Source organism: Ichthyophthirius multifiliis (assembly GCF_000220395.1).
Source record: "Ichthyophthirius multifiliis unplaced genomic scaffold scaff_1120509250839, whole genome shotgun sequence".
Lineage (NCBI taxonomy): Eukaryota > Ciliophora > Oligohymenophorea > Hymenostomatida > Ichthyophthirius > Ichthyophthirius multifiliis.
The window spans coordinates 127,132-199,220 of NW_004086450.1; the positions used below are offsets into that span (position 1 = coordinate 127,132).

Consider the following 72,089-nt stretch of genomic DNA (forward strand, 5'->3'; position numbering starts at 1 on the left):
AAATTATAAAATAAATAATAAATTAAAAACAAAAGATAAAAGATAATAATTATATTCGACTTCAATAAATAAATCATAAATAACATCGTAAATTTAATTAAATAAGCAAAAAAATGATCAAAATAATGGATGTTAATTAAGTATTTTATCAAAAAATACAAAATTATGTAATAAAGTAAAAAAAGTAATTAATATTTAACAAATAAACTATAAGTAATAACTTCAATATTATATGTAATAAACAAATAACTTATAATTAAATAATGCAATATAAGAAATGTTAAATTAAAATGCTAAATTAGAAAATTAAGTTTAAAGCTTATTAAAAGCATAGTTTAAATAATAAAAAATAATAGAATTTTTATCTATTTCAAATTTATAAAAAGAAAAAGTTTATTAATCTGTAATTGTTTAAAATGTAAATTATTAAATGAAATGTTAAGACTTTTAAAAATAAAACCAATAATTAAAAGATTATAAAACTAAAAATGAGAATTATAATTCAAATGGATCTAATTAAACATAAACAAATTCTTAATTTCCATAAATTATTAAAAGTAAGAAAATCAAATGTGATGAAAGCGATAAATCGTTTCGAACGAATAAAAATAATTAGAATTCTTTTTGTAATTTAAGTTAAGTTAGTACTCCTAATAATGCCAAAACCTCAAAAGATAAACGAAAAAAGTCCTTTTTTTAGAATAAAAGTTAATTTTATAGTAATAATGTGTAAATAAAGAATAATAATAGGTAGTAATATTTATAGCATACAGTTGAAAATGAATATATAAGCTAAATTTTAGATTTAGAAAAAAACAATGAAGAAATAATAAATTTTTTTAAAGTTAAAATTATTTTCAGTTTTTTAAAAATATTTTAAACAACGAGAAGTGTTTTTAAGATTTTATAGAAAATATTTAACTTTAGAAATAACAATTATTCGAAAACGGAAATTTATTTAAAAATTAATTATAAATTTAGCTTAATTTATTATTGAAAATTAAATAAATTATACTTTCGATTTTTAAAATTAATAATAAAACTGACTTCAATAATCCTTTTTATCCTTTGTCTACTGAATGCTCTAAAATACTTAATTGTGATAGAACTAATATTTATTTAATTGATTTTAAAACTTAAGAATTATGGACTTAAAATCAGATAACATCTGAAATTATTAGATTACCAATTAATTTTAGTATATATTTACATTTTTTAAAGTAAGTAATTATATATTTAAATTAATATTAGGTGTACCAGGATGTGTAATCAAAAATAATGAAATTTTAAATATCTTAGATGCTAAAATCGACTAAAGATTTGATAAAACTCTTGACTAATAAAATAATTATAATACAAAAACAATACTATGTATTCCAATAATAAGTACAGAAGAAAACAGAATAATAGGTAAAAATAATAATAAAATTTTACATAAAATATATATTTATATATATATAAATAGGAGTTATAGAAGCAATAAATAAAAAAGAGTAGTTTTTTTTACAAAAGATGATGAATGTTTTTTGAAAGTATTTTCATATATATTTTCAAATGTATTAAAAATGTGTACCTTTAATGAAAACTCAAATGAAAATAAAAATTTTCTTAGATTTTTATTTAAATTTTCATTAGATATGTTAGATTGTTCAGATATTAATACTTTATTTTAGTCTTCTTATTTTTTTTAAATAACCAACTTCATGTTCCTTTATCGAAAATATTCCTTAAAAATAATAATAATAAACTCTATTCGATACAAAATAAAAACTTCTAATTTTATGAGTCTAATATAGGTATTGTAGGCTAAGTATTTTAATCTAAATAATTTAGGTTGGATAATAATTTTTCTTAAAATACTGATTTTAATCCAATTATTGATCTGAATACTTAATTGCCTGTTTTAACTATTCCTATTTTAGATGAAGGAAAAAATTCGAATTGTGTTGGAGTTATATAAGCAGTTAATAGTAGAGGAATAAATAGCTTTTTAAACGATAATAATATTAAATCAGTATTTTAATATGATATATATTATAATTTAATAGATTTTCTTAAAGTTTTTTCTAAAATATATTTAAGATTGTAGGATAAAATTTGAAAAAAATAAATAAAAAAAATATTAAATTTTTATACATATAAACATATATGCTTATATTTTTGTTTTTTAATTATATAATTTTCTATTTATTAAGATAATATTTATTTTTAAATTAAAAAAATGAAATTAAAAAGAAATAATTCAATTCAAAACTCAATAACAGGATTTTAAAAAGATAAGTAATGTTTTTTGTTAAATTTAAGAGTGATAAAAAATATAAAATTATTAAAAAAACAAAAAAAAGATTCGAAGAGAATATTGAAGTTGTAGCTTTAAAAATACCAATGGAAAGATGCAATGAATTTTTAGTTAAATTATCAAAGTAAAATTGATTTATTTTAAATATAAAATTTAATAATAAGATATTTAATAAATGAATCAGGATCATAATAAATAATTAAAGAATAAGAAAAGACAAATTTTAAAACACGTTTAATTTTATTAAATAGGAATATAAATGAAAGTATTTATTATATAAAAATGTTATAATTATTATAAATATTAAAAAGATTTAGATTAAATTCCAAAAGAATTAAAAGAATGGATATTTTAATAAAAAGAAATATAAATAATAAAACATAGTTTTAAAAAAGATTATAGTACATACGATTAAGAAGAATGTATATTAAAAATAATAGAGGAAATATCTAATTATAATGAAATTAAAGAAGAAAGTTTAAAATAATTCAAAATTATAGAACTTTAAAATTAATAATTATAAGAAAACAAGAAAATGATTGCAGAAATATTATATGATAAATCTTAATAAAATATAAAAACAATTATAGAAAGGAAAATAATTTAAAATAAATATTTTTTAGAATAATAATTATATTATTTATTTGGTGAGAAAGAAATGAATTTGTAAATAAACGAAGGATTTTGCAAATTCAATATAAATCTAAATTATTATTCTGTAAATAATTTCCTTTAATAAGAAAGAAATAAAATAATAATAGAAACAAATTATAATAACTAAATACTAGATTTATTCGGAGATTTAATTTTAGATATAAGATTACTAAAAGAAAAAAACTAAATATTGTAGTTAATATTGATTCTAATATAAAGCTAAAAGAATAATTTGATATTAATTTATAATAAAATAATAATGAAGATATTTAAATAAAAAAAGTAAATATAAAAATATAATATATATCTATAATAATATAAAAATAATATATATGTATATATTTACATAAATAATATTTAGATAAATATATAGATAATTATTTTTTTATTTATTTTAATATAAATTTTAGATATATATATATTTATATTCTTATATAAATTTTATTTATATTTTCTTTTTATTTTTTTTAAAATATCAAATTAAAGGGAAATCTTTGAATAATACATTTCTTAATTAAAAATCTGGGAATATATAAATTTTCAATTAGAATATTTTTTAATTTTTAAATTCAGCTTTTTCGTAAAAGTATTTTAATTAATTATTTACTCATATTATTATTTCTAAGTATATTCTTGATTTGTCATTTATAGGTATATTATTTTATATTTTATTTAAAACTTATAAATTTATGTAAAATAAAACTTTAAGGTATTTTTATTGGATTATTTACAAATAATGAATAAATTCTTTAAGATTATAAGAGTCAAAATTTTAAGTTAATTATATAATTTTATTATTTGGTAGATGAAAGTGTTTAAAATAATATTTCTATAATAGAAGAACTTAATAATGCTGCAAAATAAATTTTAAATGATGATAAAGTTGAAATATTTGAATTAAGTGATATAAATTGTGGACAAATTCTGAATTAAAAGATAAATAAATAGAAATTATTAAGCGTTAATATTACAATATAATCAAAAGTTCTAAATTACTAAAAAAAAGTTTTAGATATTATTGAAAAACGTTATGTTTGCAACAAATAGGATCTTTTAGTAAATATAATAAAAAACATATATTCGAATTATTTTATTTAATATTTTTAAAGTAATTTGAACTAAGTGAAAATAAAAAAGTTAAAACATGCAATTGATTTAATATATTTATTTAAAAAAAAAATGTAATTAATAAAAATAAATTTTGTACAAATAAATTAGAAAAAAGAAATATATATAATAATAAATAAAATAAAATTAAAAATATAATTATATATATAATTTTAACATAATCATTTTTATTATTAAAATATAAATAAAATTAGCTTTAATTTATCAAAAAATGGTGCATCCTATACAATTTTTAAATAATCCCATTTTATTCTAAATAGCTTATTTTTCAAATGTTTCGTATTATATTTCATTTTTTTATCTTTAGAGTATTTGTTTTGTTGAATAAATACATGAATTTATTTATTATTATAAAAAAAAGTAAACTATTATTATTTATTTCTTATTATAAATATTGATCATAAGGATAATATAAATTACTTTCTACTCCATATTCTTTAAGAAGTTATTTAGAATTAAAAACTTCGTTTAGTTGTTCTTTATTAACAAAGTTAATTTCGCTTCTAAAATTATAGAATAAAAAGGTTTTAAAACATCATAATCAAACCTAAATAGATTCGAATATATTTAATATAAAGCGTTTGAGGATAATTATTAGAAAAGAAAGCTTTTCGTTTAATTTTACATTAATTAAAATAAACCATTTTTAATTAATTTCTATATATTATATTTTTTTAAATCTAATATAATAACTATTCTATTAATATTTATTTTTAAGTTAAAAATATTAATATATTCACAAATAAAAAAGAATTTATATATTTTTTATAGTAATTTGTAAGACTATTAAATAAATAAAAATATTAAAATTATTACATGTGTATTTATTATTAAATTTTTAAACTTAAATTGTATAAATTCATAATAATAAAAAAAAATAAAAAATGAATTATCAAAATTATAGATTTTCATTATAAAATCTATATAACATATAAATTAAGTCAAATTCATTTCAAAAGAAATAAAAAATATAAGTTAAAAAGATTACGCTTTATTTTAGTAAATTAATATCGATTAACAAAATAAAATAATTAATAAATAAATTAGCGAAACATTTTAATCTCTTTAATTTAAAAATAAATCAATGAAGATTAACAGTTTTTTAAAAAATATAATGACTAGATGATAAGACCTACATATATTTAAAGTAAAAATATTATTCATAAGGAGTGAAAAATAAGATCGGCTAAAATTAACATTAAAATTAATAAATACATACTAAAAATATATTTTTCCTTACTTTTCAAATATTATTAATGATTTAATTATCAATTCTTTATTTAATCAATTTCTAAATATTTAATTTTAATAAACTCAAGTAGCTATTATAAAAAACTAAGCTAGATTTAGTTATAATATATAGATTTTTTGTTAAAAAAAGAAATTTTATATTTTTTAATAAAATTAAAAAAAATTGATTGTTATATTTTCTATTATTTTTATTTTAAACTATTTGATTTGAAAAAAAAAAAAATTACTTAAATTTTATTAATATTATTACTAATACTTTTTTAAGTAAAATTATATAATTAAGCTTAATTTTTTTTCTAACTTTTTATTAATTTTATTAATAAAGGCAAAATATTAAAAAAATATATTTTTAATTAAAAAAAAAAATGCAGTTTAATTGTTTATTTTTTCCAGCACCTGATGTAGAATATAATTCTTTACATATAAATGCAAATAAAAAAATTAAATGAATAAATATTTATAAATTTTAAATAATTAAATAAATTAAATAGGGATAATTAATATGGATTCCATCTATTGATCATAAAAAATTGTTAGAAAGTTATAAAAACAACAAATTATAATTTAATAAAAAGATAGATTTAAAAATTGGAAATACATTCAAAATAGAGAAACCAAATTCTTGTAAATATTAATTAAATGAATCATGTGATATGGAAGAATAAGTATAATATTAATAAAAAAATATATTCAAAATTAATACATATAATAAAGTATATGAAAGAAAAATAATAAGAATTATCATTAAGTAATACATTATCTAATTATTCTACAAAAGACTTCGTAAACTCATTTTTTAAATAAAGAGATACACATTCGATCTAAGAAAATTCTTTAATTGAAGAAAATAATTCATAGATAAATACATAATTTAATTTATAAGATGAAAATACGTTATCAATAAATACATAATCTTTTAGAGTTAATAAAAAAATATTTAATAGTTATTAGAATGTATTATAATTTTAATAAAAAGAACCGTTTTCATAAAATTAATAATAATAAATCCAATAAATTAATATTAAATAATTCATGTTAGATAATAAATATATACCAGCAAATTTATTATAAAGTTATAATCAAAATACTTAATATATATTACTTTATTTTCATTCAAACGGAGAAGATTCTATTTTATGTTATAATTTTACTAATCATATTAGATCTTAACTTGATGTATTTTTTTAGTATTATTTTATTTTATTGTTAACAAAAAAAAGATACATATTATTGCAGTTGAATATCCTGGTTATGGATTTTATAAAGGAGCACCTAATTCAGAATAAATTAATGAAGACTCATTATAAATATTTGATTTTTTAATTAATTGTATGAAAATTAATGAATAAAAAATTATTGTTTTAGGAAGAAGTATTGGAACTGGTCCTGCTACTTATTTAGCAAGTCAGAGAAAAGTAGGTTGTCTAGGTTTGATTTCTGCTTTTACTTCAGTAAGAGATATTGTATAAGATAAAGTAGGAACTTGTATGAAATATTTAGTAAAAAATATGTTTGAAAATATAAAAATTATAGAAAAAGTAACTTGCCCTATTTTCCTAGTACATGGAAAATAAGATTCTTTAATTTCTTATAATCATTCAGTTTAATTATTTAGTAGATTTTTATTATTTTTGTATAATTATTTTAAAATAAAAAAATAAAAAGAAAAATGTAAAAAAAAATGCGAATTAATTCTTCCAGAAAATATGACTCATAATAATTTAGATTTTAAAGAAGATTTTACGAAACCTTTTTTGAATTTTTTATATAAAAACAATATCTAAATACGAGATAAAAGCTAAAATAATAAAATTGTATTTCCTCCATATATATTTACTAATTATATATAAAATAAATAATGAAAAAAAAAAATAGTATTAAATGTAAATATTTATAAAATAAAAAATTAATCATTCAAAATACTATTTATATAATTAATCAGCAATAGAAATAATTTCGACTACATCCAAATCTTGTATTCTTTATAAACTTTCCATAATATCAGAAAAATCTTATTAAAGGATAACTTCTTTTCTCAAAATAAGAATTGCTAAACAAAGACAATATAAGAAATCTTAAAAGTTACAATGACTTAATAAACTATCCCAAATCCTTACTACATCAAATATTTCAAATTCTTAAGCAAAAATAAGCATTATCCATCTCAAACTATAAAACTAGGGATGTAACTTAATATTTTCTAAAGCTTACCAAATTTAATTATCTATTCTTTACAAAATTAAATTCAATTGTTTTATTTTAGCGAGTATTCCAGTATCGGCTTTATCAAGATATTTAATAAAACAATCTTTACATTCAGCCATTAAAATAGTGAAAGTAAAAAAGCAATCTATTTCTACACTTTATGAAAATATTTAATCATCTTTTTTAAAAGTGTAATATATTACACTTAGTATTTCGTTCATTCCTTATACATATTTAATTCCGTGATTTAATTTCGCATAAATAAATAAAATTCTGGTTAATATATCATATTCGGTTTCTTCACTTATTTATTTTAGTCTATAAGGATTTCTAAAATTTCCTTTGGTCTCTTAACCGACAAAAAAATGCATTTCTGATCGTGTTCGAATCGAGTCTTTTTCTATTTCAAGCCATAGGTCTCTGTCTTTGAAAAATTATTCCCATTCAGGGTATTTTATTTCCATTTGTTCCGTTTTTTATAAATAAAAGTCACTTTCTTCTTGCTCTTTTTAGTCCCATATTTCTTTTACAGGAGTTTCAACATTTGTTATATATTATTCAACGAATTAATTATAATAATTTTTATTTTCTTCGATTGCTTTTTCCCATTGCTATTTTTTTAAAGGTAAATAACCCAAAAGTAATTTCCAACATATCGAACGCAATAATTTACAATCTTCAGGAATTCCCAAAAAACATTAGCTTTGTAACTGTTTTATGTTTATATTATTTTAGCTTAATATTTCTTAGTATATTTATATTTTTTAACGCGCTTTATTTGATATTTTAATTAAATCAAAATTGTTTAATGCATGTAAAGGATATAAATCTAATTCTTTTAACTCTTTAGGTGATTAGATATCTTCGTTTTCTTATTTTTAATTCTTTTAAGAATCTTCTGATTATTATATTACATCTATAACTTATTATTTTATTTGTGTGCCAATAGATTAGCCTAAATTTTTTAAACCATTCATTGCAAATTTTAATTGATTCATAATTTTATAGACGTATATTTATTTATTTATTATACTTACTAACTTTTTTTTTAATTAATATAATTAAAATTTATTTCGAATTTCTTTTATATATTTTTAGATTTGTATAATATTTAAAGATAATATATATTTAGTTTAAATTTTAATATAATAATATATGAATATATATTTAATTTAATTTATTAATAATATATTTTTTTACAAAAAAAAAAAATCACTATATATATATTTCAAATCTATAATTATTAATTTTAATTTAATATTTCTTATGCTATTTTCTGTTTCATATATATAAAAAAAAATTAAAATAAAATAAAATTAATAAATTTAACTGTAAATAAACTGGAATCATTATGTTAAATGAAAAATAAATTGGCTTAAATTACAGGAACTAAAGCTTCTTTTAACTGTTTTAAATCTTCTTAAGTTAAATTATTCATATCTTTTCCACCTAAAAAGAATAATGTATAAAAATAAAAAAAATAGTTAATTACTTGTAATACTTAATAAACTTTAACTAAAATTTCTTTAATGCATTTATTTTTATCTTAAAAAAATTAAATAAAATAAAGATAATATTTTAATATATACTATTCAATAGAAGGTTAATTTAATAAATGATGAGTTAACAATTCTTTAGATTATTAATTTTTCAAAAATGAAAAATCAGTATTTTTTTACATTTAATTAAATTATTATTATTTATGATTTTCATTATACTAATTTTTAGAATTTTTATTTTAAGAATTCCAGCAATTAATTTTAGAAGAAATTTTGTTCCAATTTAATTTTTAAGAATTAGTATTTACTGAAGATTTCTTTAAATACTATTATTTTGATATTCCTTCTTATTTTTAAGAGTTAGTTTTTTATTTTTCTAATTAATTTAAAATTTAAAAATTTTAATTCTCTTGTTTTTTTTATTTAGATTATTATTATTATTATTATTATTATTATTATTATTATTATTATTATTATTGTTATTGTTTATCTATATTTTTTTACAAATCATTTTTTTCATCATCTCTTTTTTTAATTTTTTTAATTATATATATTATTTTTTTATTTATACTTTTCTTTAATGGCTTTTAGTGGATCATATTTTGTCCTTTTTTTAAATTATCTAATTATTGTTTTTTATTTATTTTAATATCTATTGTATTATTTTCATTTTCAATATTTTTATTATTTTGTGTTTAATTCTTTTGTATTTTTTAAGGTTTTACCCTTTCTCCTGTCTTTTTATTTTCAAATTATTATCCGTCTTGATTAATCTATGTATTATTTTTATTTAAGGAACTTCCTACAGGTATATCATCCCAAGTATATTTATAATCTTAAATATTATATTCACTTTATTTTTTTTACTCATTTTCTTATTTTTATATATTTTCTTATTTTAATTCATCTTCTTTTTTTTCTTAATTTTCAATTTTTTATTCTGGTTATTTTGATTAATAAAATTCTTTTTTTATTTCATTTTCTATTTTTATATAAGTATTTTAATCTTTTTGGTTTGTTTTAATTTCCTAATTTTGTTCATTTTCCTTAGTTTTTTATATTTCTGAACTTCCTTAACTTAAAAGTGTTTATTTTAATTATTGTTATATCTAATTTTACATATTATATTCTTATAATATATTTTATTAATTCTAAAATTATTATAAAAGTTATTATTAAATTAAATATTACTGTTATATTTTATTTTATTATAATAAAAAATTATTTCTAATATCAAACTAGTAATTGTTTTAAAGCGAATTTTTTAAATCTTATTATTAAAATAAGTTTGGCAAATTACCATTTTTGGTTGGAGAAAAATAAAAAGATTAAAGTTGTTAATTTTAACTAAAACATTAAGAATTTTAAGAACAATATTGTTTTTCTTTAGAACCAATTTATTAATAGACTCTTAAATCTCCAACTATATTTTAATTTTGTTCTTCTTGAAAATACTTATCTTCATAAATCCATAATCCAGTAATTTACAATTTATGAAAAGTTATACAAAGTTCATTTTATAAAGGTGCTATTTATTTTTATATATCAATATATTAGTTATTTTTCAAAAGCAAATAATTAAGAGATTTTTTTTTTTAAATATAAATATTATTATTTAAAGCATTTTTTACAATTTATCTTCTTTATTCAATAAGAGGTTACATATTTTTTTTTATAAATTAAATTTTTTTTAAATTATTTATTTTTCGAACTCTCCAGCCTAAAACAACAGCCCATAAATATTGATTAAATGTGCTAATTTTTTCCAATATTTTTTTTTTTTTTTTTCTTATTATATAACCGCGATAGTTTCGTTAAATAATTGTTGTACATAAATTTATAAATTTATTGTATTTTTTTATTTCTTCTTATTCAACTATTCTGTTACTTTAGTTATGAATTTCTTCTTTATTTTACTAATTATTAGTTATTAAATTTTTTGAATTTTAATCTGAGAATTATGTGCTTTTATAGAAGTTTTAATTATTCATATTTTTGTTTTTTTTTATTAATTTTTTTTTTTTTCAGTCGTAATAAAATTAAATATTAATATTAATAAAATCATATTTAAATTTTTTTAAATTATAATATTAATTTTTAAAAAATATAGATTAAAACAAATGAAATTAATTAAATAAAACATTTTTTTAAATAGATTAATTTAAATATAAAAAAATATATAGTTTAATATTTATTAGTATTAAGATTATAAAAAAATAATTAAAGATATAACAATATATTTTTTATTTATATAAATATATTTATAAAAAAATAATAGGAAAGGCTAATAGATTATATTTTTTTAGTATATAAATTATTTAGTTTGTATATTTAATATTATAATTATAATTAATTCATATTATAGATTTTTATTAACTTTTACTTAGTAAAAATGTTGAAATATATTTACAATTTATATAAAAAAAAATTATGACAAGTGAAAAATAAACATTTTTTTAAAAAATATAAGCCTAATACATAAGTAATTTTTTATTATAAATTTAGTAATAAGAAGAAATTCCATCTTTGAATATGAAAATTGAATGTAAATTTTAAAAGGATTTAAAAATTTAACAAAAAAAAAAAGATATAATTTAAAAATCTTTATAAAATAAATATTAAATAAATAAAACTAATTTTATAATTAATAATTAAATACTAATTAATTAATTAAAATAAATATGAGTAAAAATTAAAATATATTATTTGTTTTTAATTAATATTCTATTATATTTTTATTAAAATATAATAATTAACAAAATATTTTTATTATAAATAAAATGATTATATATAAATATTTAGTCTATTTTTTAATTAATCAAATTTTTTAGATTTTTTTTCCAAATATTTTTAATATTCTTATAAAAATTTTAATAATATCTAAATAAATTAGCATAGATCCTAAAATATATTCATCAATGTCTATTTACCTTCTATATCCTCCAATAATAAGCTACACATCATAAATTAAATATAAACTATAAGCTACAACTATCAAGAATTAAGTTATAAAATATAGTAATCCATTTCTAAAAATGAACATATTTATAATTCCCAAAATAATTAAGCTAAAGCTTGTAATAAAGATTCCTCCTCCAATCATGGTTAAATCCTTACAGAAAAATATGGAATAAATGCAAAGTCCAATAGTGGCAAAAGCAGTCATGTAAAGAGTTTCATTAACTGACTATAAATCATAAAAGACACATGTAGCTGATAACATGTAGCTCATAAAGAAAGTGAATAAACCTAAAAACAAATAATTGATGGGTACCATTTGTGATAAGCTTCTAATAGATATGAATAATATAAGAATAACTATTATAAATAGAAAAGATAAGAAATACATAAAACTATCCTAGATTAATAAATCTCTAAAACGGGTATTTAGATTGGACAATATTATAAAGGCAGATGTGAATAATAATTAAAACAATAATATAGAAAATACTTTTCTTACAAATCCTAACCTAAGGCTTTTCAAGAGACTTGGAGATCCTTAATCATTAATTTATCTTTTTTTTTATAAAGAATCTATATTAAATTAATTAGGTTTATAATATTTCATTTTTGAATTTCTTTTATAATTCTTTATTTTATTTATAATATTTTTTTAATATAATATTGTTTTTTTATAATTAAATATATATAAGATAAAGAAATTAATATTTTTTTTAAAAAAATATAATTATTTAATTTTATATAAACACCTTAACAATTTTATAAAAAATAATAAAATTAAATATTTTATTTATTTGAACTTTTTTTGTTATTTTATAAATGAATTTCATAAAAATTCTAACTCCTTTTATATTTTCTTATAAAAGAAAATAAATAAATTAATTAATATCTATTCTTTCTTCTTTTAAATCTAATTTCTAATATTTAATATATAAACAAGCATAAAAGAAAATTCTAATATCCATTAATTTTTAAGCATATCAAACTTATAATTTTTATTATTTTTTAATTACATATATAAAAATTTCTAATTATTTTTTAAATTAAATTAAAACAATAAAAATTAAATTTGCATAAAGCTTTTAATTATTAAAATTTCATATTAATATAAAGATGAATTTTGAAATTGAAAATTTATAACATAAAAAAAATTATTTCAATAAAATAATTAATATTGATTATGCTAATAAACCTTTTAAAATTATATTTTTTTAATATTTTTTAATATGATTAATTTAATTATTATACATTTTTTTATTATAATAATTTTATTTAAAATTATTTATACAAATGAATAAATTATTATATTTTATATATCTTTAATTTTTATACATTTTTATATTTCTTTTTAATTGATAACATGCAAAAATTATATCTTATATTTTTAAAAATGAAATTTTCAATTTTTTTTACTTTCTATTTGTTTATTTATGATTTATTTATTGCATTTTATACATCTGACAACTTTTTCTTAAGGCCAACAATCCTATTATTTGTTTTATTTTTAATTAATATAATTCAGATTGAATAATATTTATAGTTTACCTAATGAGATTTATGATAACACATAGTAAAAGATTTTGATTTCTAATCATATTCAATTAATTTTTAACAAAAAACACATTTAATAGAATTTTTTTAATAATAGTTTTTTATGGTTTTTTAAATTGATTTTTTTATGGTTGCTCGTTAGTGGGAATTCTTTTTTTTAATTTATTTATAATCATAACTCCATTTTATGTTTAATTTTATTATTTTGCTGTTTCATTAAATTTTTATATATTCATATTTCCATTTTCTCTAACTGTAAAATCATCATTATCTGAATTTTTTCTTTTTAAACTTAATGAAGAACTAATACTTTATTCATTATTTTTATCTACATTGTCTTTAGTTTCATTAGGAGGTTATTTTACATGATAAGGTGTAGGTTATCTTTATTAGATTTTCAAATTTTATTTATGAGATTTTTATGGTGATGGAGTTTCTTCAAAATGAATAGATTTTTATCTTCTTTTAAGTGATGAATTTTATTCTTCTTATATTTTTTCAGCTTTAAAAGGAGATCTTTAAATTTAAAAATAAATAAGTAAAAAAAATAATAATAAATATAACTTTTTATCAAATTTCTTTTTTTTAGAAAATTCTTCATCTCCTTCTTCTTCATTTATAGTTTAAGGTACTTTAGAATGACTACTAATTACGGATTAAGGAATAGTTTCTGATTTATCAATCATCATATTGATTGGTTTATGAAAATGACTTCTGTTTGGACTCAAACTATTATATCTTATTTTTGTTCCACTTGAACGTTTAAAAAAACTATTACTACTTAAATGATCTGAAAAACTTTTTGATTCAAAAATTTCTTCATTTGCTTAGTAAATTGATTCTATTGAACTTCTTTTTATTTATAATTAACTTCTTCGTTTATCAGATTATTAAGGAATTTATTCTTATTTATTATTTTTTTCTTAAGATTATAATTTTTATTAGCTACTTTATGTTTAAGAATTTATAAATATATATGTACCATTATCTGTTTTTTCTCCTTCCTAGTTTTCATATATTTTAAAATTTCGTGATTTTTTTTTTATTACATTTTTGTTTGTTTCTGAGTTTTTTTTTTTAGATTAGCTTTAAGATATCATTTTTAAATTTATTTTAATTTTTAAATTCAAAATAATTTTTTTTTTAAAAAAAAAGGTGGAAAATAATAATTTAAATACATAAAGAATTTTTATTACTAAAAATTACTTAAAATAATATTTTTTCTTATTTTATTTATTTTTAATTTAAAAAAATTTATATATAAGTTTAATAAAACAATAATTTAATGTTAATAATAAAAAGTAAAAAATATTTATATATATTCATTATTTTTTGATTTTATCATTATTTTTCTATCTTAATTTTTCTAAAAACTCTTTTGCTTTAATTTAATCATATTAACTTAAAATATTATTAATATCTTAATTTATTTATAATATGTAATCTATATATTTTTAAATTTAAATTTAATTTTATTTAAAAGTATCATCAAATTAATTTTAGTATTTTTTTTTTGTTCCTGTAGCTATTCTTTTTATAATTAATCTAGCATATTTATTTTACTAATTAAATCTTATTTAATTTAATTAATTTCCTAAATCTATTATTATTATAACATTTGTTTTGTTTATTAAAGTATTAGTTTTTATTTTTTGTATTCATCTGTTATTTTTTTTCATAAAATTCTTTTTAGTTTTAAAATTATTCCTAAAAAATTTTTATTTGTTTTTAAAGTTATTCAATTTCATTTTTTTAAAACTATTAAGAATAATCATTTTTTTATTCTTGATTTTTGAATTTTTCTATAATTTAATCTTTTTCTTATTATAGAATTTCATTCTTAAAAATTTCTTTTTAAATATTTTATTCTAATAATTATTTATTTTCGAATAGTTTTTAATTTTCATTTTCTAAAATGCTGATTTTTTCAATTAATTCTTTATTTATTTATTGCAAATATTAATTTTCATTTAAATATTTTTAATAGTTTTATGGATTATTATTTTAAATAATATTTTTTAACTCTTCAATTTAAGAATTAAAGATTTTTTCATTTTTTAAATTATTCTCTTCTTTCAATTAATATTCTTTTTCTTTTTAAGAAATATATATTTACATATCTATAATTTCATTTTGATATTTTTATTTTAATAAATTCAATTCTTTATTATAATTTTCATTGAAAGATAAAATTTGTTTTTCGAATTAATCTTACAACTCATTAATTTATTTTTATTCTTATTATTATAATTAATTAATCTAATCTTTTAAAACTTAAATATTTATATCTTTCTCTTAATTAATTTACATTTATTTTTTTAGTTTTACTCTAAGACTTTTATAGTTTCGGTTATTTTATTCAATTTCATACTCAAGTATTTTCTTCTTTTCAACAAAAATTTCTTTTAAACTATGTATTTATTAATTAATACATTCTAAATCTTTATTTGCTTCACATTAATTTCTTAAATTTTTTATCTGTTCGTTTTAGTTTATTAGTTCTCTCTAATATTTTAATATTTCTTCCTCTAAAAATGCTATTTTATTTTTAAAAGATGTATATGTCAATTAATTTTATTATTTTTAACTTTATTTAGCTTAAGGACTATTATTTTCACTAAAGCTTGATTTTATTTCTTTGTTTTATTCTTTATTTTTTAACACACAAATAAAATATTTTTATGTAAATTAAAATTACTTTGATTGATAACATCTTTATATTATTCTAAGAAATTAATAGGTTTTATTTCTAAAAAGTTATATTACGAGATACTTTAAATAAAATACATATTTTTTTAAAAAAAAAATTGAATATGTTACTTTTTGCAATAATCAGTTGCTATTCTTTTTTATGGTGAACAATTTGCACTTTTTGAATTTTTTTTGTTTTTTGGTAATTTCCACATGTTTTATATTATCTTTCAGTTTCATAGTTCTTAATTTATTTTGTAATTTCTTAAATATTTATTTATGAACTTACTTAATTACTTAAAAATGAATCTTTAATTTTTAATTTTAATTTTTTAATAAAACAAATAAAAAATAAAATACCTTCTTAACATTATTCATACCTTGTATGTTCTGACTTTAAATCTTTTTGAATTTTTTTACCTGAACTTTAAGTTTTATTCTATTAATCAAATTTATTTATTTTAAATATAATAAATTAACTTTTTAAATTTTTACATTTTCTTAATTATTATATACAAAATTCATTTTTTATTCATTATTTGTATTAAATGTATTTTCTAATCTTTTGTTTATTTAAATGAAAGAGAAGATTATAGAATTTAATAATTTTAATATATGGGATTGTTTTTAAATAAATAATTGATATTAGAATATATATATTACATTTTTTTTTTAGAATCATTTTTTAACTTTTAATTTATAATTGTATTTATCTATAATTAATTGAAATTTGAATTTTTATTAGAAAAAAGAGATTATTCATTTTCTTTCTAATTATTCTAAAAGTATAATTTTTTATTGTTATGATATTAAATATTTTACTTATTTTATATTTTTATAATTCTGAATCATTTTAATATTATATTATTAAAAATATCAATAAATTTTTTTAAATATGAAAAAAACAAAAAAATATTAAAAAATCAAAGTATTTATCAAAAACAAAAAAATTTAAATTGTTTTTGTTATTATATAGTAAATTTTTCATATAATTAAATATAAGAAATATTAACTTTGAAAAGAAAAAACTATTATATATTTTTTTATAAAAAAATTTAATATAAAATAATCACAATATAAATAAATTTAAGTAAGTTATATTTATATGACAAAAAAATATTTTATTTTGTTAAAAAAAAGTACATAAGGATAATTTAGTTAGTTTAGAAAATATTCTATGCCATTAAAATTTAATTTAGAGATTTAAGAGGTCTTAAAATGTATTATTAGATTAAAAATAAACTGGAATTAATTATTATTATATTTCAATTAGTAAAACCTATATCAAGTATATGAAGCAAATCAAGATTATTAATTTTCAGTATTTCCAAACCCTTCAAATTTATTAGCTTAATTCAAAGAAAAATTTAAAATTTTATTACAGATAAATAAGTCATAATAAAAGATAATTTAATGATATATAAAAGAATATTTAAAATCAAACTTTAGCAATAACATTTATCAAATATAAATTTAATTATTTTATTAATTGTTTTCTTGTTTTTGTGATAGACCAGTAATGTAAATAGCAAATTCGCAATAATAATTATTAGGAAAATTATAAATGTCCTTCTATAGGCCTTTATGTCGCACAAAAATAAACAATTTCTCTTTAATTGAATTAAATTTTTGATAAATAATAAGATAATATTTATTAAGCAGTGATTTAATAAAGGCGTATTTTGCTTTCCTTTTCAAAAATTCGGGCGGGGTATGAAAAAAAAAATCGTATTAAATTTTAGATTTTCATTTTAATAATACAGGCGAATCTATTAATAATATTATACTGATTTAATTAGAAAAATATATTCTTCAGGAGATAGATTCGGAGTTACTTTTCCTGATTATATTTCAGTTTAGGATATAATTTCTTATAATTCTAGCAAGTATATATTTAGATAATTTATGATAAAAAAATTGATTTATTATTATTAATATTTTATAAAATTATTATTATTTTTATAATAGTATTTATACATAATAATTTTTATGATTTTTGTAAAATATGCATTTTTTTATTTTTGTAAAATATGAATTTTTTATTTTTTTATAAAGTAAAATTAAAAAAGTAAAAACAATAAATACAATTTTTTTTATATTTTATTTTTTGTTGTTTGAATATATTATAAATTTTTAAATTTTTCATTTTAATTTTCAATTTTTTTTTTTATTAATCCATTAAATCTATATTTTATATAAATAAATAAAATAAATTATTTAGATAATGAAAATTTATTACATCACACGGAAATATATAGATTTTATCAGTTTACTTTACTATATATGATTCATCTATATGATCTAAGTCTAAATTAGCATATTAAATTATCTAATATAATATATTTTAAATATCATTTTCGGCCTTTTATAATTATTTTAAAATATATAATTTTTAATTTATTACTTTTTATATATTCAAACTTTCATTTTATTTATTTATTTCAAGAGGAATTAGCCATTTTTCGAAAACTTTAGATTATTTTTTTTCAAAAAAAGGCAATAATTTTTATTTTTCTTCATTTTTAAATGTTATTCTAATTTATCCTACAATATTTTAATCATCACTATTTTCAACATCATTTTAAACTAATTTTATTAATTAATTTACAAGCTCATCAATTTAAGTATCGCCACAATGCATCTATTATTTATATAAGAATATTAATTTATTTATATAATATAATAAAAATAAAAGTAAAATAGAAAGGTTGTTAAAAAAAGTAATATCTATAAATGTGATAATTAATATAATTTCTTTATTTAATACATAAGTTAATTTTTTTAAAATTTCACAAGTTCTAAATTGTATTTATACAGTCCCTAATTCTCTATGATATAATACTGTATGCATAAAACAACTAATGGCATCACTTATCAATTAGTTATTAATATTCTATTAATTTTTAATAATTCAAATTTTTTTATTTATATATTTTTTATTATTAATAAAGTTTTTAAATATATTTGTTATTTTAATATAATATTATTATCTTTGATATAATATTATATTAAATATTTACCAGTTTATTTAATGTGTATGTAATAGGTTCTATTTCCATTATTATTAATAAATATTTTTTATTTTTTAGTAATTAATTATATAATATTTTTTAAAGAAATAATAAATATATTATTTTTTAGTTATTTATAGAAATTTAAGTATTAATTTTCACATATTAAAAAAAATATAATTATTAACATTAAAAAAAAAAAAATAATAAATATATATATATATATTAAAAATGTTAAAATTGATAACATTATTGTTAATTTCCTTTTATGGAGTTTAAAATCTGTAATTGAAAACTTAAGAATAAATTTATGGCAGTAATCTTCCTTAACAAAACAAAATATAATTCTTTTTATCGTAAAATTAAGTTTTATAATAATTAATTGCTTAAAAGAATATGATTTTTATGGTTCAAAAATAAATTAATCTAATGAAAAAAATATATTTTAATTATTATAATAGATTTACTTATCACATAAAAAGTTAATAAGATATTTATTTAATAACATTTTTTAGTCTTTCAATATTTTTTATAATTCTTTAAATAGCATATAAATATAAAAATTATATTTTCTTTTAAAAATTAACTAATTAAAAAATGTAAAACGTATTTAGTAAATAAATTCAAATTAAATAAGATTAAAATCAAGATGAAGAGGAATAATTAAATAGGTTAATAATATAAAAAAAATACTATTTAAATTATATATATATATATATATATATATATATATATATATATATATATATTTATATTATTTTATTTATTTATTAATTTTTAAAGTGATTCTTCTTAAATATATTTTTAAAGTGAATCTAATTTAAGTGAAAGCGATTTAAAATTAAATAAATAGTAACTTGATATATAAATATTTATTAATTGTTAAAATTAAAACTTAAAATTTTGAGTTTTAAATAATATTTACTATTTTATCGATTATTTATTAAATATGGTTTAACTTTTATAGTATTTAAATTTAAAATAACATTTTTATATATTATATAATACAAGATATAGTATATTTTATTTTTATTCATTCTTAATTATACATAAAATTTTAAAATAAACTAAATTTTCAATATTTTTATTTATTTTTAATTATTTTATATTACATTATTATCATTTTAATATAAATAAATTAATTACAAGAATACTATGCCAAAATAAATATTCTATTGTATAAATATATTAAAAAAGTTTATTTAAAGTTTTTATAAAATATATATATTTAAACTAAAAAGCATAATACTTTAAAAAACTTTTTATTTTAATAAGATTTAATTAATAAATAATTAAGTAAAAATTCGATAATTTATATATTATATAAGTAAATAGGTTTTTAATTACATAATTTATAATTAAGATAAAATTAATGATGAATAATATAATATTTAAATAAGATATAAATTTTAATGACAAATAAGACTTTTTTAATAGCTATAAATACTTTAACTAATTTTAAATAAAGTTTTATCAAGAAAAATAATTAAAATTTTAATGAAAGTAATAAAATATTATTAAGATTTAAGTAAAATTATATAATTTGTAAATATTTTTAAAAAAATGAAGATATATATATAATAATTATAAGAAGAAAAATTAACTTTCGTTTATTTAATTTTTATTTGTATATAATTTAAAGTTCTCAAAATTAAAAATTTATAATTAAATAAAATTAAGATTCGATTATAATTTAAAAAAAAAGAAGATTATTAATAAAATCAATGTATTAATTAAAAAAATGATATTTTTAATTATGAATAAAAATTACATTTTTATCAGTTTAAATGTGAATTTTTTGTTATTCTTCTAAGATCACATACATAAAAAGTTAATCCAATAATACTAAAAATAAAAATTTAAATAATTTAAAATAAATTAAAAATAAATATGATTTATATATATGTAAAAATAAGTTAAATAGATATAAATTTTAAAGATTATATATATAACATTCTAAATAAATTTCCTCAAATCAATTTTTATAAAAACTTTAAATTATGATGACATATAAAAAATATTCTTAATTTCTTGATGATAATTAAAAAAAATAAATATAAATTGTAAACTAAGATAAAATAAATAAAAAATATTAATACTGTCTGTGTTAATGAATACTATTTACTAGATTTTTCATAAACTTTTAAAAAAATTAAAGTAACATTTTAAAGCTCATTAATAATAAATAAATGAAATCAAAGTGGAATTATATTTAAACTAAAACATATTTTAAAAAGGCGATAATGCAGATAAAGTTTGTTTGATAAAAAATAAAATAGCTTAAATTTATAATAATATATACTTTGTTTAATCGAAAATATAATAATATTTTTTAATTTTATATAAAATAAAATAAAATAAAATTAAATAAAATAGAAATTTATATAAATAACAAATTACATCAATAGATAATATTCACAATAGTTATATTAAATATTTTGTGTAAAAAAAAAAAAAATATAGAAATATAATAAAATCCAAATTTACAATAATAATATAAAAATCTATCTATTTTTTATTGAAGTGAAACTTTTAATTAAATAAAAGTTAATAATCTATTTAATCTTAAAATAATAATATTAAATATATTAAAATAAATTTATTTATAAAAAATATATTATAACAATCTATTTTGATTTTAATACATAAATTTTTAACAATCTTTTAAAAAGTAAAATATTACTTTTAAATATTTAAGAAAAAAAAATATTCAAACTTAATATAGAAAAATCTAAAATATAGTTTTTTTTTTTAATTTGAAAAAATAAAGATATCAATAATAAAGTTGTCTTTTTAAAATATATTATATTCTAAAGATAAATAAAATTAATAAAAAAAAAAATAATTTAACAAATATATATAATATTTTAATATATAAGATTTATATAAATAATTTATACATAAAATAATTTTATCATTATATTTATTCTGGTTAATATTACTTATATATTTATAAGGTACCATCAGCAGAAGAAGTCATTAACTAATTAGTTCTATTATCATAAATACAGGCAATCATTCTTTCTTTTTATGCTTCTTCAATAGTTTCTATAACTTTAAGATTATTTAAATCTAGTATTTTAAGATTTTTATCCCAACTAGAAGTATATAATATTTATTATTTGATATTTAAATCGATACCAAAGATAGTTGAATTATGATAATTAGGAATTTTAGTATAGGCTGTAAGTTTCCTAATGTTCCATAAACAAAGAGATTTATCATGACTTCCAGTAGCTAAGAAATACTAAGTATTATTTGTAAAACTTTTAATTCTTGTTACATTTTCAGTATGACCTTATAAAATTATAATTTTATGATTTTATCTTTCATCGAATATATGAACCATTTTTGATATTCCTGAAGCTACAAAAACTCGTTATTGAGGATCGAATTCTATTGTACTAAGGCCTTAACTTTCACCATTTATTTTAGGTTCTTGAATTCTTCGTAAAATTTGTTATTTTTCGATATCCCATAAACATATGTGGTCTGTGCCACATGAATATATAATTTATTTGTGATTATCTATAGAAATTCCAAATGAGTCTTTATCCTTCATAGGAGAATATTAATGCACATATTTAAAATTACTAGAATTTATTTCTGGATCTGTGTTTTTTAATATAAATATATTCTTGTTTGAACCACTTACAAATATGCAGTTTGCATTTGGAAAATTTGCTTAATTCATTCTATGGAATTAAATAGAGTGTTCGTAGATTATTTTTGGATTGAAGTTGTTCGGATTATTTACATCAAAAAATAATATCTTTCCGTTTTTTGTACAGGCTATTCCATATGATTATTCATCTAAATTTTAAGAAAAATGCCTTGATTAATGATATTTTATAAACAAACAGTCATAAATTAATCCTTAATTTAATGGAATATTTATATCTTTTACTAATAAGTTATCTTTTATTAAATGAGATTATTGTTCAATATTTATTTCTTTCATTTTTATTTATGGCCTTAATATTTTTTTATTTTTAAAAATAATTTCTATGTGTTTAAGAAAATTAAATAATGTTAATATTTTATTGAAATATTATAAATATTAATAATAGAATAATGAATAAAAAAGAAAACAATATAATAAATATATAAAATAGATAATTAAAATATTTAAATTTTTTTAATAAATAAAAGTAATTAATTGTTTATAAATATAAAATATAATAAAATAAATTTATATTATATTAATTATTAATGTTTTAAATATAATACTATAAAATATACTATATATATTTAATTTATAAGTATTTAAAATTAATATTTTTTCTTAAAAATTAAAATTTTAACAAATTTATATATTTTTATAAATAGTGATATAAATACATATATGATTTATTATTACAAATTACTATATTAATATTTTAAAATAGTAAATTAACGAATATAGACAGTATTAAAAATATTTATGTTTTAATAAATTACAAATCTCTATTATTTTATAAATGTTTACGTTTTTAAAATTAATATTTGTTTTTAAATAAAAATAAATTTAATATATTATTAAAATGAATGAATATATGAGTATATAAATATAAATGTATGAATAATAATTAATTATAATAATAAATAGATATATTTTAATTTTAAACAATATGTTCAATTTTTTTTTTACAATTTAATGCATCTGATCGAATCCCAAACGATTTCTTTTCTAATTTAATCTGTAATTTTTTATGTTTTTAACATAGCAATTATAGTTAAATAACTTTGATATTTAAATTTAACTAATTCTTCCAAGCTTATAATATTGCAATCAGGATTTTCTGTAAAAATTTTTATTTATAAAAGATTAGGCAATTAAGCAAAAGCTGATTTAACAGTTTAAAAATCATCAAAAAGCCTCCAAAGATTCATATTTATTTAAACAGATTTTAAATTAGAAAGATTTTTGAAATATTCAGGCATATCAGAAACACTTTCATTATTAATTTTTTCATTTAAATATCCCCATTTATTCATATCAAGAATTAAACTTTCTAATTTTTCACATTTTCCAATACTTTAAAATATATTTCGAACACTTTAATTATTAATATATTCATTTTCATAAGCCCAACTTCTTAAATTAATGTAAATTTCTTTCAATGTACCAGCCAAAGCTTTAATCATTTTACAAAAACCTTAAATTGTGCTATCGTCGTAAATATTAAGATTTCTATATTATTCACATCCCCATCTTCCCATATCGATTTTGATTACTTCCAAAGAAGATAATTCAGAAATTGCCTATGTTAGCTTTATTATAGATTAAGAAGTGATTCGTACATTAAAATAACCCCATTGGAATAAGTTCAATTCTAGTTCCTTTAGTTTAGGCATGCTTTTAAGCATTTATACAATACATTCTATAGAAGAGAAATCAATATCTTAATTAAGGGCACTCTAAGAAGGTAAACTAAATATTAAACTCTCTATATGTTGATAATTCTTGCTTATTGTTTGCGTCAAGGATTTTAAAAATGTTATATTAAATGCGTTTGGGTTTAAGTCATGTGTTTTTAAGTTTGTGATATTAATTGGAGCTTTTATTATTAGCTTTTTTTTGTTTTTATAATTTTATTCTGTGCTGAGATCTTTTAAAAGCTTTTTGAATTAATTTATAGATATTTCTTTTTCGAAAATACAAGCATATTATTAGGAGTTTGTGGGTTGTTTATGACTTTTTAATTAGATAAAGTTTTCAGAGCTTGCTGAAGACTAATGGTGTTTTTAATTTAAAAAATTTTTTTAGAAATCAAAACTAGAAAGTGCTTCTCCTTTTTCTGTTATATTTTAGGTATTTCCCATTTTTGTTTATTTGTTTTTTAAATTTTTTTTTTTTTTATTTATTTATAATTATAATTTTAATTTATATTTTTATAATAATATTTTAAAAATAATTAAAATATTTTTAAAATAAAAAGACAAGTTAATCTATTTTCGTCGTATAATTTTATTAATTTCATTTTATTTAAAAAAAAAAATTATAAATTTGCCAAAGATAATTAATAAAAAAAATTATTTTTAATTGTTAAAATATAAATTAGTTTTAATATAAAAATTTTTTAAAAAAATAATATATTTTTAAAATAAATGAAATATATAAAAGGTAATTTATGTTATATGAAAAAAAAAAAAAATAACTTATTGCTTAAACTATAATCTTTATATATTAATTAAAAATCTAATAATGAAATGATACATAAAATAATAATTTTTATTTAAAATAAAAATTTAAGTTTTTATTTATTATTTATATGTTTATACAAATTCTATTAACATCAATCAATATTATATTTTAAAAATATATATATATATATCAAAAAAAATAGTTGAAAAATTATATTTTTGGATATTTTATTTTGTTTGAAAATATTTATAATAAAATATTTAGATAAAATATTTAGAAAATATGTAATTAGGAAGATTTAAATAAAAGTAAATATAAATTAAATTTTATGAAAAGAATATTTTTTAAAAAGGTGGAGAATAAATATATTTTAAAATACAATTTTAACGAAGCTTAAATTTTATTTGAAATTTAAATTATTAAACATGAATGAAAAATAAGCTTAATAAATTAAAAAAAATTAATTTTTTTTTAAAAAAAATAAAATAAAAAAGGATATATATAATGTTTAATTTCACGTTTAATAATTATTAATTCAAATTGAAAAAAAATATTCTTTCATATAAATTGTCTTTAGTAATAATATTATAATTTTTATATTTATTAATTTTTATATTAATCAAATGAACTTAAATACACAAAAATATTTTTAATTTAATTCTAATAATTTTATTAAATATTAAAATGTTATTCTTTTTATATTTATAATAATTAAATTGATTATATTATTTTTAAAATTAATTTATTTAAAGTTATATAAATAATTATAATTAATACTTTAGGAATTTTATTAATAATTTTAATATTTCTTATAATTTTATTTACCTTTAAATATTTATCAATTATTTCTTTATTTAAAACTGAATTTTTTAGTGTTATAAAAAATTACATTTTTATTTGCTTATAATAAAGTAAATTATTATTTTACTGAAGGCTTTCATAAATTATTAATTATTATTCTTTAATTTTCAATTAATAGTTATATTTAATAAATATAAAGTTCTATTAATATTTATTTTATTTGTAAATTTTTAAAAGAGTTTTACATTTTATTTTTGCAAATTTTAAATATTTGTTAATTTATTTTTATAACATTCTCTTTTTAATTCGAATGACATCATTCATTTATTTATAATAAAAAAATAATACTTCAATTATATTATTAAAATTAATTATTAAAAACTTAATTATATTCATTTATACATATTTAGTAAACATAATAATAATTCCTTTTTTTAATTAACTAAATATACATTATTTATATGACCAATTTAAATTTTTTAAATTTTTATACTTAAATGATAGATATTCATTTTTACTTTAAACATTTTATCTAATATATTATTTTTTCGAATTAATTTTACTTAATTTACTAAAATTTTTGTTTATATTTTTAACTAGTTAATCGCATTTTTATTATTTATTTATTTTAATAAATTTTATTAAAAATAAAATGTGTTTTTTAATGGCTTTAATAATATTTTTTTTTTTTTAAATAAGACACATAAAATAAAATGAAAAAGAAGATAATATAATAAAAATGATTAAATCAAATATAAATTTATTATAGATGATATATAATTCGAAATTGATTTTGAATCAAAAATATTATTATAATAACTTTAAAAAACTATAAACAAAAATCATTTTAAATTTTAAATTTAAATTTTAAAATATCTTTATTAATTATAATTTTTTTTTAAAAAAAAATGCAATAAATTATATAAAATATATAAATTTTTTAAAAACTTGCTTATTAATAATTTCATTCATGGATAAAATAATACTATATTTGATTAAATAATATTATATTTATAACTTTTACTTATATAATTATTATTAAAAATATATTAAATGATAATGAAAGTATAATTAATTAATAGAAACTTTATAATACAAAAATAATAAACAATAAAATACAAAAAAAAAAATATTTATATATTAATTATGTAATTATAAAAAAAATTACTTAAAAAAAAAAAAAAATCATCTTAGCTCAGTAAATTTAAGCATTGATTAAGAATATTATTATTTAACTTATTAAGAAAATATTTTCCAGAATTTAATTGTTTCATCACCAGATCCACTAACAATTGTAGTATTATCAGGTGATATACTTAAATAAAGTACTCTATTATTATGCCCGTCTAGCTAAGCTATTTTTTACATTGAATTATATTTCCACACCGATATTTTATTATTATCATATCCATGTGCACATACAAATTCATTAACATTTTCAGAAAATAATATTTTACAAATTTAAGAACCAGTTGGAGTATTATTAATAATTTAATTATTATTTACATTCCAAGTTTTTATACATTAATCATTGGAACCTCCTCCACTTAAAAGTATTCCATGTTAATGAGGATTCCATGCCAAAGCTCTAATAGCAGCCTTATGTTCACTATGTGTTTAAAAGGGAATATTCTTAACTGAATAATTCCATATATTTATTTTATTATCGTTTCCTCCAGTTGCTAAATATTATTAATCTGGGGAAAATTTAATAGAACAAACTTCTTATGAATGTCCAAAAAATATTTTGCCTCCGCTTTCTCTCAAATCTTATACGAGAATAGATTTATCTTTACATCCTGCTGCTAAAATATTTCCATTTGAACAAAAGTCCATACATCCTATTCTTTCTTTTTACAAATTTATTTTTCGAACAACTATATTTTTCTAAATATCATGTATATCAATAATTCCTTATGTATTTCCTATTGCCAATAAATTTCCGTTATTGGGATTCCATTTAACACTTGTGTAAAAGGAAGGAAAAGGTCCGTTCTGTACTTAAAAGAGAGAAGAAAAAGATTAATTTTCACATAACTTATTAATATTACCACTTTAAGTATTCAAAGTATAAATACATTATCCTAAAGCTATTCCTATTATACTTTAGCAACTCCAATCTAACACGTCAATGTAAAAATCATCAGCTAAACCAGGAGCATCAAGTATTTTTATTGGATTATGTCCTATTTTTCTTCTTTTTTTAGTTTCGGGAATATTTTCTTATTAATCAAACATAAAAGGGGAAACTGGGGGAATTTTCTTGACTTCAAATTGGAGTATTTTAGGAGTTTCAAATTACTTTCGAAAAAGTTCTGTTTAGATATATTAGTTGTATATTTTTGTATTTTCGTCTTGTACATTTAGATGAACTTATTCATTCGTAAAATCATTAGTATAGATAGATTCTTACTTTAAATCAAAGTTAGTTTTGGAGTCAATTGTTCTTGTAGGTATATATCTATCTGAATATTTATTAGGAGTTTTTAATGCATGAAAAGATTAGGTGGTTTACATTTCTGATTAAGGAGATATAAACTAGGAAGGAGTTTATTAGTCGTAACTTCTTATGTTATTTTTTTATTTAAGGGGAGAAGTGAAATCCATCTTTTTTTATTTTATTTTTAATTTTTTTTTTGTTTTTTTTGTTTTTAATAATTTTTTTTTTTTTTTTTTTTAATTTTTTTTTTTTTTTTTAATAATAACTTTTTTTATTCTTATAATTATTATTTATATATTTATTTTATATGATTTTCCATTTTAATTTTATTATTTTGAAATATAGAAAACAGCTACTTTGATTTTAATTTTTATGTGATTTAATATCCGGTTTTCATAGTAAAAAAATTCTTTTTGAAAAAATAGACTAAATAAATAAATAAAAAATAGAAAATAGAAGTATTTATATGTATTATAGACAAAAATATATTAAATTCTTTTTCAAATGTTTTTTATATATTATGATATATTATTGAAATCTCTTTTATTTTTATAAAAAGATATTTTTTTTGACTTACATTTTATTACATAATTTATTATAGATTATATGTATTTTAGTTTTAATAATAATATCAATAATATTTTAATTCATTGATATTATCTTATATAATATTTTAGTTATTATTATAATCTTTTTCATTATTTTCATCATCATTTGTAACGTTCTATTTTTTTAAAAATTGTTCATTATTATAATTCTCTACTTAATTATCTTCATTTTCTTACTATTATTAGATATTTTCTTATTAAAAACTATTGTTATTTTATTTTTATTTATTATTATTTACTTCTATTATTTATGATTTATAATTTTGATTATTTATTAATTATTAACTTTTATCTTCATTTTAAGGTGAAAATTGTATATTTTAATAGTTTTAGTCTTTATTTTATTCATTCAAATATTATCCATTTATATTTTATTCATTCTAATTATTATGAAAATTGTTTTTTTATATCAATTATAACCTATTATTTACTTATAGTTAGTTTTCATTTTAATATTCTTCTACTTCTATGGTTTCTAATTCATCTTAAATATTTAGATTACTTTACAAGATGCTATATATTTCATTAAAAGTAGGTCTTTCATTCTCTTATTAACTTATCATTCTTAAAATTAATTAAATAAACCATTATTAGTAATGATGTTATTACATTAATAAATCTACCCTTTATTATATTTTATTTTCAGCAGGGATCCCATATAAATCTTTCCCAAATAAAATATATAAACCTAATTTATAAACTCTAATTTTCATTCCTTTTTAAATTTCATCTTATTCATTTTATAAATAGCATTTAAAAAGTTCTTAAGGAAACTATTTCGTTGAATTAATGATGCCTTTTATAACTTAATACTTATTTTAATACTAAAAAAAATATATATAAATAAAGATAAAAAATATACATATATATTTTTATAAATTATATAATAATTAAATAAATACATAATTCTTTTATTTTTTAACCGAAATTTTAAATAAATTTCTCTTTTTTTAATTAATATTACAACTCAACGAAGAAACAATATCATCTTAAGAATAAGTACTAAATTTACGAATTTTTAATTATGGAACTGTAAATTAAGATTTTGGACAATTTGGACTATCATTTTTGGCATTTTCGTTTTATTAAGAATTATCTTCTGAATCTTTTTTTTCAGGTTCTTCAATTTTATCGTTCTCAATATCATGATAGTTTTGATTATTTAATTCTATTTCTTTCATTTTTTCAATAAGTCCTAATCTTTAATATTCATTGCTACTTAAAACACTAGCAGGACTATAAAGATTTTATTTCTAAATTTACATAGGAGAATCAAAATTTTTATCATTTTCAATAATATAATCATTTTTTTATTCAATTTAGCATAATAATTTGGTTAAATTATGCAAGAATTTTACTGTTTCTTATTCACTTTGATTAATTATTTATTATTCGAATTCTTTTTTCTTTAATCTTTTAATTCTTTTAAATTTTTTAATTCTAAATTAACATTTTAAAGAGAATTAGTAAATTACTATTTATTTTTTTGTACTAAATCATTTTATAATAAATTATTGAAATCTCCCTCTGAGAATTTTTTTTCTAATTTAGGCTATTTATCTAAATTCTTAAAAAAATCATGATTTAAAGCTTCAGCTGCAGAAGGTCTTTTTAACGGATCTTTTTCAAGAAGTTTTGTTAAAATATCAATTGTTAATTTATTTCTTTATGATTTTAATTTATCAATTTTAAATTATACATCACAAGCTTTATTTTAATCTAAGATTTATGAAAATTTTTTCCCTTCAAATATGGATTTTCCAGTTAATCTATAAAATAAAAAAAAACAATATTTTTTAAGTTTTTTTTTTAGTTTTTTGTATTTACAATATATACAAGATAACTCCGACTGAAAAAATATCACATTTTTCGTCATATCTATGATCTTCAGACTCGTTTGATAAAATTTCAGGCGCAACAAAACCTGGAGTACCAACGTGAACATAAATATATTTTTAACCATCATTTATTTAAGCAAGACCAAAATCTATTATTTTTAAATTATTTAATTATTAATAGGATGTATTCTTGAACATAATGTTCTAAGGTTTAAGATCTCTATGCATTATTTTTTTCTCGTGAACATAATTTAAACCATTTAAAATTTATTTTATTATAACTCCACACACTTAATCACTAAAATAAGAATTTTAATATTTATAAATTTCTTAATATAAAGATTTATTTTCATCAAGGAGTTCAGTTACAATATAATATCCATATACATCTTCATAGGCAGCTAAAATATTTATGCAATTAGGATGATTTAACATTCTTAAAATCTTAAGTTCATTGAATAAGGAAAGCTTGTTTTAATTTTTATTATATTTAATTTTTAAATCTATTTTTTATAGTTACTTCTCCGTTTTCTAGGCTTATTAGTTTTGATTTATGTAAATATTTTACTGCTAATAATTCCCCAGTATCTTTTTTTCGAGCTTTATAGACCTAATTTTTTAATTAAAAAAAAATATTGTTTATTATGTTTGCTTAAATTTTTAACTTTTGCATATTTTCCTTTGCCTATTTTCTTTAATATTTCATATTCAGATAAAAAACGTTTCTAAAAAACTTATTTTGAAAGATAGTCTTTGATAGACTACATTACAATATTTTATCCAAAAAGCTCTGCTAATTTTTTCTCATCTTAATTATATAATTAGAATCCTATGACCTCTTCTTAATCATTATATATCCATTTAACTGTAGTTTTTATTCTAATTATATTATTTTATTTGGAATTTTTTAATAAGGTTTCTATATTTTAATTTTTAAAAATTTTTTTTTTGTCTAAAATAAATTTTTTTGTACACTACATATTATTAATTGTTGTTATGCTACGTAAACGTACTTTGTTTATGTTATCATGAAATTCTTTTGAAATAATCTTACTTCAAATAAACATTTTGAAAAATCAAAATTATTGATACCAATTAGTTATTTACTCATTTATTTTATTCTTTTATTATTTAATTAGATTTAATTTTTATTTATTTATTAAAATAGAAATATTTTTCTCCACAAAAATAAATTGTACTTTTTTTATTTTTTAAAAAATAAAAAAAGGATTAAAATTAAATACTTTTATTAACCATTTATTAGCTTATAAAAATATTTTTGTTTGAAATGTTAAGTATAAATATATAAAAAATTCTTAAACAAAATTGAAAATATATATATAATTATATTTTTATAATATTAAAATATGTATTTAATAAAAAATATATATATAATAAGCATTTTAAAAAAATCAAAATATTAATTATTAATTAACTTAAAAGATATATAATTTTATTAACTTTTAAATCAATGAATTATAAAGAAAATCTTTTAAGAAAATTATTATGATTATTTTTTACATATTATATATATATATTATTTAAAAAAATAATATAAAATATTATTGGATTTATAATTTATTATTTGTAATATAATATTTAAATATTTTTGTATTTTTATTTAATATATTTATTTTTGTCTTTAATAATTTTTTTAAGAAATTATATAAATAATTTATTTATATTATAAATAATTTATTCTAATATAAAATTATAATTTATAAATTTATATTATTTAGACGTTTTTGTAATTTAAATAAAAATTAATATTTTTTTCAAAAAGAAATTTTTAATAATTAGAAAAATCTATATGTTATTTATTGGTATATATTAATTTAATGTTTAGCCTTATAATTTTAAAGAAATTAATCTTTTGAAAAAAATTATAATACACATGAAAATAATTTTAATGTAAATAATAATATGATCTAAAGAATTAATTTTAATATTAGAGATTAAAAAACATAATTTTTAAATATATTAAAAATATTTTTAACTTTCTCAAAAAAATAAACTAATATTATCTTAAAGCTACTTTTCAAATTAAATATTTAATTTAGAATTAGAAATAAAATTATAATAAAAAAATATCATCAAAAATCTGCTTTTATGCGATGGTTATTTATTGAATTTATGAATTTTATTAAGATTAAAAATATTATATTTTTAAAAATAAAACTAAATAGCTTTTTTATAAATAAAATTTTAGTCTTGCTTTAAAATGTTAGTTTTAATGATAAATAACAAAAAAAGGTTTTTTTTGTACAAATATAAAATAAATATTATATATATATATAAATATTATATATAAAAAAGAATTTATAATAATAATAATAAAAATATTAAATTAATAACAAATAAGATAATAATTATTTTAAGTAAACTTTTAATCCATAAAATAACAAGATATAATTTTTTATATTTAAGAAATTAAAAATAAATCTAGTAGAATATAACTGATTAATAAAATGCAATCTTATAATGACTTTAGTAATGAAATAACAAAAGAATTATATTAATTAATAAAAATATACTTGAAAAAAAGCAGATATTTTATGATATAACATATTAAAAAAAAAAAGTATAATTTATACATTTATAATAGTAAAAATTATAATTTTTGTTGCTTAAGTACTTTAATACTTTGTTGTCTAAATTAATTGAAAGAAAAATATAAAAAATAAAATTATTAAAAAAAGAAATAAAATAAAGAATTACTTAAAATTTAATTAGGACAGAAAAAAATACCTATATATTATTGGAATAAAAGAAAAAAAAAAATAATAGAAAACTCTTTTGTTTTTTTTTCTAAGAAAAAAAAAAAAAAAATATTATCATTTGATATAAATATATTTATAAAAATATGTATAGAAAAATCAACATTAATCATATTTAAAACCACAAATAAGTGAACTTACAATCCAAATTATTATCAATATTAATAAAGTGATAAAAAGGAATATAATTTTATTTCTCCTGCTCATTCTATTTTTAGTTTTTTTAGCTTATTTATACATTTTTGTCGATATTATTTATTAATCTTCACTCTTTTTATATATTACATCTATTTACTAACCTCTTTCCATTAATTTATCAATATTTTCAACCAAAATTTCCTTTAATTCACATGCATTCATTTATAGTGAGGCAAGCTTATCATTTAATTCCATATTAAATTTTATAAATAACCTATTTGTTAATTTTAATTTCTTAAACTATGATTATTATATATATAAATATTTATTTGTATATACTATTTTAGATTCGCTTTTAAAACTTTTAAACTATAAGGAAGGCATTCATCTCTAATCTTTTTATCTATTTTAAAATAAAAAAGGTCTTTCATTTCTTACAATACTTAAAATGCGCTTCTTAAAGGATATTGATTTCTTGTTAAGCTTAAAAATATGAATTATTCATCTGATTCAGATTAAAAATTATATTCTGCTAATTTAAATTATTGTTTTTTTTTCATTTATATTTTTTTTAAAATATTAAGGACTTATTAATTTAAATCATTAGATAAATCATCCTATGAATATTCAACTAATATTTATTAACCTCTACATATGCATATATATAGTAGTTCACCATTAAAAGAGTTATTCATTTAGTTTTATATAATATATATAAAATTATTGTATAATTTTTTAATTATTAATATTTATTTTTTATTCGTATAATTAATATAATAAATTAAATAATAATTTTTAATATTTATTTTAATTCAATATTATTATGTTTATTATATTAATTTATTTTATAAATTATTTTTATTTTATATATATAATTAATTTATTAAATTATAATATATATAAATATATTTATAAAAATATTAGTATAAAATATATTAATATAAAAAATATTCTTTTTTTATTACATTCAATATAAATAATTATTAAAAATTATATATTTTTTTTATGTTTATATTTTTTATTTTATATATATTTAAATTTAAGGATTATATTACGATTTTTTTTATAATAATTTATTGTATTTTTGTTTATTTTTATATTTTATTTTTTTAAATATAAATTTATATTTTATTTATATAATTTTTTTTTTTTATTATTATTTATAATCATTAGTTTTTTCCTAAAGAATTCAAGAATTCATATTCTTTATTTAAATTTTGTAATCTATAAATAAATCTGCTTTGCGGTAAATTAGAATATGCTGGTCCTATTTATTCAATTATATTTTATTATTTACAAAAAAAAAAATTAAATACTATTTGATTTTTTATTAATTGTTTTGAAATCTCCTGCCCAATGATTTTTAATAGTATATTCAAAAGAAGATTACATAACAGAGTTTCTAGCTAATTCAGCCAAATCAACAGTAGATAAATCCCAAATCTTTTTATATTTAAATATTTTATTTGATTTAATAAAATAAAATTTACTTAAGAAGCTATTGAATATTCTTCTAATAAAGGATCATTAGTCATATGAAGAATTAAAGGATCATCAGTAGAAATACTAACGTTTACTCCAATTTAAAAAAATTTATAAAAAGGTTATTTTTCATATTTCATAAATAATCTAATTATTTTTATTTTTTTGACAAATATAATATATAATTATTAATACTTATTATTTGACAAAGGACTCATTGCTAATCCAATTTATTTTAAATAGAACATATAGAGTAAAACTGGTGATTTTTCCAAAAGAATTCCATGATTGATACTATCTGCTAATAAAAAGGCACTAACTAAATGATCTATATTACCTGCCTCTCCACAATGAGGTCTAAAACTATAACAATTTAAATTCCTTTTTCTTCTAAGAATGTTTAAGCTAGTAATATTTGCATAAATATAATAAATCCAATACGCATAATGAGGATTATTTACTTTTTATATTATTTATTTATTTTATTAAAATAAAATAAAAAGGAAATACGTTTTGTCCATTTATTTGGTGGTGTCTATAAATCTTCCAAATAAAATTATTCAAAAGCACTTTCATCATCTACAGTATCAAAACCTCCTATAGTAGCTAAAAATTAGTGCAAAATTGGATCTATTTCAGGATTTATAGTTATCTCAAAGAGTGGTTTAAATATATTATCTATCATATCTTAAAAATTCTAAATGAATCCTGCTTTTTTATAGGCCTTTTTTTATTATTAAAAAATTAAAATAATTTTTAAACTATAAAAAAAATAAAAACCTAATATAATCTAGGTATCTATATCATCCATCTATTATATTTTGACTAAAGTTTATTATTTACAACCCAACAAGCTAATTTATTCCATTCTTGAGTATTTTTTCCATATATTGAAAGTCTCCATTCTGTATATACATATTAATCTTTCTCCATTCTTTCAATTACATTTTAAGTTATTTCAGCTATGTATTTTCCGTTTATAAAATTATCTGTTTTCATAAAAATTTCCCTAAATACAGGTTAACCTAAAGGATTGTATTTATTATTAAAATTATCGAATCTTTAATATAAAGTTCTATCGGCCTTAAATAATAATTATAAATATGAAGTTATATTTTTTAATTATTATTCTTACTTTAACATTTAATGTATCTAAACTAATATGTTCTTCTTTTATTCCATATCTATCAAAAACTTATTTTAAAGTCATTATTTTACCGGTTTCATTATCTTTATATACTTCGGCATCAGGTTCATTCTAAAAATGTTAAGTAAATAAAATAAATTAATATTAGATAAAAAATAAATTAAAAATTTATATATTTATTTATAGTATTTAATAAATATTAATATAAATATTAAAATTTATATATATATATATTACTATTAATTTCCTTTTTATAAATTTTAGTAATTTTAAAGCGTTCATGGATGCTGAATGATGTATATGAGTATCTACTTTTACTGTGTTATAAAAATCTCTGTGATAAATTTTCCTTTAATCTAAAATCTCTTTATAATTATTTAAACTTTTTAATTTTTTATAATTGGATATTTTATCATATTTTTTTTTGTTACGTTTAATGCAAAGTAAACTTTTATCTTAAAAGCTATATTCTTTCTTAACATACAGTTTTATTTATTTTATTATTTATAAGCTTTTTTGTTTGTTTGTTTGTTTATTTGTTTATTCAAATATATATATATATACCTCTAATATATAAAGAACATCTTCTATGTATTCTATCATAGTTGGTATATTTTCAGTATCTTAAATTAATTCTCCATTTTAATAGGCTTTTATGATACCATCATCGCTTTTAAGAATAGTCTTTTGATTTTAATATATATATATATATTATTAGATTAATTTAAAAAAAATATAATATTTAACATTTTCCATAAGAGGTTACATTTCTATTTTATTCTAATTCCAATCAATATAAGGATTTTGCTCTTTATCATATTATATAAACTAACAGTTTAAATTTTCTATTTTTATTTTTTTTACTTTCTAATGAATTAAAATTTAATATAAATTAACCCTTTTAATCTGGTAAAAATTTATATAAATCCCTTTATTATATTGCTTTTAAAACATTTTTAGCTGCTAATTTTTATTCTTGATAAAAAAAACTATATTTTTCATAATCACAATCCTAAATAATAATTTTATCAAATTTAGCTAGCATGTATTAATTCTCTTAATGAATTAGGTTATAATCATTTTTAATTTATTATTATAACATATTTTATTTTTCATCCTGTTATTCATCTTCAAAGCATTCTTATTAATTTCCTTTAAGAATACAAATTGCTCTAGTAATTGCTCTAGTTCTTTATTAATCTTAATTTTTATTTTCTTCGTCTATTTCGTTATTATCAATAAATTAGCTATTCAATAATTAATCTATTTTTGATTTTGTTACATTATCTCCATCCTATATTTAAGTATTCTATTTTTTAATAATAAGTTGCATAAGATCTACTATTTGAGATTATCTTCTTTCTTTGATATATTTGTTACTAATATTTTTATTTATATATATATATATAAAACTCATCTATATTTTTGGAGTTCCGAAATTATTTTTAATTTATGTCAATTCTTACAGGTCTTCATTATCAAAGTCATCATTATTTGGTAAAAATTATTATTATAAATTCTAGTTTTGTTACATTAAAACTTTTATTGATTGTAATATATTTTTAATTAAAAAGTTAATAGTTATAAATAAATTTTAAAAAATTTATAAAAATAATAAAAAAATAAAATTAAAATTATTTAATTAATAAATAAAAATGAAATTATGATTTTATAATAATTTCTTTTTTTGTAAATATAAATTTCATAAAATTAATTAATTTCTGATTTTTTTCTTTTCATAAAATTAATAATTAATTTTATTTACTGTTTTAAATAATAAAATATATTATATTTTAATATTTAATATATATTTCAAAGAATTTATATATTTTTTATTTGATTTATAAAATCTATAAATATTTTATATATTTATAGTCTTTCTAGTATATTCAATATTATTTTAAGAAACAAATAAAAATTTATATAAAAGTAAATGTGAAAAACTTAATTTTTAAAAATAAACTAATAAATAATATCATTTTTTTTTATAAAATTATGTATAAATCCTTTAAAATAAATATGCTAAATCAATAATCTAAGTTTAAAATTTTGTAAATTTTTTTCTATACTTAATATAAACAACTATTTTTTTACAATAAAATCAAATCATTTTTTAGTAAAAAAAGAAGCTTAATATAATATTTGTTTTACCTTTCTTAATTTTATTATTTTAAGCTTCTTTTTTGCTTTACTAAAGCTTCATAAATTTTTTAATGTCAGTAACTTCTTTAGGCTTTTCATTTTTTGAGTTTAATATGAATGCAATTTATATTTTTTACCAGCTTTATTTCTTGAGAATCTTATGTAGATTTAACTTCAATAATAGTAATTATAGATAGTATTAGCAAGGAAATAAATAATGAATTGTTAAGGTCTAATTCTTTTTAATTTATTTTAAAAAATAACGTAGAAAATTTCATTAAAAATAACTGTATTCCATTATCAATTAAAATACCTATAAAATAAACACTATTACCATAATTTCTTGTAACAGAAGCAATTATTTTTTCTATATCTCAACTACCAAATAATAAGATGGAATTTTCCATTTTTTTACAATAGCATTATTTTCATTTATGTTAGGACCTCATATTAACCATCCTATTATTTCTAGTGAATTGATTCTATTACAGCATTTTACTAACCATTCTTATCAAAAATAATAAATCACATATGATTATGTTTATAAATAAACAGCTTAAAATTATTCAAAATTAGTACAATCGATTTTTGTTATGTTCGTTTAATTAATTATTTTTAAAAAGGAATAATAGTTAATGCTTTTATACAGTTGCATAACTTAAATATTTTACTTATTAATAATCTAGAAAATATTATTAATCATGTATAGCTACTTTTTCTATAATTCTAATCAATGAAGTAGTTACTAGTTATGCAAATATATATTTTATTTTATTAAAGAATATTAAAGTTACTAAATTTAAAATAAAGCTAATGTTATTTAGAAATGATTATAAATTTTTTATTAAATTAAGCTATTTTGTAAGAAAAAATTTCTAATTAATGCTAATAATTAAATAATAAAATAAATTAGCATAATTATAATAATTATTTTTTAAAAATAGATTAAGTTAGAATAATTTTAATTTTAAATTAAATTAAAATAAATATATTATAATTAGTTATTTTTAGAAATCTCAAAATGTTATTATATAAATTTTTTGAAATAAAAAATTAGATATTATTAATACTATAATTTTTATTTTAAACATATAGTCAATTTTTTAAAAATAATTCGATAATCTAATAGCTTTATATATAAATAGCTTTAAATATTTGTATTTAAGAATAAATAAATATATTAATAGTAATATTTATAGAAAATAATTATTTAAATATCAAAACTTTATATTACAATAAGATGGATATTATGGAGAAAAAAATTATTTATTTATTATAATTTTATATTTATTATAATAATTTATTTTTATAAATTAACATTAAAAAAAAAATTATAAAGTCTTTAATTTTTATAAAAAGTTAATTAATTAATTTTATTTTATAATTATTTTTATTTAATATAAAATATATAATGTAAATAAAATAAATTATATCTATATATTTTTTTTTTATTTATATAATTTTTTCATAATTATTTTTTATATAATTATAGCTTTTTATACAAATTAATATATATAATATTTATTTATATTATTTAATAATATGAAATAATATTTTTTTCGCCTTTAATAATTAATTTTATTCTTTATATATTTATTTAATTAAAAAATATAAAAAGTGGATAAAAGGAATAAATTATATTTTTAATTTTAAGTATACATATTTTTTAAATTTCTATTTTTTTATTTTTATTTTTTCATAATTAATATTTTATCTATTACCATTATTCTTAAATTATATTTTAACTTAGATATATAATTTCTTCTGATTGGGAAAATACATTTTTTTTTTTTAGTTTATATTAGCTTATATTTTAATATTTATATTTATTGACTCCCTAATAACTAAATTTAGCTGATTATTATTTTAGATGTTATGAATAAAATTCTAAAACTTCTTATTTACTAACTTTTATATTTGCCCAATCTTAATCAAAAGCATTTTATTTTATTTATTAATTTAATAATATTTTATTCCAAATAATATCTAGCTACGTAAAAAGGTTTGAATCATTATTTTTAAATTTTCTAAAGTCTAATACTTTTTATTAAAAATTAAATAAAAAATATATTAATAAATTAAATACATTAATCAAAATCTATTGTATCTTCCAAGTTTTATATTTAAATAAAAACCTTTTATAACATTTTTTCTATTTTAGCATTCATATACTAAACATCGAATCTATATCCTTGAATATAAATGCAAATTCCATATATATTTGGTCCAGGAGATATTAAAAAAGCTTAAGCAATATAACCCAATTAACTAATACTTCTAAGATAATAAAAAGAATTCGCAGATATAATTTTTTAAATTATATTTATAATTTTTAATTCTTTATTTACTTATGTTTATTTTAATTAATAATAGTTAATGATAAAATTATTATTCTGATCAAAGTTTTCTGAAAATTCTCTTAAAACAAATGTTTTTTTATCTTGATTTTGAATATTAAATGTGTGCAAATGTAATTTATTATTTAAAGAAATCTAAAAAATATTAAAAATATAATAATTTAATTTATTTATTTTACACTTTTATATTCTAATTATTATAGTAATTATTAATATTAGTTTATAGCCGTTTGTTAACTCAAACAACCTGCTATTAAAATTTCCAAATTAAAGTTATTGGTTATTTCATTAAACCAAGTTTAAAATTTATTAAAATTAATTTTTTTATTATTATTAAAAATATTTATTTTTTCTTTATATGAATAATTAGAACTCTTTAAAACATTAAAAAGTTTTTATATGTTAAGTAAGGTAGGCTATTCTTCATATTATTAATAATTTTAGCTTATATATTTTTCTTTTAGATATTCAAACTTTTCTTCATTAATATTTATTTAATTTTTTAATATCATATTTAAAAGTAAAGAAGCATATTCTTATATATCATCGAATTTTGTGAATAAAATCAAATTCATTCCAAAAATATTATTTTAAAATAATTCTATAGTTAATAACTAATTCATATGTTGAACAAGCATTCTATAAATAAATATATATTTAATATTTTTATATCATTTATAATTAAATAAATACTCATAAAATATTTGGTTTTCAATTTATTAAGACTATTTAGGATTTTTTAAAAGAATTAGAGAAATGGCATTATTTTTATTTTAAAGTGAACATTCATATACATACCAAAGTTTTTAATTATTTTCATTTTTTAACATTTATATATTATCAACTTAAATAATTTTTTTTAATAATTGTGATTAATTTTAATAAGTTTATTTTAAAAGAATAAAATCATCTTAAACAAAATATTTTTTAAAAAAATTATTTTTTTAACTAAATTTTTAATCTTAAAATATATTTTTTTATAAAAGTTTTTATTTATCTTCTTTATTGAATGTATATACTTAATATTAAATTTACCATAATTCTGAAATAACAAATTTATTTTAGTTTTAATTATTTAATATTAAAAATTTATTTAAATCTTCAAAATGTTCATTAAAATTAAATTAAATTTTCTATTAAAGCTCTTAAAGGTTAGAGCGGTATATAATTATAGTATTATCTAAATTTATTTAATTTAAAATATTTTAAATATTATCTTTATCATAATTATTATAATCATATTAATTAAATAAGGTTTTTCTATAATCATTTTATTCTGCGAACTATAAACTTAAATTAACTAATTGTTCAAATAATGACTGAAATTCTAAACTTTCAAATTTTTATTTTTAATCTTAAGATATGTTTTAATAATTTTTCTTTTTTAAATTTTTGTAAAAATAAAAAATACAATAAAATTGTTTATCTCTAAAATAAAATTTTACTTCTAATAATGAAATATGTGCAACTGTCTAAAAACATTAAAAGAATATATTTATAATTTCAAATTATTTCAATAATCCCTATTATGTTAATTAAACAATTACTCCGAAAAAAACCTCTTATTAACTAATTTCTTAATATGTAAATTAGCAATTAGTTGCATAAAAAATATTTTAAACAAAAGAACAAAAAGGATCTTTCATTTTTTATTAAAAAATATAGAATATATAATCTATTGATTTATTTTCATAAGATTTTAGAGGATCTACAATAACAAAAATTGTTAATTCTTTTAATTCAGTTAGACTTTTTAATTTAATATATTTTCCTTTATTATCTTTAGAAAATGCTTTTTTTGTAATTTGAAATTAAGGAGAATTTCTTTTTTAAATTTATTCAAATAAATTATTCATGCTTTATTTAGTTTATTTATAAGATTCTTAATCAACAATTATAGTTAAAAACATATTTTATGGTACATAATAAGATTATATATATTTTATAACAGAATTATCTAAATCTTAAACAGCTTTTTTTAAACTCTAATTTGATCCAATACTAAACTTACTAAAAAGACTATCTTTATTAGCTAAATCTGTTAAAACAAACATATTTTAATTAATAGCTTTTTATAAATAAAATATATATAAATATATATATATATATATATATATATATATATATATTTATATATACATATATATATAAATATGTGTATTTAATAAATTAAGAATTCTATTTACATGTCGATATAAAATTCATATATTCACTATTAATTGCATATGTTTCTTTTTCTGCTATATTTTTTATTAATTTAGGATTATTTATAAAATTTATTAATTTATCAAAGGAGTTATATAAATCTTTTAAATCTAAATAACAAAAAGGATAAGTAGTAGTATTTTGCATAGTCATTCCATTTATTTATCCATTTTTATATATACCTTTTAAGATAATATCATCAACAATTGGAGGATATTATAAAAATAATAAATGCTTTTTTTAAAAATAAATAAATTAATAAATATGTAGTAATATTATTATATATAAGCGTTTACTTCTGTAAAATGTGATAATCCTAACATATCTTTAGGATCTTAATAACTACCTACACCTTTTATAGTTAATGAAGCACCTATTTATTCAGTTTTATTTGCTACTGCTATCAAAACTTTTATTCCATTTTCGAGATTATAGTATTCATAATTAAATTTGTCATTTTTAGGTTTTATGATATCTGTTTTAGATTAGTATTTTTTTTTAAGATGATTTTTATTTAGTTTGAAATAGCTATGTATATATTAATTTTAATTATCAAGAGCTATAAATAAGAGTGTAATAAAAATTAAATATATTGAATAAATTAATGTTTTTTTTTTGTTGAAATATTTCATTTATATTTATTATTTAGTTTATAAAAATTAAATAAATATAGGATATTCTATAATATAAAAATAAATTAATAATAAAGAATTATATATTCAAATAATATATATTAATGTATTTTATATTGATTTTTTTTAAAAAAATTATTAATATAATTTATATTTAAATCTTCAAATTTTTTAAAAAAAGTTTTATTTATTATTTCAATAATTGAAATTTTTAAGTCTAAAATTATAAAATGTATTATATCCACTTTTTTTATTATTCTACTTAGTTTCAGATTTAAAATTCGTTCTTTAGTTATTTTTAGCATTATAAGTAACAATATTTGGTCCAGTATTAACATAATTATGGAAATAAAATTATGTTTAAAACATATTTTTGTGATTAAATAAATTATTTTTTTAATTTAATCTATTAACTTAAGTAGTATTTTTCACTTCATTTTTTATTTCAGTTTTTTCTTCAATTTTTTTACTTATAATATCATGATTAATTTACATCAATTTCGGATTTTTATTTATTATAAAATTCTTCTAAGTAGTCTTACATTAAATTGATTTAACATCATTTTCTTAGTTATTTTATTATTTTAATTATAATTCGTATTATTTAAGCTATCTTTCGAATCCCCGATTTGGGCAAACAACTCTTCTTTTATTTCTAACAAAATCTAAAGCTGATTAAAAAGACATTTTGTTTTTTTTCATTAAATAAGATAATAAACAAGTTGTGCTCCTACTTATTCCTGCGGCACAATGAATTAATACACTTCCCCTTTTTAATCCATCAGAAATATCCTGGTATACTGAATCAAAAAATTAAATAATATTTTGACTTTCATGATCAAACATATTATATTGCTTATGATATATTTAATCATTTAAATTATAATATACACCTAATCCAGTTGCTGTTGTAATTACTGTTTTTATACCTTTTTCTTTTAATAATTACTTATCTAATGCTGCTGTATAATCACCTAGCCATAATGCACCGTGATTGAGGGTTGAATTTTCGTCTAGAATTTTATTTATGTTTTAATAGATATTATATTAAGTTCTTCTGAACATTTTTTTTATTATTATATATTATTAATTCTGTAAATTTATATAAAAATAATTAAAAATTTATTTATTAAGTTAGCTTTTTTTTAAAAAAAATTGTTGTTAGAATTTAATTTTTTATTTTATGTAAATTAAGAGCTCTAAAAAAGAAAAAAAAAATTAAAAATAATTCAATATAAAATTAAATTAATATATATAAATTATTTAGAATATATATTTATATTTTATATATATATTTTTAAAAAGATATTTATTATCATGTAGAATTTCAAATAAAATAGATTTTTTACTTTTTTTCTCATTTTTTCATTTAAGAATATATACTTTCATATTTATTTTAATAAGATTCTTATATAAAATATTCATGATTATTATTCTAATTTTAAGGACTAATATTATTACTATTTGTTGAAAGTGTATTTTTTTTATTGATATTTATTTAATTATGCTTATAGAACATAATTTAATTATTTTTATAATTAGGAGAGTTAGATAACATTTAAATATTGGCAGAATTAGAGCTTTTTTATAAAAAAAAGTTATTTTTATTATATATATCTATATCATTATTATTTTCATTGTAATTATTTTTTAAGTATTCTGGTTTTTTAATTTCATTTCTATCCGATTAAATTTTAATTGGCTTATTATAATTAAAATGATTTACATTATCAATATTTTTATAAGATTTATAGTTTTTATCTTTAGTTAAATTTAATTTATTTTCTTATTTGATTTAAATTATATTATTTGGTTATTATTATGAGTTAGTAATATCATTAAATTTGAAAGTACACTATTTTAAACTACTCAATAAATTATTTTAAGAATTGCTATAAAAATAGTGATTATTTCTAGATTTAATATAAGAAGTTGGTGTATAAGATTTTATTTTTACTTCATTATTTTTATTAATTAAATTATTGTTAATAGAATTTGTTCTACCTAAAGGACTTAAACTATTATATTTTTTATTTGAAGTTAAAATATTAGAAGCTTAATTTTATTTTTATTATTTTTCTATTTTTTGTCTTCAATATTATATTAATTATTATTATAATCACCACTATCAATACAAATAGTTAACATTGGTTTTGAAATATTATTTTTTAGGGAATATTATTTTTTTAAGAAATATTATTTTTTATATTTTTTAAATTTTATAAACTTGATAGGTTTTATGAACTTATTTATTATTATATTTATTAATATACTAATGCTTGTTAATTTTAATTAGTTATTTCTTTTAAGGCCAAATTTTCGGAACTTTTATTATTATTTAAAATTTTACGAAAATAATCACTTTATTCATTAAAATTTTATTGATTTAATGATTATGAATTAGAAGATAAATTTTAATCTGAATTCTTTTAATATTGAATAGTATTTTATTAATTATTAAGATTATTTTAATAATTTATAAATGGTAAATTTATTTAATAATTATTATTTTTCTAAACTTCAACTACTTTTTATTCATTTAATTGCTTATTTTAATCTATAGATTCATTATCAATTAAACAAAAAATAGAACTCCAATCATCTTATTATTATTATTCTTTTATAATGCTTTGATTATGAATATTATCCTCATTTTCTATATGTTTATTATTTTATTATTATTATTGATTTTGAAGCGAAGCGTATTTCTGAAGTTCTTATTTAAGTACATTTATTAGTTCTTCTTTTATTTCTAAATTATGTTTAGATATTTTTTCTTTTTCTAATAATATATAATATTATTTAATCCAATGATCTAAAGAATCTTTTAATTTTTTTGTTCTTATTTAAATTTTTCAATTTCTTTTTTAGTTAAATATTTTAATTATCGATTTCATTAAATTGAATTTAAAGTTATTTATTTTCTTCAATTATATTATTATTATCGTAAATATCTTCTTGTTTAATTTTTTATTTTAGTTAATTAACAAATTATTTAGTTATATAATTATTTATTCTTTTTCATTGATTATTTAATTCTTTTATTCTAATTATTGCTTTAGTAACTAATTTTCAGATTCTTATTAAGATTTTTAATTTTAAATAATTAAATTAAGTTAATTATTATCTTATTAAAGTACTTAATTTATATTCTAAACTTACTTAAGCTTTAAATTAGTTTCGTTTAATATTTTATTAATTTAATTTAATTAATTTTATGAATTTTCTTATTCTTATTTCATATTAATTTTTAATGAAATACAATTTTACTCAAATTAAATACATTTTTCATTTTATTATTATATTTAATTAAATAACTCTTTAACTTAGTTTTCTAATTTGATTTTTTCATCACTTTTTGATGATTCCTTTATTTGATTAATTTTAGCTTCTTCATTATTATTTAAATCTAATTAAATTTATAATTATTAAAGATATTATTCAGATGCTTTACTTATATTATTATTATTATTATACGTATTTGTAATATAGTTTTTCATATTATTATAATTTTATTAAGAGTTAAATTCAGAAAAGCTTTTTAAAGATTATTCAGATGTACCAAACAATGTACAATATTAATTTTCATTATATTTTATTTGTTATATATTATTTAATTCATTTTAGCAATTTTAATTATTGGATTATTATTATTAATTTTAAAAAATTTAATTTTAATTTTTTAATATATTATATTAATCGAATAGTTAAGGAATTAAGTTACAATAATTATCAATACTTTAATATTAAAAATTATCTTGATTTAATTAATTATTAATTTATGAATTCTAGATTTATTTTTTAGGATTTTCGAAACTAAGATTTATATATTATTTTATGTTATTATTTTATATTTATTAAATATTTATTTGCAAATCAGATTATTATATTTGTTATTTTTAAATTGCTTATTGTTAATACTATTATAATAATTATTACTATAAATATTAATTTTATAATTATTACTATTATTATTTTTAATTCAATTATTGCTATATTTATTACTATTGTTATTTTTAATATTATTATTACAAATCGTTTTATTATATATATAATTACTATTATTCTAAAATAAATTATTTAATATTTTATTATTATTATTATTATTATTATTATTATTATTATTATTATTAATATTTAGTATATTATTATATAATAATATCTTAACATCCTTATTTCATATTTTATTAAATGTTTTTTATACCATTACTTTTTTAATTATCATTTGTTATATTTTGAGTTTAGCTTATATTTTTTTGTATATTCTAATATTGATTTTGTTCTATTTTATTATCTTTTTAGGCTATAATTTCATTTTATTTTATATTACTTTTAATTTACTATTTATTTTCTTAATTATTTATATTTTCTGATTATATTTATGAATATGATGTATTTAATTCAGTACATTATAATATCATATTTAAGTTGTTATCATATTTGCTAAAAATTTCTTAACTTTCAAACTACCAAAGTCTTATTTATCCTTTAAAATCTGAAGTTATAAAAAAATTTTCATCAAGATTTATAATATTAGAAATTTCACTTTTATGCTTACTACTAAATTAAGAAATAATAAAATTTTTTAGGTTTATTACTGAATAGTCATTTTGATTATTTACAACAATAAATTCTTTATTTAAATAAGAAATCTATTTAATAATATTATTTTATAATTCTATTTTTTTAACCATTTATTCTTTTTTTATACTCCAAAATGTTAAAATTCCCTCATTTCCACCTAATATTAGCTAGTCTGAATCTTAAGGATTAAAAATAAAAGAATTAGTTTAAGTATAAGTCAATACTTATTATTCTGTTACTTATTTTTTTAGGTTGTATATATTTATATTTCCATCTTTTGTACAAATTATTATTTAATCTTTATTTTTTTAGCCTGGAAAAAATAAAGATTAGACGACTTTATCATTTTTATCAAGATTTATATTCATTAATTAATTTTTGATTTTAAAAGTTTTATCTTATTCCAAAAATTAATATTAGAAGAATTTATTTTTTTCATCAACCAAAAATACACTTTATTTATTATATTTAAGAACTTCTACATAATCAATATTATTGTTATGGGTGGAAATGTTTTCTACTTTTTTATTTTTCCAATCAATAATAATCATTATATTTCCTTCTACTCCTATTAAATATTCAACAATTCCAAATAAAATTTTACAAACCCTATCTATTTTGAATATTTTTTTAATTCTTCCTGTTCTCCAATTCCAAACTTTTATTTATTAATCTTCTGAATAACTTGCTGAATAAAACTTTTCTAATTTTTATAAATATAATACTTTTCCATTGTGAGCATTCGTTCCTTTACAATCTTATAGTTCTTTGGATTTAAGACCGTTTGTATTATCAATAGCTATTTCTTTTTTTTAATTTATATAAAGTTAATAAAAAAAATTAAACCGTAATCTGCTTCAAAACTTTAATTATTTCCATTTAGCCAAGAATGAATATCAAAAACATTATCAATAGTTAATAGCCAAGTCTAATATTTATTTAAATTCTATTATAAATAAGCAAATCCAATTAATGATATTCCTCCGAGTAAAGATTCATCATTTACAAATAAAGGCATTTAATTGTAAAGTTTTATTTGAGAACTAGCAACATCTAAAGGGTTGTATTTATCGAATATAAGGAAGTTTTTATTGATTTAATAAGTATTTATTTTGTGGATTTGCTTTTTTTTATTTATTTCTATTGGCATTAGTATATTTTATTCTATATTTGAGTTTAAAAATTCATCGAAATTCTTTATATGGACTATACCGCAACTTTCAATATCATAAATAGGTTATTCTAACTACATTATGGAATACGGACAATATTATTATTCTATTATTGAATCTTAATTCCATTCGTCATATGTGAAACTTTTTTCAAAATAAATTTCTTTTATTCCTATATACTAGCCTTATGATGTTTGAAAAACAAAAGAATCCCTTTAACTTTATTATTTGGTTTTTAAAGAAATTACATTCACTATTGGAGTTATTATATGCTAGTTTGAAACTAAAACTCCTGTTCCTTCCTTTTTTTGATTTTCTTGGAAATATAATAATCTGCCTATACTTTTGTGCATATCTAGCTTGTTTTGTGATTAAATTCCACATAAATTACGGTTTTATTGTACACCTATTATTCTAGTTGAATCCATAATTAATTTATAAAAAATATTTATCTAATAATAAATATTATTACTATTTTTATTTAATACAGTTAATATTTTTTTTTTATTTAAATTAATATTCTTTTAAATATAAATGAAATTATATATATACAAAATAATTAAAATAAAAATAAACACATATTTATTAAATAGATTAATCTTTTATCTAATTTTAGGTCGAATTACTTAAAATAAAAATTTAAATAATTTAATAAAGAGAATAAATATAATAGTAATATATCTCAACAACAAAAATTGGGTAAAAAATATAAATATACCAAGGTTGGCAATATATAAAGATTATTGGGGATTATATAACTAATTAGTGAAAGTTATAAGCAAAAAATTTTTTTGTAAATAATTTGATTTCAAATAAGATAAATTTTGAGTGTTACTATTTTGATTTTTAATTAAAGTAAGTAGTTAAATGTATTGAATATTATTGTTGTTATTATTTATTTACAAAATTAGCAAGAGGAAGTTTTTGAGTTTTCATTTATAGAAGCTTTTATTTAGGAAGATTATTTGGTTGATTATATTAATATTAAAGTTATTTTAGCTATCAAGATATAATTTTTAATATATATATATATAAGTTGTATTTATAATGTTTTATTAAATTTTTTAATTTAATTTTTTTTTTATTAATATATATATGATTTATTATTTAAGAAAAAAAAAAAAAAGCTTAATATTTAATATTGAAAATACATATACTTTCGTTAATTTATTAAATAATATTTTTAAAATAAAAGTTTATCAATTTATAGTATTTAAATATTTATTTTTTTATTTAATAATTTTAAAATTAATTACTATTTATACTATATGTAGATATTATTATATTGCTAATCATAAATTATATATTCATAAAACATTAAAACTTTAAATAATTAACATTATATAATTATAATATTTAAATATATGCAATATCTCTATTTTTTAAAATATATTTATTCTTAAGATTTTAATTTTATTTCTATTTCAATATTTTAAATCTTATTATTCTTATTAATTTGCATTTTTTAATTATTTTTCTAAATATTTTAAAGTATTTTATCCAAAATCTATAGCCTCTTTGTATTTTATTGAACACCTATGTAAACAACTTAATTAACCAACTGATAAATTGGGTTTAGAAACATCTTCAATACATTTATTTAAACATGTTTTTTACATTATTTTGTAGGTTAATGCTTAATTTATATTGTTTTCATTTTATGTGTTTGTATTAATACTCATTTAAATAAAATGTATTTTTAAAAAATTTAATTTTTTATTTTTTTGTATTTCTATGTAATTAAAAATTTCTTATTTAAAAGTAACTTTGTAATAAAAGATATAAAAATTAATTTAGTATAAAATAAATATTTTAAAAATGATAATAAGTATTATATTTAATATTATTTAGATCACAATATTATTTGTCTTTTAAATATTTACATATCAAATTGAAATAATAATAATATTTATAAAACAAAAAAAATATATATTATAGATTGTTAATATTATAATAAAGAAAAAATAAATTTTTTTAACTAAAAAAATAAAATAAAGTTTATTTATATATATAATGAAGTATTTTATTTACAAAAAAATAAAAAAAGTATTATTAATAATATATTAAAATTGGTTTATTAATTATATAATTTTTTATATATTTATTTATTCTAGTTATAATTAGTAAAAAAATAAAATAAAAACACATTCATATTTATATTTATATTTATATTTTTTATTCGATTATATATAAAAAGCAGCCTATTTATTATTTTCAGTTATTAACATTATTTTCTTCATAAAAATCTTCTGTAGATAATTTGTTTCTTTCCTATTCCTATATTCTTTCTGCATTAGTTCTATTAAGAGTTTATTTCATTAAAAATACACTGAATAATCCTACAGTAAATACACATCCAAAAGTACATATGCACCAAAAAGCTCCTGATTTTTTATCACTTCCGCTTTCAATAATTAAACTAAAACCGCTCCCTAATACAAACCCAATCACATGAGAAATACTATATAAAAATCCCGAAACAATAGCTTCTCCTACAGGGAAGCATACTTCATTTGCCAATTCGAGCATTATAGGAATTATTGGAATTATAAAGAATCCTAAAACTATGCAAGGAATCAATACTAGAGCAAATAATTCAGTTTGAAGCATAAAAGCGAATAAAATAATACTCAGAGTACTGGATATAATACATAGAATTGCAAGTCTTTTATATTAAAATGTTTTTTTGAGAAGCCTTAAAAGTACTACTGAACCCAAGATACCTGATGCGACGCATATTATACTAGATATAGTCGTTTCAGTAGTTCCGAATCCATATGGACTTATTACTTAACCAAGAATGACTGCAAAGTCAATAAAGGAGCCATATATTAAGGAAAAACAGAGGGTTATAAGTAAATAGGTTTTATTTTTAATTAAGAATTTTAATGAGTCGCCAAATTCCTCACGTTAAACTTTAGATGAATAACTAGGAGGAGTCAAAGGCTTATCTTTATAAAAAATTAAATTAACAATTGCAAAAAGAGAGACTATAATAGCTTAGAAAAGTAATAAATCAAAAGTTAGTTTTTTTCCTTTAGTATATTATGGGTCGTCATTATTTGTAGTGTATGAAGAAAAGTAAATTCCAGGAATCAATAAGCCTATTATACCAGAAACTGTAGAAAAAAAACTCAAAATACCAGTTATAAATGCTCTTTGGGCTGGATAGAACCAATTTGATGAAACTTTTTTATTATATTTTTATTAATATTAATTTTTTTTTATTTACTTTTGCTAATTGCATTAATAATAAATGGATTTGCACAACCTACAAAAAATTAACCTAAAATTGCATAATTAAAACTATAATTAACAAAGCATTTAATCCAACAGGCTATTAATGCAAATATACAGCCTATTGTGTTTCCTACTTTAGTTCCATACTTTTCAACTATATAGTTAGCTGGAAAAGACATTGGGACATGAACTATCATATGGATTAAGCTTGTGAAATTATATATAAGGGTAGATTTTTTATATACTTAGATTAATTCAGCTGCTTATGGGGAAAAAGAAGTTTACATAATGGATATTTGAATCATTCCGAGAACATATATGAATAAGTTAAAATATCTGTATCTATAAACCCTGAAATTTTTTTCGGCATTTTCTTCGATTCTTTCGAGGTCACTTTCATTTATGTTTTCTTCTTTTTGGAAAAAACTTTATTCTAATTCTTGTTTGGGTTCTGCCATTTTTTTTTATTTTTTTGATGGGATTGTTTTTCTTTAATTTATTTTATTTATTTTAATATATATATGTTTAATTATTTTTTTTTATTTATATAATTATGATATTTTATAGTAAAATTTATATCATTTTATATTTTTTTAATAATAATTTGAATATGATAAATTTAAAAATAAATGAATTTAAAGTTTGATTATTAATTTTATAATTTTAAATAAAGAGTAATAAATAAATTACTATATATTGGTTTTTAAAAATAATAATTAAAAGTATCATATATGTAATATTATGATTATATATTTAAAAATGTATTTATGTCTTAATTAATAATAAATATTTTTTTATAAATCTATCTATTATAATTTAAAAAAATAAAATATCAAAATATATATTATAATTAAAATGGCTTTTTTTTTTAAAAAAAAAATAATTAAATAAAACTCAATTTAATTTTAAAATCTAATAATTTTTATTTTTTTTTAATTTAAAAAAAATAATAATTTAAATAGTATAATAAAAATTTAATTTTATTGCATTTAAGAATTAAAAATTATTAAAATATTAAATAATATTATTACTATTTTTAATCAGTAATAAAATTAATTTATATTTTATTATTTTCATGCATAATCTTATTTTTTTAAAAATTATTCTTCTAATTATTATTCATCCTAAACTATACTTGTATCTATATTCTCTTTTTTATTTTTCATTAATTTATATAAAGAACAAATAAATCCTAATAAACATATTCCAGAAAATATAAATCCTAAATATAATATCAATTCTCTTATTAAAAGTCCTGTTTTTAGTTCACCAAACAAAGATATTACCTTAAGTAAACAAAAAATTAAGAAATTCAAATAAATTTTAAAAAAAAAATTACTGCATCTTCGGTTAAGTTTCCGGACCTATGTACATAAAAGAAGGGTATCATTACTCTATCATTTTATAATTTATTAAATAAAATATCTTTTTCTAATAAGACTACACCTTATAAATTAAGTACGATACTGAGTGAGGTTCCTCTTTTTTTATTTTGGAAAAAAAAGTTATTTATATTAATAAAAATATTAAGTTTTTTTAATTATTTATACGTTATTGGTTCCACCAAAATAAATGTTTAATCCCAATTACTTGGATATTATGGATTTCCGTCTGTATTATAAACATCTATAAATTAAGTCATATCAGGATCTATATTTAACATATGAGTTTTAGTATTAAAAATTGGTCCAGATAAAATTGAAGTTAAATTAAGAGTATTATTATAATCGTAATTGTACAACTTTTATATTAAAAATATAAATAAAAGTATATTTTTTTTAAAATACTTTTGCGTTTTCTTAGCAAACTTTTTAACTTTATAAAAAACATCCGCTTACTTCAAAACGATTAGAATTCAATCCAAAATAATTCTAATTTTATTAAGTATTTTTTACTTATCCTCCTTAATAAAGGGTATTTATAAAAATATTTAAATTAGAATCTTCATCTAAATCGGGCTTAAAGATAATATTATTAAAAATAAAAATATATAATAAATTTGTATAAAAAAAAAAATTATATATATAAATATTAATAATATATTTATTTATATAAATATATAATATATATATATAATTATATATATATATTTTTTATTTTACTTCATTAGCTCCTGCATCTGTACCTTATATTTATATATTTTCATCCCATGGGCTGACTAATTAATTACTAACTTAAAATCCATCAAATATTTACTTATTTATTGTAACATAAGGAAATTAGTTTATTTAATAATATTATCTGACTTATTTTATATTTTCTTTTCCAGTGTACATTCCTTATTTTTAAGCTTGAGTCGGATCTGACATATTCAAATCATTATAATTAACTATTAAAGATATTGACGGATCTCCTCCTTATTAAGGATTTTAATATTTTAAATTTATTAAAAACGGATCTTCATATCCAAATAGGTAATTATATGCTGTGTTTTTTATTGTCAAACCTCCAAAGCCTGTAAAAATAACCATATATCTTTATATTTATTTTAAATAATAAATAATATTTTTAAAAAATATACCTTATATAATCTAAAACTTATGCTGGTTCTTAAAACATATAAAAATCCTTAAACTATGAAATATTTTCATCCAAGAAAATTTGCTAAATTTTAGTTCCTGAAAATAGCATATTAAAGCTTAGTAATTAAGATGCCTCTTCATATGTAAAATTTTAAAATTTTAGTTTAAAAGTATCTTAAAATGTATTATAAAAATAATTATATTCAAAAGGAGATGGAAATAATTTTTCACCAAACCAATCTTTTACAGTTAATGAAGGTTTGAAAATATCTTAAATTTCTTTAGGAATATTTAAAGTAATTAATGATTCTTTCCATTACTTTACTGCTATTTCATATTTCGAACATCTATTTCCATATTCGGAACAATTATATAGTTTTTGTAATTAAAGATCTGTTTAATATATTGATTATCCCTTTTTTATTTAATTTTTTTTAATATATATATATATATATATATATATATATATATATATATTTATATATATTTATATATATATATATTTTATTATACTAAAAATTAATTATTATGTTCGTACATCTAATAAATAATTTAATTTGAAATATTAAAGTCTTTTTAGAATTAAATGCACATATTTAAATTTTGAAAATGTTTACATTCATATAAAAATTCAATAGATTTAGGTGAATAATTAGGTTAAAAGTGTATTGAATTTGTACATATATTATCTATTTATAAACTATTATTAATATATTTTTAGAATAATTTTTAGCAACTATCTATTCCTTGCTATTATAGTTTTTTATAAATAACTTATCCTAAAACTGTATTTAATAATATTTATTAAGTATTATTAAAAGATGAATATATTGCCTAACTTCCTATTCCTCCTAAGCCTGCATAAGCTTAATTACCGCCTTTAGATCTCATTTCTGCAAATTCATTTACTATATAAATACAATATTTCCAAAAAACAAAGGCTCTGTCAATAATTTAATCTTAATAGTATTCTGAAATTAAAAATCTATCAGCAATTAATTACAAGTAAGTCTCATTTTATGTCTATTCGAATTATTTTCCCCAAGAATATAAAATTTTTAAATTACCTTAATTAAGTAATGAGTAGTTAGTTTTTATAAAAATAGTATAGTTTACTGGATTTTCAATATATTCCATTATTTTTTCAGCCCATTCATTAGTAAATTTTAAATTTTGATATTTTGTATCATTTGAGATATGATTAGGTAAATATTTTTAAAGAAAAAATGATATTTCAGGAAAACCGATTGTTGTAGTATTTGTAGATGTAATCGATTCTATTTTATCACCTATTGGTGGATTATTAGATATTCCTTATTAAGACCATTGTAATGCCTTTTTTTTTATAAATATTCGCTTTTTTAATAAAAAAAATTAACTGCATAATATGAATTGTTATCTAATGTATCATTTCCTAATGCATAATAGTCTTTTAATATATTCACACCAAGTGAATATGTTTCACTTATATAATGATAAATACTTTAAATTTATTATAAGGATAATTTAAAATAGTCCATTAGGAATATTTAAGAACCATTTTTTTAATTATTATTTAAATCCTCTTCATATGCTAATATCCATGTTTAAATTGTACTTGAATTTCCTAAACCATAACTTTTGTCATATAGTAGTTATTATTTTTAATCTTTTGTAAATTTTTAGTCTAAGAAATATTTACTATCTAAAGATTAACTTGTATTGAATAATGTTGATTATACTGTACTACCTATTACAGATGGTTTTATTTATTATTTTAAACCAGAAAATAAACTATAAAATGCTTTGTTTTTATATTATTAATGTAAAGAAAATTATATTTTAATACCTTATATTCCTATTTAGGTTTCTGATGCTAATTTTAGTTAGTACCAAAAGCTTAAAGGTCCTAAATTAACACAATTTTGTATTTCTTTTTTTATTTTTTTATTTTTAAAGTTTAAAAAATATATAAAAAAGGAAAATTATAATATAAATTAATATAATTTATAAATTTAAAAAAATAAAAAGAAATCATAAACAAAATTAAATAATTCTTTCATAAATATATATTTTTTTTTTAATATATTTCTATTTAATATTTAATTCTATAATTTACCTTATGCGTTTGTTTATTTAATTGCATGAAAATATTAATAATAATCAAAATCAACTTTAGTTTAATCTTCAGAAAACTAAGGATTGTTAAACTCTTAGAATTCTTAAAAATAAAATTTTTTTGATTCTTAAAGATGTGGCTTCTTTCCCCTAAAAACAAAATCTTCAGGATTTTCAAAGTTATAAAAAGTGAATTATCTTTCAATTTCCATCTTTGTATCTCCAGGAATCATTCCCCATTAACTATGTGTTTTACTTGTCATTATTATTTATTCTTTCGCTTAGCTTTTAATAAAATTTAATAATATGATTGGTAAAGAAATAGCCATAGTTAATAGTAATAAACCGCATATTCCAAAAAACCAAGTAAAACGTCTATACCTATTAAGATTTTTTTACTTTAATAATTGTGTATCTAAATTTTAATCCATTTTAAAAATTAAATGATTTTTTTTTTTAATATATTAGTATTATACAATAAAAAAGAATTGTGTGTTGTTTATATATAAAATAAATTAATTGTAAAAATTACTAAGAAATATATATTTAATATAATTATATTTTACATTTAATTTTGTATAAAAATTAGTCTTTTATAAATCAAATTAATATTTATAATATTTAAAATTGATAATAATTTAATTATTTTTTTCAAATGTAAATAAATTTTGAATAATTATTAAATATAAATTTATATATAATTTAATTTTTATAACAAAATTATATTTAAATATATAAATTTTTTCTTTAATAAATATAATAGTTTAAATTATATAATAATATATATAAGTTCATATATTATTTGAAAATTCTTAATATATATTAACTTTGTAATCTATAAATCCCAAATCGAAAATTCCTTCCGATATACCACAACCATAATACCTATACGAAAAAAAAAAAAAAAAAATTAGAATAAAAATTAATTTTTATTTTTTTTATTAAAAACCAATGTAAAATGCTCTTTTTTAATACAATCTAAAAAAACTATTTTTTATTTCTTTTAATGGTTATATAATTGAAGTATGATTTTATATTTTGAATATATTTTTATCTTATTAATAGAAATTATCATTAAAATAATACTAAGCTTTCTAAACTTATTATATTTAAGAAAATTTATATGGAAAATCATATATTTATTGTTACTCTGATTACTTTATGTATTAAAAAATTAATTATTAATGTTATAAAAATTATATTATTTACATTTATAATTTATTGTTTACTTTAATTAATATATTTAATTTCATAATTATTAATATTTCCCATTTATAAAATACAACTTGAAATAGGTTTACCTTTTTATAAATTCAAATTAATACCTTACTAGATATTTTAATTTAAATTTTAAAATATTTAATCTTTTTTTAAAATATTTTTATTAAAAAAATATTATATTATATATTATTTTCATTAATTAATATAATTATTAAAATATATAAACAAAATAATAATAAAATAGATAAAAATATTCATTTTATAAACTAAATAAAAACTAGTTTTTCTTTATTGAAAACATTGTTTATATATTTATAATTTATATAAATTACTAATAAATAAAAACTTAGGAATTTTAATAAATTAATATATTAAAAATAAATATTAACCTTAATTTATTTTTATATAATTCTAAATATTTTGATTACCAATAGAAGAAAATCTATAATTCATCTCTTTAAAAGGTAATATGCATTTAAATAACTTCGGAATATCTTGATACATTGTTAAAAATATACAATTAGCTATATATTAGTTTACATTTTTATAATTAGATTAACTATAGTCTAAATTATTCTTTAATTAAATTAATTATATTTTTTTTGAAAAAAAATTAAATTTTACTTAAAGTATTTAATATATTTATCTATTTTAAAATAATTAATTTAAAGTATTATCAAATTCATTTTATAAATACAATAAAGCATTATATACCCCAACAACATTATTATTACAATTGTTTTTCTCTGGCCAAACATCAAAACATATCTTATACTTTTTATCATATTCTGATTTTATATTTTCTTATAACAAAGTGCTAAACCCACTCCCTGTACCACCTGTTATACTTTAAATAAAATAAAAGCCTCCAAAATTACCACATTTTTCTATTTCTTTATTTATTATATTATATGATTCTTCATACAATTTTGATTAAAAATAATAACCATTTACAAATTAATGACCACAGTCTTAATTTTTTTATATAATTTTGTTTTAAATAAAATTATTATTAAGCAAGGCATTTTATTTAAGAATTTGTTAAATTTCCATTTTATCAGTATCGATTATTACGCTTCAAGGGATTAAAGTATTATATTAATTATCAGAAAAAAATTTGGAAATATTATTTTTATCTATTAATTATTAATTTTAAAATGATTTTATCATCATTTCCCAATAATCAGCACATATTTTTGAGCCAGCTCCTCCTATAGATATTCCTATAAATTATTAATTCATAATTTGTATAATTATTAGTATAAAAAAAAAAATTCGAAAAAAGTATGCAATAAATAAAATGTTAATATATTAATATAAAAAATAGTAAATTAATCAAATAAAAAAAAAAAATATATAAAGAATAAACAGGAATGAATTATAATGAAAGAATATATTTATATTTTGAAAATTAAAAATTATAAAAAGAGGATAATTAAATATAAATAAAATATATATATATATATATATATATATATAGAAAAGAATAATTATAATAAAAATATGTATTATAAAAAAAAAAATATGAAAAAATAAAAATATATTTAATAAAAAATAAGAAAAATTATAAATAAAAAATATAATATATTTATTTTAAATAAAAAATATAATATATTTATTTTAAATAAAAAATATAATAAAAAGATATAAAAATTAAAATTAAAATTAAAAAAAAATATAAAAAAAAATATAATATAATAATAAAAATTAGTTTAAAAATAAATATTATTATAAGAAACATAACAATAATAAAAACAATAATAATAATAATAAATATAATAATAATAATAATAATAATAATAATAATAATAATAATAATAATAAAAAAAAAAACTAATTATATAATCAAATAATTTTTTTAAAAAATAATAAATATATTAAAAAACATTAAATTATTATAAAATGTTATTTAATATTTTTATTTTATATATATTTATTTATTATTCTTCAAAAAGAAATACAAAAAAACTACTTTTCAATAAGTTCCTATATCGAATTAAGGTAAATTTTCCCATAGAATATTTAAAGCCATCTTTTGTAAATTCTCCATAATTTCAACACTTTCAAATAATAAAAATTATTCCCTTCCTTCAACATTTGTTAAACATATCTTCAGTATCTATTATCTAATAAATTATTCAGCCACACAATGCTAAACAAACACTTCCAAATCTTCTTCTTTCTATACAAAAACACTTGCCTTATTTTCAAGTACACTATCAGCTAAATTAATCGGTATTATTGATTACTCTTCCTATTTTTCCTCAATTCTACTTGATAAAGGATTTAATTATAAATTTTCTAAATTGGGTTTTATTTTCAACAAAGCAACTTATTTAATATTTTCTTAGCTTTTTACAAAGCAAAACTTTATTTTTTGTTACAAAGCTTCTTCTTTAAAAATTCCGTTAATAAGATATTAATTAATTTATTCGATTGTACTTTCTTATAATCCAAAAATATTTTCATTAGCTTATATTATATTTAAAATAACCGATTAAACATTACTTTACAAAATAGGAATTAGTTCTTATTATTTTTACTGATTAGCTGTGAAAATATTATTCAAATTTAATTCCCTTTATGCCAAAATATCTTCTACTTAAATATTCAAAGGAAAATCAATTGAACCTTCTATTGATTAAAGCAATATTTTAAAATTTTCAATAAATTTTTCAGAATTTAATAAAATTTCAGACGCTTATATTACCACTTCTTAAACAGAAGATTATGTTAATGCTTATAAAAAAAGTAAATATTCACCAATTAGTCCACCAATTAATCCAACTTTTTATAATATATTAATTATATTTTTTACAAATTTAATTTAATTTTTTTTTATTTAATTATATATTTATTTACTGAATGGCCTATTTTGTTAAGATCCATCGATATCTGAAATAATTTAATGCAAAACGTTGTTTTTAAGTTCAGCTTTTGATAATATTTTTTATTAAATTTATTCAAGTAATTAATTTAGTCTTTCTAATTCTATTTTTTATAACTTTTCTTCACGTGCTTTTTTTTTAAATCTAACAACTCTTATTCTTATCTAAGCTTATCATCTAATTACTATTATCTTTATATTAATTAATTGTCATAATGATATTAATGAATTTTTTTATTTTCATTAATTAATTAAATACAGATATCTAAAATAAATAATAAAATATAGTATTTTTAAATATAAATATAATATAAAATAAATATTAATATATATATATATATAAATATATATATATATATATATATATTTTGTAAATATTAACCTTCCAATTAATTTTCTATTTTTTCAACTCTTATTAATTCTTTAATAATATTTTAATAAAGCCATGGTTCAAACTAATCATATAAAGCCATTTCTAAAGGTTTTCTGAATACACCTTAATCTTCTAACATATTAATTGTATTATTTTTTAAATAATATAAATGATTTTTGCTTATATTTCTAGCAACAAGTTTTTTATGTGATAATATATTTATTTCTTTTTTCTTATCATATTATATTTTTCTCCTTTCATTTTCATCTTAAATTCTCTTTTCTTTTGCTTCAAGTCTTTAAACTTCTGCTAATTCAACATTTCTAATTTATTCAAATTATTTTTATTATTCTTTCATCGTCTTAAGTTCTTCCTCTTCTAATACTTCCATTCTACTATTTTCTAATATTTTTTTTATCAACACTTATAATATAGTCTCTACTTCTTAATCAAAATCAAATAAATCTCCCTCCCATATTTATGTTTCACGATCAATACCATCTTTTTAAGGAAAAAATAATCTTGCGTTCGGTCTATCTATGAAAACTTCCGTTTATGTATCTTTCTCGTACTCTGGGGGTTTATCAGTTAATGTTTCTATGTATTCATCAGTTTATACTCCGAAATTTTATCTTCCTGCTAGAGCTTTTGGAGTACCAGGTTCAAAATAATTTTGCTTTTAATCTTTTTAAGTTTTAATCTATTTTTTTTAAAGAATAATATATATAAAGTTATATACATACATATAGAAATAATGAAAATAAAAATTATTTATAAATTAAACTATTTAAATATAATTTTATTTTAGAATAATTAATAATAATAATATTAAGTTGATATATATTTATTATTTTTATATTTATAAAATGTTACAATTTAAACTTGTTATTTTTTTTATATGCTAGTTTATTATTTTGTATTCATTATTTCATCATCTCTAGAAGATACAACCCTTGCATATGTATTACCTCTTACAACTCTTTTTTCAAACATTAAATTTTGAAATTGACTATCATTTCTTTTTTTATTTTTTAATCTAAAAATAATTATTTTTAGAAATTTTTTTTTTACTCATTATCGTTTAAATTTTCTCTATATTTTTAATGAGGTTAGATTAATTTTGGTTTTGCAGAAAAATCGTATGTTTCGCTTTATATCGCTTACATTGTAACTGTTTTTAATTATTTTTTGATAATTTATATTATTTTCAAAATATTTAAATTAAATGAATAAATATTTTTTATTTTATATTTTAAATCAATATATATAAATATCATTAATTATAATCAAAAGTTATCTTTATTTATATTAAAAAAAAATAATGATATAATGACAAAAAAAAAAAAATTTAAATAAAATTAAAATAAAAAAAATAATTATTACTAAAAAAAATAAACATAAGAAAAATCAAATGTTTTATATATTATATATATATATATATATATATATATATATATATATATATATATATATATATATATATTATGACAAATAAAAAAAAATAAGACTAAACAAATAAAATATAAATTCAATACATAATAATAAATATATTTTTATTTATTTTAATAAAAAAAAAACAAAATTTTCTTTTTAAAAAAAAAAAAAATATTAATAAAAAAAATGATAAGCTCAATAGTATTTATAAACTAAAAAGGAGAAATATTAATATATAGAGTATACAAAGATGATATTGGGAGGGCTGAAACAATGCAATTTTGTTCCAATATTATAGCTCGAAAAGAAAACAAAGAATCTCCAATAGTAATAATTGACGGAACTTCATTTATTCATATATGTAATAAAGACATAATATTATTAGCAACAACTAAATGTAATGTAAATGCAGCAATGACAATATAATTTCTTTATTAAATGATTAATGTATGTAAATCTTATTTCGGAGATTTTGATGAAAATCACATTCGTAAGCATTTTGTTTTAATATATGAATTATTAGATGAAGTAAAGAAAAAAAAGAAAAAAATATTTTATATTTTCTTTTGTTTATTTTTTTTTTAATTAAAGGTTATGGATTATGGAATGCCTTAAATGCTTGACCATGATTTATTAAAATAGTTTATCTAAGAAGGTGGATAAAAACAAGAAATGATGAATGATATAGAAAAACTTAAATAATTAACGTCTTAAGCCACTAATGCAAAATCTTGGAGAAAAGAGGGCATTTTTTACAAAAAAAATGAAGTTTTTATTGATATTATTGAAAATGTTAATGTTAGTATGTCTGTTAAAGGTACTATTCTACGAGCAGATGTTTCCGGGTAAGTTAAAGTTAAAGCACTTTTAAGTGGAATGCCTGATTGTAAATTCGGGATGAACGATAAAGTGTTAATGTAAAGAGAACCTTAAGCCCCTGGAGCAGCAAATAAATAATCAACAACAGGAGCTACTACTACAGATTAAAAAGGTATTACTATAGATGATTTAAAATTTCATCCTTGTGTATTATTACCTAAATTTGATAAAGGTAAAATAAAATTAATTTTTTTTTTATAAATAAAAGCTAAAATATATAATATTTATTTGTGAAATAATACATTTATTTTTTTATATAAAATTCTTATAAATTCTAATTTATATATATCTATAATTTTTTAGTATTAATATTATATCTATATATAATAATAATAAAATAAAAAAAATAGAAAGAGCAATAACATTTACACCCCCTGATGGTGAATTTACATTAATGACATATAGAATAACTGAAAATGTAACACTACCATTTAAAATAATGCCTGTAATAAACGAAAACGGTAACAACATAGAAGTTCGTGTAAAAATAAAATCCATTTTCGACAGAACAATGTTTGCCACAAACGTATGTTTAAAAATTCCTTGCCCTAAAAATACAGCTTAAGCAAATTCATCTCATAGTATTGGAAAAGCAAAATATGAACCCGATTAAGGAGCAATAGTTTGGAGAGTAAAAAAATTTTAAGGAGATACTGAAGCTATTTTAAGATGTGAAATTGTTTTAAGTAGTTCTTCTGCAAATTAAACTTGGATTAGACCTCCTATTAGTATGGAATTTCAAGTTTCTATGTTTACTGCTAGTGGATTAAGGGTTAGATTTTTAAGAGTTGTAGAAAAAAGTGGATATCATCCTTTAAAATGGATTAGATATTTGACAAAAGGTGGTGAATATATACATCGTATTTGATATTTTTTATTATATTATTTATTTTCTTATGTTATTTTTTTTTACACATATATAAATATATATTTAAGTTATAAATTCTTAAATATTTTTCTTTTCATTTTTAAAATAAATAAAGAAGATTAAATAAGTTGAAAATTTTTATTTTAAGATTGATTAAAATAAACTTTTTTAGTTTATATTTATACTCCTCATTTTTTATTTTCAAATAAAAATTATAATCTTTATTTTTAAATACTTTTTTTTATATTTTACTTAGAATATCTATTATTGGTAAAAAATTATTTTAAATTTAAAAAAAATTGACATATATATATATATATATATATGTATATATTTTTAACTCAACAATAAGAAATTAATTAAAAACTTTAAACTTATTTGAATAAAAAATAATTATTGAAATAAATAAAGAAAATCGAAAAAATCAAATATTAAATAATTAAATATATATATTTACCTTAAAACTTTCTAAATAAAGTTTATAATTTTTAAATAAAATAACAATAATTAGTTTTAGATTAACTTTATAAAATCTAAATAATATATATATTTAGATAATAGGAAATTAAATACAATCTGAAAAAATTGATTTAAACGAAATCAATTAACTAATTTCAAAATCAGGTTAAGTACACATTAATTGTAAAAAAAGGCCATAAAATTAATAAATAAATATAATCTTTAGATGAGAAAAACATATTATATTTTTAGGATTATCAAAAAATGTGTATCACCAGAAGATTATTTAAATAAATAATAAAAAGTTTAAATAGATAATAAAAACATTTAAAATGAAAAAAATAAAAAATAATTGATATTAATAGAATCAAATAAAATAAGATTAAAATATATAAAAAATATAGACATTTAAAAACAATATTAATAATTTAAAATCTAAAAAATTTAAATAATATTAAGCTTTAATATTTATTATATGATTTTTAAATATTAAACTTAAAATTAAAAAATGAATAAAATTAAGAAAAAAATCATTTAATAAAAAAATGAATTATTTTATAAATAATATTAATTATATTGAAAAACAAATAACATATCTAATTTATAAAAATGTATAATTAAACCAAAAAAAATGTATATTTAAATAATTAAAAGATATAATTACATTAAAATTTCTATTAATAATAATCTCAAATAGAAAATTATAATTTTAAAAATGGATGATGTAACAATTTAATAATTAAAAATTGAAAAAATATGGCTTTTAATTTAAATTTTGAAGTAAAAAATTCTAAAATAAAAGTATTAAGTAAGTTAAAATATAACTATCAATTAAAATCACAAAAATTCTTATAAAATTAAATATCTTTGCAAAAATAAAATTTATTATAAAAAAAAACATTTAAATGATAATACAAACATATAGGCAAAATATTATAAAAAAGTAGGAAAAAAAAATTATTATATTTAAGAAAAATAAATAAATTTATAAAGATTAATTAATTATAAAAATATAATATTATTTTATAATATTAAAATAAATTAAAAATTAAAATATATGAATATAATTATTAAAAAAAATTAAAATGTAAAAATTAAATTCTAGATGACTAATATATTTAATTATTAAATAAAAAGAGCAAAATATTAAAATTGGAGTAATTATCAATTAAAAAATAAGTAAATCAAACATTAATTAGAATATTAATAAAATAATGACTTTTTAATAAAAAAATAAAGAAAATAAATAAATAGTAAATAAATTATTAATTTTTTTTATTTATTTAGAAATAAATAAATTAATTTTTATATCTTTATTGAAAATTTTTATAATTATTATTTATTGTTTTTTTTTAATATATATGTTTTAATCTTAAAATATAAAAAATGTACAAAATTAATATTAAATATGTATGAAATTTGATTTTTATAAAGTTAAGAATATAATAAATTATTATAAAAATTACATGACACAATATATAAATATTTAGTTTATTAAATTTGATAAAGAAAAATTATTAATAATATTTTTTTTTGTTAATAATTTTCTTTGTGTTATTAATATTATTTATGTTTTATAATCAAATATAAGAATTATCTAAAAAGTAAGATCTAAATAAAAATTAAATAAATATATACTAAAAAATAAGAAATAAGGAAAAAATAATAAAGTAATAGATCTTATTAGTTAGAATTATAGAAGAATATACATTAATGTGAAAATATTTAAAATTAAATTATATTTTTATGTTAATTTAAATATTTTCATATTTATATTAAACAAAATTTTTAAATCAAGCTTAATATTTATCTGAAAATAAATATTTAAATTGAAAATAATTTTTTAATAAATTCTTTTTATACATATTTTTAGTTTTCTATTCAAAATATAATATTTAATACATATTTATTTCAAATGAGATATTAATTCATATATATATATATATATATATATATATATATATATATATATATATATATATATATATATAAGTATATATTTTTATAATAAAGGTACAATAAACAAAAATTTTATAATTAATATATTTATAAACCAAAATTTTTATAATTATAATTCTATATTAAAAATATAAACAGTTATAATCAAAATTCATCTTAATTTTTTATTCCTTTTGGATAAGGAATTAACATTGGTTCATTATCTAAGTTATTTAAAGATTTCGGATCTCTTAATTTATTTAAACTTTTCAAATTTAAGTCTCTTTCAGATGACTAAAAAGGAATATATTAATTTAGTTCGTAACCTGTAGTTTTAGTAGGTATAAAAGGTCTAAAATGTTATTTTTTTCCATTTAGTTTAATATCAAAATTATCTATTTCTAATTTACTAAAAACTTCTTTTTAATGATACGCATTATACCATTTTTAATTAATAGAATTCAGATTATTTACAGAGCCAAAATTACCTAAAGTATTTTTTGATTTAATTTTTTAACTGGAACTTAATTAACCTGATTATATTCTTGATATCTTTTATTCGTTTTTTCTTAAAGTAATTTTAAATTATATGAAGAAGTCGGTTTTATTTAGTTTTATTTAGATTAATTTTCCTTTTCATATTTTAAGTTACATGAGCTTTAAATTTGACTTCGATTTTTCACATTTTTTGATGTTTTTGAGTAAATTTTTGAGTTATTAATAGAATCTTTTTTCATTAAATGTAATTAATCAAAATAATCTGGAACATATTTTGCAATACACCAATATCTATTTTTATAAACTAATTTTTATTATTTTTAATTGTTTTTTATTTGTTCTTCTTATTTTTTATATTATAGGCTTTCTTCTAAACTTGGTATATTAAATATAGGTTATTTAAATAATTCTACTTATTTAGTTGCTTTTTTAAAATCATGTGGATGTTTAGCTTAAGAATTATCCTTTTTTTTTAAATTAATTTTTTTTTTTTTTTTAAAAAGCAAATTACCATCATAGATTTTTTTATAATATTTTTTTCATTAAATTTTTAGGCAATTAATATTTTTCTTTATTTTTTTTTATCTTCCATTATCTAATTTTTATTTACTTAAAGTTACTAATTAAAATCATTCATTAAAATTTGGTGATTATTTAATCCGTTCTCTATTTCTGCTTATTATTAATACTCATAATATTGTTCTAATAAATTGCTTAATTATTAATCAGACTATTTTACATTATAAACATTTTTTATTAATTTACTATCTTTATAATAATAATTCATTAAAAAATGTTTTTTTAATATTTTTAAATTGTTAATTAAAATACAAAGAAAATAAAAAATAAATATTAAAAAATAATTATTTATTAAATTTAAATTTAAAAATAAAATTATAAATGTAAAATTATATTCTTTATAATTTTAATCAATAATATTTTTATTTTAAAATAAATTTATATTTAGTCAAAATTATAAAGTATTCAATAAAATTTATTATATTCATAAATTAATAACTTAAAATGTATATTAAATATAAGTAATTACCATATCCTTTAAATAAAAAAATATTATTTAAAATAATTATTATATTAATTCTGATATTTCTAAAATTTATAATTAATATGCTTTGTACTTAATATTTTTTTTTAATATTCACATATCCATATTATGGTATTTTCATTTAAAATTTTAAAGAGATATTTAAAAAAAAATTAATTATTAAAAAAGGATTTATTATTTATCATAATTAACTATCTTTTAAAATTAAGATAATATAAAATAAAAATAAAAAAGCAATAGTAAGACTTAAAAAGAATTTAGTTATAAATACAAAATCAATATATATATTTATAATACTAAAATTTACAAAAAACAATATAAAAGATATACTTAGAAATTTTCTATAATATTTTAATAATAATAAATAATTAAATTATATATTTAGTTTTATTTCATTTATTATAAAAAAATTATCTTTTTCATATAATATATAATAAATAAATACATTTAATTTATTAATAAATTATTATTTAAATAAAATATTAATCTATTTTATTATATATTATATTAAATACCAGGATTTTTTTTTTTCACGTATTATATCTTTTGTATTATGAATATATTATCTTAGTTATTTAAATATTTAATTCAAAATAAAATTTTATAAATAATATCTTAATAATATAAATTTTTAATTATTATTATTTTTTTTCTATATAAAATATAAATTTAATGTTATTATTTTGTTTTACTAATAAAAATTATATAAAGCATTTTTTTGTATTTTTAATCATTATAATAATAATAATAAAGATTTTTTTTTTTCAAAAATAAAAAAAGCTATAATTAAAAATAAATTGATAAATTATTTAATTTAATAATTAAAAAAATATTATTAATTATATACAATATTTTTTTCAAAAAAGCCTATAATGAAATAATACGACTATTTTCTCTTTAAAACTGAAAATATTATATAATAAAAAATTATATATGATATAAAATATTTAATAAATAATACGAATTTATTAAAAATATAGAAATAAATTATTATTAAATATTAATAATTTTTTTTATTTGTTATTTAATTTATTATACAATATATTAAATATAAAACCAAAATTTTAAATAGAATTAATTAATTTTGAATTTCAGGGCATACTTTTTAACAAATTATATAAAATAAAATATTAGGTTAATAACATTATATTAATATAAAACTTAAATAAAATGAGCATAATAAAATAAATATGTGTATTTTTTTTTATATTAATCTGTATAATTTATTCTGAATAAACTACTTGTCATAATAACTGCAAATATTGTTTAGGTGATAAAATAGACTAATGTGTTTAATGCCAGCATGGATTTTTTTCATTAAATAATGTTAATAATCAATATTTAAAATAATGTTTTTAGTGTCACATTGATTATTGTCAACAGTATTACTCTATTATAAAAATAATTATATATGTATAATAAAAAGTTATTTTAAACTATATAAATATATGATAAATAAAAATATAGATGTGATTAATTTGGAAATTGCTTTAAATGTTAAGAATCATATTTTTTATCTTCTAATTTATGTTATAAATGTTAAATTTAAAATTGTTTATAATGTCAAAACAAATAAAAATGTTTAAAATGTTAAGAAGGTTATACACTATTTTAAGATAATAGTACATGTAAATCTATTGAAATTTATTGTTAAATTGGTTATTATTTGAACAATTAAAGTATTTGTTAAGTATGCACATAGAATTGTAATAAAATTATTATTCTATATAAAATAATATTATAATAAATTATAAACTTATTTTTTATTATTTATAGGTTAATATTGTAATTCTTAATATTAATGTTTTTAATGTTCTAATAAATATTATTTTGATACATTTGAATTAAAATGCTTAAAATGTTAAGTTAATTGTATATAATGTAAGCCAAATGAGAACTATTGTTTAGAATGCGAAAAAGAATACACTTTAATTAATGGAAAATGTATAAAAATTTAAACATAAGAATGCTAATTAGGAGAATTTTTTGATAAAAAACAAGGTAAATGCTAAATATGTTCATAAAATTGTTTAATATGTGATTCATAAACTAATTGTTTAGAATGTTTTGATGAAGTCAGTTTTTAAATAATTTTAAAAAAATAAAAAAACGATAATTGTAATTTCTTATTTATTTAAAAAATAAATTTTATATTTATTTTAATAAATAAATAAAAGAAATTAAAAATGGTTTATATAAAAATAATTGATGTCATAATATTTTAAAAATTAGGGAAATTAATTTACAGATAATTTAAATAAAAATAATAGTTTTATTTTAAAATAAATTCATGATTAATATAAATATCTTAAGATAAATGAAAAATCAGAAAAAAATTATAATTATTTAAATACCCATAAATAACGTAATTTATAAGACGAAAAGGACATATCAACAACCGAAATTTCAAAAGATAAATATACCGATGAAAATGACGTAAATGATGAAAAAGATGAATTAGATTAAACTAATAATTAAGATAATAAATAAGATAGATAAATAGATAATATTGTAATTAAAATTTGTGCTCCTAGATGTCCTATAAATATGTATATTTTATATACTAATTAAGAATTTTAAAATTATTTGCAAAAACAACCAGTAAAATTAGAATTTAAAAGACAATTAACATGTAGTTATTGTTCTGCTGTTATAGGATGCTTATAATGTGTAGGTATTGATTCTTTTTGTACAAAATGTAAAGAAAACTACTATCTATATATGGGATAATGCTTTTAAAGTTAATGTCCATCTTTAACATATTAGGTTTTTAATTAACTTACTTAGTAAAAAGATTGCTAATAATTATAGATGTAATTAATATATATATATATATATATATATATATATAAGTTATTAATTTTTTAAATAAAATAATTAAGTGCTTATATACCTGAAAACATTGAATAA

The 72,089-nt window shown here is 15.7% G+C and overlaps 11 protein-coding genes across 11 annotated transcripts, besides 78 other annotated features; 2 read left to right on the forward strand and 9 right to left on the reverse strand. All coding sequences in view use genetic code 6, as the record gives it.

Annotated features, from left to right (window-relative positions):
* Positions 1–3,224: 3,224 nt before the first annotated feature.
* Positions 3,225–3,286: a microsatellite.
* Positions 3,239–3,292: a microsatellite.
* Positions 3,292–3,321: a microsatellite.
* A 3,921-nt stretch (positions 3,322–7,242) lies between these two features.
* On the reverse strand, positions 7,243–7,656 carry IMG5_098500 (TBC domain protein; the record flags this gene model as incomplete). The annotated part of the gene is made up of 1 exon (XM_004035452.1): positions 7,243–7,656. One exon carries the CDS (start codon positions 7,654–7,656, stop codon positions 7,243–7,245), a length of 414 nt encoding a protein of 137 aa, XP_004035500.1.
* Positions 7,657–8,656: 1,000 nt separating this feature from the next.
* Positions 8,657–8,729: a microsatellite.
* Positions 8,730–8,826: 97 nt separating this feature from the next.
* Positions 8,827–8,857: a microsatellite.
* Positions 8,858–9,463: 606 nt separating this feature from the next.
* Positions 9,464–9,520: a microsatellite.
* A 155-nt stretch (positions 9,521–9,675) lies between these two features.
* Positions 9,676–9,752: a microsatellite.
* Positions 9,753–9,896: 144 nt separating this feature from the next.
* Positions 9,897–9,954: a microsatellite.
* Positions 9,955–11,653: 1,699 nt separating this feature from the next.
* Positions 11,654–11,718: a microsatellite.
* A 912-nt stretch (positions 11,719–12,630) lies between these two features.
* Positions 12,631–12,675: a microsatellite.
* A 555-nt stretch (positions 12,676–13,230) lies between these two features.
* Positions 13,231–13,272: a microsatellite.
* Positions 13,273–13,299: 27 nt separating this feature from the next.
* Positions 13,300–13,341: a microsatellite.
* A 290-nt stretch (positions 13,342–13,631) lies between these two features.
* Positions 13,632–13,681: a microsatellite.
* Positions 13,682–15,070: 1,389 nt separating this feature from the next.
* Positions 15,071–15,118: a microsatellite.
* A 2,012-nt stretch (positions 15,119–17,130) lies between these two features.
* Positions 17,131–17,167: a microsatellite.
* Positions 17,139–17,195: a microsatellite.
* A 971-nt stretch (positions 17,196–18,166) lies between these two features.
* Positions 18,167–18,204: a microsatellite.
* Positions 18,205–18,221: 17 nt separating this feature from the next.
* Positions 18,222–18,286: a microsatellite.
* Positions 18,287–19,952: 1,666 nt separating this feature from the next.
* Positions 19,953–20,005: a microsatellite.
* A 1,587-nt stretch (positions 20,006–21,592) lies between these two features.
* Positions 21,593–21,630: a microsatellite.
* A 200-nt stretch (positions 21,631–21,830) lies between these two features.
* Positions 21,831–21,873: a microsatellite.
* Positions 21,874–22,164: 291 nt separating this feature from the next.
* IMG5_098510 (hypothetical protein) lies at positions 22,165–24,587 on the reverse strand (the record flags this gene model as incomplete). The annotated part of the gene is made up of 3 exons (XM_004035453.1): positions 22,165–22,862; positions 23,481–23,491; positions 23,881–24,587. 3 exons carry the CDS (start codon positions 24,585–24,587, stop codon positions 22,165–22,167), a joined length of 1,416 nt encoding a protein of 471 aa, XP_004035501.1.
* A 662-nt stretch (positions 24,588–25,249) lies between these two features.
* Positions 25,250–25,309: a microsatellite.
* Positions 25,306–25,349: a microsatellite.
* Positions 25,350–25,616: 267 nt separating this feature from the next.
* Positions 25,617–25,655: a microsatellite.
* Positions 25,656–26,252: 597 nt separating this feature from the next.
* Positions 26,253–26,302: a microsatellite.
* A 227-nt stretch (positions 26,303–26,529) lies between these two features.
* Positions 26,530–26,568: a microsatellite.
* Positions 26,569–27,024: 456 nt separating this feature from the next.
* Positions 27,025–27,050: a microsatellite.
* Positions 27,051–27,363: 313 nt separating this feature from the next.
* On the reverse strand, positions 27,364–28,785 carry IMG5_098520 (hypothetical protein; the record flags this gene model as incomplete). Its single annotated transcript, XM_004035454.1, has 1 exon — positions 27,364–28,785. The coding sequence occupies one exon, from the start codon at positions 28,783–28,785 to the stop codon at positions 27,364–27,366; it is 1,422 nt and encodes a 473-aa protein (XP_004035502.1).
* Position 28,786: 1 nt separating this feature from the next.
* Positions 28,787–28,875: a microsatellite.
* Positions 28,795–28,881: a microsatellite.
* Positions 28,813–28,881: a microsatellite.
* Positions 28,818–28,891: a microsatellite.
* Positions 28,892–29,249: 358 nt separating this feature from the next.
* On the reverse strand, positions 29,250–32,044 carry IMG5_098530 (hypothetical protein; the record flags this gene model as incomplete). Its single annotated transcript, XM_004035455.1, has 7 exons — positions 29,250–29,342; positions 29,850–29,956; positions 30,191–30,462; positions 30,702–30,995; positions 31,054–31,532; positions 31,585–31,674; positions 31,730–32,044. 7 exons carry the CDS (start codon positions 32,042–32,044, stop codon positions 29,250–29,252), a joined length of 1,650 nt encoding a protein of 549 aa, XP_004035503.1.
* Positions 29,442–29,510: a microsatellite.
* Positions 29,448–29,514: a microsatellite.
* Positions 29,564–29,607: a microsatellite.
* A 382-nt stretch (positions 32,045–32,426) lies between the features above and the next one.
* Positions 32,427–32,462: a microsatellite.
* A 265-nt stretch (positions 32,463–32,727) lies between these two features.
* Positions 32,728–32,774: a microsatellite.
* Positions 32,775–34,795: 2,021 nt separating this feature from the next.
* Positions 34,796–34,871: a microsatellite.
* Positions 34,811–34,902: a microsatellite.
* Positions 34,844–34,924: a microsatellite.
* Positions 34,845–34,926: a microsatellite.
* Positions 34,875–34,931: a microsatellite.
* Positions 34,932–34,978: 47 nt separating this feature from the next.
* Positions 34,979–35,008: a microsatellite.
* A 137-nt stretch (positions 35,009–35,145) lies between these two features.
* On the reverse strand, positions 35,146–37,401 carry IMG5_098540 (hypothetical protein; the record flags this gene model as incomplete). The annotated part of the gene is made up of 11 exons (XM_004035456.1): positions 37,356–37,401; positions 37,173–37,292; positions 37,040–37,119; positions 36,846–36,990; positions 36,597–36,719; positions 36,242–36,544; positions 35,972–36,185; positions 35,657–35,921; positions 35,470–35,608; positions 35,296–35,422; positions 35,146–35,246 (listed from the first exon to the last, which is right to left on the reverse strand). Exons 1-11 carry the CDS (start codon positions 37,374–37,376, stop codon positions 35,146–35,148), a joined length of 1,638 nt encoding a protein of 545 aa, XP_004035504.1. The 5' UTR covers positions 37,377–37,401.
* Positions 37,402–38,220: 819 nt separating this feature from the next.
* Positions 38,221–38,273: a microsatellite.
* A 1,601-nt stretch (positions 38,274–39,874) lies between these two features.
* Positions 39,875–39,905: a microsatellite.
* A 108-nt stretch (positions 39,906–40,013) lies between these two features.
* Positions 40,014–40,060: a microsatellite.
* Positions 40,014–40,062: a microsatellite.
* Positions 40,063–40,184: 122 nt separating this feature from the next.
* Positions 40,185–40,240: a microsatellite.
* A 1,778-nt stretch (positions 40,241–42,018) lies between these two features.
* Positions 42,019–42,062: a microsatellite.
* A 1,128-nt stretch (positions 42,063–43,190) lies between these two features.
* Positions 43,191–43,262: a microsatellite.
* A 199-nt stretch (positions 43,263–43,461) lies between these two features.
* On the reverse strand, positions 43,462–45,009 carry IMG5_098550 (Insulin-degrading enzyme, putative; the record flags this gene model as incomplete). The annotated part of the gene is made up of 3 exons (XM_004035457.1): positions 43,462–43,546; positions 43,634–43,840; positions 44,894–45,009. The coding sequence occupies 3 exons, from the start codon at positions 45,007–45,009 to the stop codon at positions 43,462–43,464; spliced, it is 408 nt and encodes a 135-aa protein (XP_004035505.1).
* A 1,090-nt stretch (positions 45,010–46,099) lies between these two features.
* Positions 46,100–46,149: a microsatellite.
* Positions 46,100–46,150: a microsatellite.
* A 1,710-nt stretch (positions 46,151–47,860) lies between these two features.
* Positions 47,861–47,913: a microsatellite.
* Positions 47,863–47,916: a microsatellite.
* Positions 47,911–47,971: a microsatellite.
* A 57-nt stretch (positions 47,972–48,028) lies between these two features.
* Positions 48,029–48,096: a microsatellite.
* Positions 48,097–51,914: 3,818 nt separating this feature from the next.
* IMG5_098560 (major facilitator superfamily protein, putative) lies at positions 51,915–53,398 on the reverse strand (the record flags this gene model as incomplete). Its single annotated transcript, XM_004035458.1, has 2 exons — positions 51,915–52,888; positions 52,933–53,398. The coding sequence occupies 2 exons, from the start codon at positions 53,396–53,398 to the stop codon at positions 51,915–51,917; spliced, it is 1,440 nt and encodes a 479-aa protein (XP_004035506.1).
* Positions 53,399–53,772: 374 nt separating this feature from the next.
* Positions 53,773–57,822, reverse strand: IMG5_098570 (hypothetical protein; the record flags this gene model as incomplete). The annotated part of the gene is made up of 10 exons (XM_004035459.1): positions 53,773–53,799; positions 54,280–54,334; positions 54,491–54,681; positions 54,836–54,898; positions 55,043–55,415; positions 55,462–55,558; positions 56,302–56,797; positions 56,842–56,876; positions 57,291–57,374; positions 57,561–57,822. The coding sequence occupies 10 exons, from the start codon at positions 57,820–57,822 to the stop codon at positions 53,773–53,775; spliced, it is 1,683 nt and encodes a 560-aa protein (XP_004035507.1).
* Positions 54,957–55,030: a microsatellite.
* Positions 54,958–55,030: a microsatellite.
* Positions 55,790–55,829: a microsatellite.
* Positions 55,900–55,965: a microsatellite.
* Positions 57,823–60,230: 2,408 nt separating the features above from the next.
* Positions 60,231–60,259: a microsatellite.
* Positions 60,260–60,307: 48 nt separating this feature from the next.
* Positions 60,308–60,417: a microsatellite.
* Positions 60,348–60,419: a microsatellite.
* Positions 60,404–60,475: a microsatellite.
* Positions 60,405–60,487: a microsatellite.
* Positions 60,427–60,610: a microsatellite.
* Positions 60,520–60,604: a microsatellite.
* Positions 60,611–60,638: 28 nt separating the features above from the next.
* Positions 60,639–60,683: a microsatellite.
* A 72-nt stretch (positions 60,684–60,755) lies between these two features.
* On the reverse strand, positions 60,756–63,206 carry IMG5_098580 (hypothetical protein; the record flags this gene model as incomplete). Its single annotated transcript, XM_004035460.1, has 4 exons — positions 60,756–61,567; positions 62,050–62,740; positions 62,914–63,049; positions 63,112–63,206. 4 exons carry the CDS (start codon positions 63,204–63,206, stop codon positions 60,756–60,758), a joined length of 1,734 nt encoding a protein of 577 aa, XP_004035508.1.
* Positions 61,965–62,034: a microsatellite.
* A 190-nt stretch (positions 63,207–63,396) lies between the features above and the next one.
* Positions 63,397–63,435: a microsatellite.
* A 22-nt stretch (positions 63,436–63,457) lies between these two features.
* Positions 63,458–63,523: a microsatellite.
* Positions 63,524–63,660: 137 nt separating this feature from the next.
* Positions 63,661–65,221, forward strand: IMG5_098590 (hypothetical protein; the record flags this gene model as incomplete). The annotated part of the gene is made up of 2 exons (XM_004035461.1): positions 63,661–64,525; positions 64,704–65,221. 2 exons carry the CDS (start codon positions 63,661–63,663, stop codon positions 65,219–65,221), a joined length of 1,383 nt encoding a protein of 460 aa, XP_004035509.1.
* A 2-nt stretch (positions 65,222–65,223) lies between these two features.
* Positions 65,224–65,263: a microsatellite.
* A 262-nt stretch (positions 65,264–65,525) lies between these two features.
* Positions 65,526–65,555: a microsatellite.
* Positions 65,556–65,964: 409 nt separating this feature from the next.
* Positions 65,965–66,012: a microsatellite.
* A 639-nt stretch (positions 66,013–66,651) lies between these two features.
* Positions 66,652–66,698: a microsatellite.
* Positions 66,699–67,610: 912 nt separating this feature from the next.
* Positions 67,611–67,680: a microsatellite.
* A 2,119-nt stretch (positions 67,681–69,799) lies between these two features.
* Positions 69,800–69,879: a microsatellite.
* A 233-nt stretch (positions 69,880–70,112) lies between these two features.
* IMG5_098600 (hypothetical protein) lies at positions 70,113–71,473 on the forward strand (the record flags this gene model as incomplete). Its single annotated transcript, XM_004035462.1, has 3 exons — positions 70,113–70,561; positions 70,647–70,885; positions 70,956–71,473. The coding sequence occupies 3 exons, from the start codon at positions 70,113–70,115 to the stop codon at positions 71,471–71,473; spliced, it is 1,206 nt and encodes a 401-aa protein (XP_004035510.1).
* Positions 71,474–71,647: 174 nt separating this feature from the next.
* Positions 71,648–71,688: a microsatellite.
* A 311-nt stretch (positions 71,689–71,999) lies between these two features.
* Positions 72,000–72,030: a microsatellite.
* Positions 72,031–72,089: the final 59 nt, after the last annotated feature.